This window comes from Cygnus olor, chromosome 16 (assembly GCF_009769625.2).
Source record: "Cygnus olor isolate bCygOlo1 chromosome 16, bCygOlo1.pri.v2, whole genome shotgun sequence".
NCBI lineage: Eukaryota > Metazoa > Chordata > Aves > Anseriformes > Anatidae > Cygnus > Cygnus olor.
In genome coordinates this window covers 9744974-9813726 of record NC_049184.1, presented here as the reverse complement: position 1 = coordinate 9813726, position 68753 = coordinate 9744974, and the positions used below count along the sequence as shown (strand labels likewise).

At 38.1% G+C, this 68753-nt stretch overlaps 2 protein-coding genes and 1 long non-coding RNA gene across 5 annotated transcripts in view; 2 read left to right on the top strand and 1 right to left on the bottom strand.

The window, feature by feature from the left end:
* The window catches only part of LOC121079214, a 17156-nt gene extending 1858 nt beyond the window's left edge, over positions 1–15298 (top strand). The window contains exon 3 of the long non-coding RNA XR_005824941.1: positions 15191–15298. This is a non-coding gene — a long non-coding RNA (uncharacterized LOC121079214). The remainder of the gene's footprint in view (positions 1–15190) is intronic.
* MC3R (melanocortin 3 receptor) lies at positions 3581–5445 on the bottom strand. The gene is made up of 2 exons (XM_040576136.1): positions 4879–5445; positions 3581–4645 (listed from the first exon to the last, which is right to left on the bottom strand). The coding sequence occupies exons 1-2, from the start codon at positions 4897–4899 to the stop codon at positions 3701–3703; spliced, it is 966 nt and encodes a 321-aa protein (XP_040432070.1). The 5' UTR covers positions 4900–5445; the 3' UTR covers positions 3581–3700.
* Positions 15299–21536: 6238 nt separating the features above from the next.
* On the top strand, positions 21537–62490 carry LOC121079026 (formin-H-like). 3 transcript variants are annotated; one of them, XM_040575862.1, is made up of 18 exons: positions 21538–21716; positions 24118–24186; positions 33753–33857; positions 35308–35394; positions 38125–38298; positions 39403–39551; positions 41507–41683; positions 42296–42719; positions 42916–43078; positions 46326–46437; positions 50589–50679; positions 51221–51307; positions 53535–53687; positions 55295–55424; positions 55559–55591; positions 57358–57461; positions 58368–58451; positions 61920–62490. In XM_040575862.1, exons 3-18 carry the CDS (start codon positions 33780–33782, stop codon positions 62022–62024), a joined length of 2151 nt encoding a protein of 716 aa, XP_040431796.1. In that variant the 5' UTR covers positions 21538–21716; positions 24118–24186; positions 33753–33779; the 3' UTR covers positions 62025–62490. The 3 variants fall into 3 exon arrangements, with proteins under 3 accessions (XP_040431795.1, XP_040431796.1, XP_040431794.1); XM_040575860.1 differs by lacking the exon at positions 24118–24186; XM_040575861.1 differs by lacking the exons at positions 24118–24186; positions 55559–55591 and having other exon boundaries at positions 21537–21716.
* Positions 62491–68753: the final 6263 nt, after the last annotated feature.

Below are 68753 nucleotides of genomic sequence, written 5' to 3'. Positions count from 1 at the left end.
TGAGAGGTCTCTGTCATACTGAGAGTTGTGCAGCTTAAAAATGACCTAAGTGGTTTAGGTATAGCTACCAAACCAAACAGCTAGCTGTGGTCCCAGTCTGGGCTTCAGCTGCTACAAGCATTGTATTTCAGTGAAGGGGGTTCAACTCTGACAAGGTTTTTTTACCAGTGGCCCAACTGATGACCTTGGTTTACTGCAGGATTCTGTTCCTGGACTTTGTTGTTTTTCCATTAGGATAAATGGTTTCAATTATAAAATATTTAGACACTTTTTGATGGAAAAATTGCATGCATAGTGCTAATATTACATCAAAGGCAAGGCTAGCTATAATTTCCAGAATATGATGTATTGAGTTGGCTTAGTGAATTTCTTGTGCTCCTGAGAATTCAAGTATTTGTCTGAATATATGAGAGTTTTTTAACAAATCTCTGAGCAAATGACAGTTCAAATGGAAAATACAGTGCTCATGGACTGACTAATTTTTGTGCACAGAAACTGAATCAATAAATCCATACAAATGGCATCTTTAAATGGAAAGGATATTATCTCTGCCATTTCTCATCCTATTTAAGGGGAAACAGTATCTATCTTGTGAAGCCTGGCACTTTTACCAAGGAAGAAGCACTTCTGTTCATCAGCATATCATACATTATGTTTACCAGTAGCTTCTCTGAAAATGTTCCTGTTTCACTGCAGATATAAACAAGGGCAGATTCTTGGCAGAATGAAGTGTTGCTCCAATTCTTAGCACATGTTAAGGGCTGCAGCCCTGTAGAAGCATGTGCTACTGTGATGTCTGATCTGCTGTACAGACACATTTATAGTGTGCGCTGCTGGGAAATGATGCTGTGTTGGGGGACCACTGCTGATGCTCCATTCCATGTCTGTCCCTTAGGTAAGTGCTGACCTGAGCCTCAGCTCCGACCCTGCGGGTGGCTGAACACCAGTTCTTTGACTCCCTTCTCTGTGAAGCGTTAAGAGCTGACCCAAAGGAAGTGATTGCAGTAGTATTTTCTGAGTGCAATCCTGTTCTTCCATTCACTTCTACTTCACATCTGGAGCTGTAATTGTTAGTTTTCATTCACTACCTTTCATTCTGGGGTTCAATCCCATGGAAACTTTCTTTCCTTTCCCATCGCAGATGGGCTAGCAATGGCTGCCATCCTGGCTCCATGTAGGATACTGCACCATGGGCTTCCAAAGTGTGAGTTATAGTTGGGAATTTGGAAATGTGACTCAACAAACACACCATCCATCTCTGTGGATGATTTGTGGGGAGGAACTGCACCTTTGCTCACTGGTGCTAGAAGTGTGAGAGATGTTTGAGGGATTTTGTGGGTTCTCTTTCCATCATGTTTGCAAGTGGGATGGAGATGTCTGGCTTTTTTGCTAATTTCTGCATAGCTCTGTGGACAGCAGATTGAGGAGTTTTTGACCAGTGTCAAACTTTATTTCTAGTTTCATGGACTGTGGTTTGACATGGCATCATGATCCTAGAGAAGCAAACAGGATTCAAAGGGATGCCTTCAGATTGTTTTATTCAACAGATCTATTTTTTTTTTTTTTTTGCTTAAAGGCACAGCACAGTATGAATCAAAGTCTCATCTAAAATCACTTTCAAAATGAGAAGTAAGTAGGACATCAGGTACAATAAGAGCTAAATACACAATAACCTGAGGCAGAATATCATGGCAAACCATGCTCCATGGTATAAATGTACAGAACACTGACAGTGGGTAGGGCTTTTTCATAAGTAGGTGCAGTATTTCCACAGCAAGAGAAGTCGGTTGTGGGATTTCCTATGATGACTTATTTCAGTTCACCTTAATGTGCCACATCTGGCATTGCAAAAGACAGACTGAGTTGACAAAACAGATCTTAGTACTGTGAAACTGTGATTTGTGAGACACCGAGACAGGTTGAAAGCATTTGGGTTGAGTTTGCTTGCCACTTGATGGAATTTTCTCTGTTCGCTACCTGAAACGTGGGAGAATTTTCATTTGTGCCAGTTCTGCTATGTGCTCCACAGTGCCCAAAGGATCTTGGTGGTTTCTTTCTTTTTCTTTCTTTCTTTGGTCATGAAGCTACCATCACCCTGAGGTTGTGCCAGACTACTGTTGTGTGGCTGCAGTAACTGGTGGTGGAATAGACTGGGGGGCCCTGGTCTGGGTAACTGTTCCTATATTGGTAAGGGGAGCCTCAGAAATAAAAGCTTAGCAGTTCCACTGAAAAAAAAATAAAATCAAGTCTCAAGTCAAACTGCCCTTACTGAATGCAAGATACCAGAAAGTTGCCAAGTAGACCTGAACGGCTTAGAGTTTTCTTAGTCTGGCACTGTGATGACGGTGATACTGCCTGTACGTTGTGTTATATACAAATCACATCAGCCATTGCTCAGTTACAATAAGCTATTTGAAGGCCACTTATGTGGTTTGTTCCTATCAGAAGCAGAGGAAAAGACTAAATTGTTGTAGCTGAAACTGCATACTTTACATGCCACAAACTTGCACATGAAAATGATTGCAAAGGCCATGTTTTCTTATTTCCAATGCAGCAGTGTTCATCCACTGAACTCAGTTTAAAGATCTTTAAGTAAAATCAGTTTGACCCACGACACATATTTCACAGTGCATAGAAGTCATATCTGCCATACACATCTTACTTCTTGAAGGTACCTAAATTAGCCAAATGGCTATTTCTGAAGAGTTCATGCAGCTTTAACACAAAGCTAAATTCAAACTATTTGGCATTTTAGCTATTCCTTATATTCAGCTCTGTCTTCAGACCCATGGTCTTCAAAATTCTGAAGGGGTGAATCTTCCTGGTAACTATTTATCAAAAGGAGATATCCATGATTTATTTTATTAACATACCAAATAGTGCATTTATCAGTGCATTCCATATTATTTTTTTTAACTTTAGAGGATATAATACTCCTATATCACAATAAGCAATGTAGATGCCTTCTTAAATGAGTCCCTTCTATCAGTCAGCTGTTCAAATCACACTATCACTTATACAGTAGTTGTTCACTTTCACTTAGCTGACTTCTACTGAAAGAATATTTCAGTGCCAGGCAACTGCTTACTTTGATCCTTTTAAGACTTTTCTCAGTTGACTTGATAGCAAGCAGCATAAATGTCAATCTAATCCTTTATTAAAAGATAGAGACATCAGAGTTACAGTACAGCCACGCTGTTACCTATCAGTGGTTTGATGTGTTTTGATTTATTTGTCTTGCAAGTGAATAGCTTTTCATAGAGGTTGCTAATGGACTCTTAGAAAATGCTGACTTTGTTGACAGAGGCACAGAGATAAAGCAACAGGTACAAATGAAGGGTAGAGGCACAATATTATTCCATTCTCTGTAAGGTAGCATTCACTTTCAGGATCCTTTTTTTTTTTTTTTTTTTTTTTTCCCCAGTAAGTTTTTTGATCTATTTTGCAAACTGCTTAAAAAACTAATTTTGTTACAACTCTTTAAATAACTTCAAATCATTTAGTTAAATCCTTCTCATTTTGAAAAGTATAAATCAAGGCATTAAATATTTTTTTTTCTTTTTTTTTTTTTTTCTTTTTCCCTGTGCCCTTCCTGCAAGCAAGGCTTTTAAAGTGGACTTGCTAGGTATCTGCATACATGTATATATTCATACACTTATTGTATGTATACTCTCTCTATTCTCAACACAAAGCCAGATGTTTACAGCATGCACTGTCCCACACTCATGCCGTAACAGCAACACACTATTTCTTTGAAAGTCTTTCTCATCTCCAGGCTCCGGAAGGCATAAATAAGCGGATCAATTACTGAGTTGCACATTATCAAGACCAGATAGGTATTGAAATGTGAAGTGTAACAGACACAGTATGGATTCATTGGGCAAGAAATAATGAGAATGAGGTGAAGGAAGAAAGGTGCCCAGCAAACAATGAAGACACCTAGTAATATAGTGATGGTGACAGCTCCTTTCATGCAAGTACGCTGGTAGGGCACCCCGTCCACAGGGAGGGCAGCGATCCGCTTAACATGCAGGCGTGCAAACAAGAACATGTGAACATAAAGGGAGGCCATGAGAAAAAGCATGGTAAAGAACATTGTAATGAGACAGACAATGACAGTTTTGCTTTCTGAGTAGGCAATGAATATGATGCCGCAGACGATGCAAGCGATCCAAATGACCACAATCAGGGTTAAAGCTTTCTTCACTGTCATGATACTGTGGTAACGGAGAGCATAGAAAATAGTTATGTACCTGTCAATGGCTATAACCAAGAGGTTGCAAATTGAGGCTACCAAAGAAATACATATCATTGAGTCAAACACATTGTCCATATGCTGAATAAAGTGGTCATCAATGATCAAATAGCCGTTGCTCAGGATTGCAATCATGATGGTCTCCAAGGCATTTGACATGCTCACTAACATGTCTGCCACAGCCAAGCTACACAGGAAGAAATACATGGGAGAATGCAGGTTTCCATTCTTCAGCACTGCAAGAATGACAAGGATGTTTTCCAGCAGGCTGATGATCCCTAAAGTCAAGAAGACCTCAGCTTTTATGAAGACCTGCTCACAAAATCCATCGCCGCTTCTGTTGTTGAGAATTGAGTCATTGAAGTCTTCGGTGACATTAAGCAGCACAGGCTGAAATGAAAAGGCAAAGTGTGTGGTATTCATTGTCAGCAAAGGACTTGAATTCACAAGGGATTACAGACCGGACAGAGCAAAGGTTGAAAAAAAGGAGGAAAAGAAAAAAAGAAGAAAAAAAAAAGCTTTCCAAGTTGTTGTTGTGCACATGGGATGGAATCAAGCAGGAGTTTTTGTTAATCGATTTTGCAAGTAGAAACACACACACAAAAAAATAAATCTTCATTTACAGTGAGTTTTGTGTCAGTCATAGGCTGCTCTTCTGCCTTAGAAGAAAGTGAGCTTCAAATCAGGCATCAGACAGTTTTCTCTGAAGGGAAAAATCAGCAGCAGCACGTTGCTGGTTCTAATTCTGGTGATTAAAAGCAGGCAGTTTCCTCATCTGCTGCTGTCAGCTGGCTGGGGCCAGTGTGGGTTCGTGTGTTGCAGCTTGTGAAACATCTCTTGCTATTTCAATGGCAAGAAAAGTTAAAAAAAAAAAAAAAAGGAACCAAGGGGTTTATACATGCATGAAATAAAAAACAACTCCTACAAAATCCTCCTTGCAGAGCAGTGGCCATTAGAGAGCAAGCACCTTTCTGAGTGACAGCTGCAACCACCAGGTACAGCATCCCCTCGCTGGATCCACCAGAGGATCTGAAACTGTCTGGCGCCCTCTGCAGATAACAAATATGATAGATTTGCCCTAAAATTCATCTGGTGGAGAAAAAGAAAAAAAAAAAAAAAGAAAAAAAAGGTGAGGGTGTTCAGAGGTGTGTAGGGTGCCCATGCACTATATTGCTCTACACTCTGCCCAGAGCCAGAGCTCTAGCTGAGATGCTCTGAAGGCTAGATAGTGGTGGTTGCATCTGAGACAAGCTCTCGGGGATTTAATTTCTTGCCCACAAATGATTTGGGTTTGGGCTTTGTTGTTTGTTTATTTTGATTCCCAAATTCCTTGCTCACAAGTGAAGCAAAGTGCAGGTGCACGTCTCCTCTGCATTGTGCATCCTCCCTGGCATGGCTCTCCAGCTCTGCTCAAGGATCTCAGTCAGCCTAGAGGCTTAACCAACTCTTGCTAGTTAATACATATATTTTTTCCTCTCCACCTGCCTCGGAAGTGGACTATATTGTATAGGCAGTGAAGGGTTACCCCAGGTGGCTCAGATGCTCAGCTGGGTGTTGAATGCATTACATGGAACTGAATTTGTAGATGAATACACTTTCCAAACCAGCTCTGCTAACTTTGGCTTCAAGGACAGGGTTCTTCAAGTTCAGTTGCCTCAGTTGTCTTTTTTCTTTTTCTTTTTCTTTTTTTTTTTTTTTTTTTTTTTTGTCCCCAATTATTAGTATTATTATTTATACTATTGTTCAGTTCATGAGAATGGAAATTTAGTGTTGGTCTGTTTTCCTTGGAAGCCTGTCCAATGACCTGAAGTAATCTTTTCTTCTGACCTAATTGCACTTGAACTTTTTTATCATCCCTTAAGCTAACGATGATCCCCAGCTAGTCATTTCTATTGGAGATTTGAAATAAATTTCCATGCACCCTTACCTTTCTTTACTCTTTGAAAAATAAACCTTCCTCCCAGTAGCTGCTTTTTCTCATGGGAGGCTACCCCTTACATGGAATTGTACTGATTTTAAGCCTGTGTGGGACCAGTTACCATGTATTGAGTGGAGAGCACAAGGTGGATTTTCCTTGCACATTATTCAGTCACACTATAGCTGTATAGTGAATTTTTTAATTTGATTTTTTTTTTTTAAAGTACTAACCGATGTCTGTGTGTTTCATGACTGGTGTTTTCACAGGAGTTCTTTAGAATCAGAGCAATACTGTGTCACGTGTACTGATATTTGGAGTTTCTATCACAGCTTTGTTAGCTCAGAAAGTGGAAAATCTTTTTCATTTTCATTTTGAGCCCAGTTTCATTAACACGCACCAGTAATTCAATCTCAAATTCAGACTTCAGATGATACCTGTGCAAGGACGGCATCCATTGCAGCAATTTTAATATGCAAAATAACTTGGGGACTTGCCCAACAATTTGTCCAGTTAACATTTTAAAGAACTTAATTGGTCTTTCAAAGTCTCTCCCTAAATTCACAGTGATGTGTTTCAAAGCAGATAATTTAAAACAACAAAATATTTCTGCCATTCCTCTAATCCCATAATAGGGAAAAGATATTGCCCCCTCTAGAGTGTAGCAGTTATGGATTTATGCCTAGAGCAGCTGTCTTTATTTTGTGTGCTGAACCTCAGTTGTTTCTTGCCAGCTCTCTCGAGCTGCTGGAGTGCACTGAAGATAGTGATTTCTGGATAGAGTGATTGTCACTGCCCTAATAAATGTTGTCTTTTCAACAGAGGAGGAGCCCAAGGCTGGGCAGGATATTCCCTCCTTGCAAGCTCTTCCTTGTGCATTGTCTTGTGAAGTGGCAGGTGGAGGTTGTTTTCTCTTGGGTGGGAGCAGGATGGAAGGCAGAGCTCCCAGTCATGGAGAAGGGTGCCCACCCTTAAGATACACCCTTGAGGTACAGCATCCTTCTGGGCTTGGCTCTGGACCACCTGCTGATGGAGGGGCACAGATGTTAGCATGTAAGCAAATTCCCAGGAGTGTTTTGCCATTTAAATTCCAGTCGTCCCTTCCCCATCTGGCCGGGCACAGCAATGTACTGCATTATGCTCATTAGTTCTTCAGAATAAAAAAGGTGTCTCTTCAGTTAAAATGCAAAACCAGAATTGAGTCATGATTAGTACAAAGCACGAGTGAATCATCTTATATAATTTATTGCTTTGGATATCATGATTTCATCCTTAAATAGCCATTAGCTGGAGAAATGACTCAAGACAAAAAAACAAACAACAGAGCTTGCAGCTTCCCTTTTTCGAAGGAAACCTATTAATTTCCTTGCATTTTTTTGGATAATAAAGGCAATGGCTTCTTTCTTCTAGAAACACCTGCCTTTAAAAGAAAAAAAAAAAAGAAAAGAAAAAAGGAACAAGATGTAAGTAATTCAATTACATGTGGTAGGAAGAACATAAAAGGTATAAAAGGAAACAAAACAGCAAAAAGGCTTAGCCACATCCAGTCAGGAGAGTCAGAATGAGGGGATGAGGCACACGGGAAGTATCCAGGTTGACTGAACATGGCTTACAAGAAATGTCACTCTTTACTTCAGCCCAGGCCAAAAAATTATTTTCAGTTTCAGTTCTGTAAATATCAACTCTCGAATTCTCCATTACACTGTTCCAAAAGACTGCTACAGGTTTTCCCATATGTCAGCTGAATCTGAGAATCAGAAGCCATTAAATATGTTTCATCATGATTTTCCAAATGCATCTGACAGCAGGAATCAAGCTACCATTTGCACTGAGATGCAATTTGAAGTGGAAATTGAATGTTATATACCGGAGTGGATTAATGGCACTATTAGCTTTGCCATTAAGTGCTAAAAATAGTGGGCTTGAGCATCATGTATCTGACTGCAAGCTCAAGCCATCTCTAAGGTCTTTGCAAAAATGTGAAGAAGCTGTGCTTGCACAAGACACCTTAGGCCTTATTTTCAGAAGGTGTTAGGGATTGCTCTGCTCAGAATTGGAAAGCCTACATGAAATGAAATTTTGCAATATATTTTGCAATAATATATTATTATAAATATTAATATAAGTTGATGCCCCTCAGCTGTCAGTTCCAGCTGCTTTTCCAGAGATATAGTTACTGGTCATGCCTTTTTTTTTTTTTTTTTTGGTTGCATGCTATTATTACTCACTTGTTTCTTCACTATAAAAACTGTATAATCCTCAGGGAAAGGTAAAAAGAAAATAACATTTACTGCTAAATGTGGATAATGGAGTTTTTAAACATATTTCTCTTGTGATGTTGTTGAATGAAGAACCTTGTTTAACATTGGTCACAAGAATCAATCTGGTATCAGTTGATAAATGCATATAATTTTATTTTCTTTTCACTCTTTTTCAACAATAGTTTGTGCCCAACCAAATTGGAAAATTTAAAGGAAGTCATAGAATAATAAACAGGCAGCTATTCCTATGCAACAGGTAATTACTCCTTTCCTGCTGCTCCAAATAGCCAAAGTAACGATTGAAATACTTTTGAAGATTTCTCCTCAGTTTTGCCCTTTATAGAAGACTTAGATAAAAATAAAAATATTTTATCTTAGTGAAGCAAAACCAAAGTACACTGGTTTTGAATTCTGTGCACCTTTCTAGAGTGCCCATTATGTTACAGGCTTTGATTTGGAAATATCTTTAAACATGTGCTTGAATTCTTGACCTGGGCACTTCATGGTGTTTACTCAGCTCTTTACTGACACACAGAGTTATTCTGTGCTGAACTGTTGACTCAATAGAATTTTAGTTTTTGGTAATAGAATACTTGACAAATACAATAAATTAAACTTCAGATCTTATTCACCAAATAACGTGTAGATTATAAACCTGTTGAGTAGCGACCTAGTTCAAGAAAAAAACATCATTTAGTCTTTCTCACTGAAGTCATGAAGATATCACTAGTTATCAAAAATAGTGGAAATCTGGTTTGGGCTCTTTTGCTTTCAGGTTATCAAACCCAAACCAAGATGGAAGTAGGAACCTCACAATAATCTGGCAAAAAGGACATATGATGACACCATCATAAATACTTGGATGATTAAGTGCTGTCCACTAAAATGCTGTGGTTTTTTATGAAAGTCTTAGAGTAACAGCTTTGCAAAAGCATTCTTACTACTGTCATTCATAGACTGCATAATCAGATACAATACTGGAAAAATATCAATTGTGTTCCTCCACGAAGTTGTATTTCATACATTTTTCAATCAAGTCCATAGCTAATAAAGTTATTTTATAGTCTGAGGCTCACTATGATCGGAGGCAAGAGTGAATCTGAAGTGAATAGAGGGTGTACACATTTGTATCAGATTACTAGAAGAAATTTTCAAATCGGAAGAGTAGATCCTCACCTGATATAACCAACTGAAACCTTATTGAAGTAGAGTGCTTGCAGTTCCCAGCATTTCGGAGTTGATTCTTTCAATTTCCTTTCAACCGTGGCTGCAGCAAAAAGCTCCAGTACTGCAAGTGGAGAGAGGGTCTGCCAACCTTTGTGATTAGAGAAGAACAGGAACATCTAGCAGTGATTACAACAAAGTGGCTTTTAGATGAATATTTCTATAATTTCAGCCTATTAACAAGTTAATTTAACTAGACTCAACTTTTGGACATGATACACAGTTTTCTTTCTCATCCAAGTTCAAAAGGAGACAAAGCAGATCTGATTGCAAAACACTTAGCAGCACCTGCAGGTGCTCTCTCATATTCAATGGATTTTAAGTGCTTTAGACTAATAACACTGAGTATCAGTTTTGTCCTCTCACGTAAACGGTGAAAGACAAGTAGATATGATTGAGCCAGCTGCATTCTGCTGTTCAGCTTTGTCAGTGCCAAGAATCCCCGGAGTATTTTCCTTGTGTCTCTGGAAAATATTGCAGCCTTTGTCTTCACAAATCTCATTGCCCTGCGGTGCAGGGGCTGAGCTGTAGGTGCATTTGGCTGTCTAAAGCCTAATAACCTATTGCTGCTGACTGACTTCTTTCCCGGCACTACAGATGAATGCAAGGCTTTGGAGACAGGCAAGGTTCAAAGATGGTTTTACTGAGGTGTCAGATGCTGTGGGTGGATGGGTATTGGGAGAGAATTTTCTGTTGATGCTTAGAGTACCTCAGTTTGTTGCTGTACCTGGAGTCCAGTGTTGTTTCCTTGCAGACAAAATACACGTATAAGAAGGACAGAAACAAAAATCAGAAAATCACGGCTTTTTTTCTGTTACTATTACTCCTCAAGTACTAGAGATGTACTGTGCGCTGTACCTGACATCAGCCAGTCCTAGACCTGCAGAAGTATCAGTTTCAGGATGTTTAAAATATCTACTTTTATTTCTGCCTATTTGTGCATGACCTCATGTGAAGACTGCAAAAAAAACCATCCTTGGCTGACTAGGTTTGAAGAAAGGAAAAAAGAAGGAAAAGAAAGTGGGGGAAAAAAAGTACCATGAGTGTTTACTGCTGTGATAAAAACTTCTAGAACCTAACCCTTAATTTTAATTATCTGTTAAGCCTAACTTCTATCTTGCTAGTTTGGTCCAAGGTTTTCCTATTCTATTCTTTTCGTGTTTGGCAGATGTGACCTTAATACTATCCTAGAGCTGTAAAAAGAAATTCAGCTTCAGTGTTTTTATCTGCATCACTATTTGTAAATAACTTCTAGAACGGAGTGAGACAATCTTTAGTTACTGCTTAGATTTAGCTGTAACTACAAATAGCAAAGGCCTGTGTCTGTTTATTAAACCAATCACACAGGCACAGTGGTACTGCTGCTCCCAGGGATTTGGCCCTTCGGGGTAAAATGAGATTTAAACTCTCTTCAGGAGTCCTTTTCTGGATTCTGAAATTTGCAATATGTTTTTTTTCTTTTTTTTTTTTTTTTTTTTGCTAGTAATGTCAAACCACAGTGTGTAAATATAGAATATTTTCTGTTAGAATCTTCTCGATATGGAAAGCTAAATACATTTAGAAAGCAAATGTGATTTGTGAAACCTTGTACCCATTTGGTAATGAAAACTGAAGCGACATCTATTTAGACTCACAGCATTTCATGGTTTTGTGTGTGTGTGTGTGTGTTTTCTCCAGTTCAAGTACTCAAGGTTATTTACACATCTTTCTTTGTATTTGATGATAATGTATAGTTAGGGGTTTTTGAATAGCACATTTTCCCATTTAACACAAGAAAAGCTGACATTTTGTTAGTACTGAATATTTTCTTGACAAGAAAAGGTATTGCCACGAAAAGGTTACATCCATCTTCAGTCTTACTTAACTTCTGATGGCAGAAATAATTAGATTTCATCTGAATTCACCAAGGATGCTTTTGCTGACAGCTTAGAAACTTCTAAAACCATTCTGCAACCTTGCTCTCCTGGGCTCAGAGGGTGCAGGTGACATAACCCTTAACCAGTGAAGTCTGATCTCAGGATGTCCCTTGTTTGTAGTTTTCTGAAGGATAATGTTATCACTACCCAGCAAATTTTTTTCAGGTGGACAGGCTGAGTCTTCAAACCCCTCCTGCTTCCTCCTGACTCCCTTCTGTTTTCTTCTCTGGTAGTTATATATGTGTATATATATATACATACACATATATATATATATATACACACACACACACATACACACATATATAATATTAATATATATATAAAATATTAACATATGTATACATACAATATATTAACAATATATATGCCTAATTTTACTAAGGATTTTCTTTATGTGATCTGATGATGCCTTTCTTTCTCCAAGCAATATTAGCTTGAAAGGCTTTTGTGGACTGTCTAGAGAGACCATGTGCTAACAAGGTGTCCAGAGATCAGTCACCGCTGTAGACACACACCCATGCCTACTGGGTTATCTTTCCTTTGCTGGCTAATTAGATGTCAAAGCAGGAAAGGGAATAACATACTCCTACCATTCTGCAGTGGAGATATAATGAGATTATGTGACTGAGATTCAAACCCAGAGTACCTAATTCCTGTCTATTGAACACAATATTCTTCTTTTCAAATGTAGTTCTACTTTCCCTCTCATTGAGGTCTCAATCCATGAAAAGCGGGGAAGTAAACACACTGGGGCCGTGAGCCTGAGCTTTGTGTTTTCCCCTCTGTAGTCCCCTAGTCGTGTGAAGCTGGGCAAGTATTTTTCCTGGAATCTGTTTCTTCACTTCTCATACTAAGTGAGAAGGGATGTGTGAATGCCACCAACTTCTGCAGACTTCCCCTCGCTCTTTCCATTCCCCAGCAAATATTCTGATGATAAGAAACTCAGTGACACTGATGCTGGAATTTCAAAAAGCTCTTAGTGATCACCTGCCACTGGCAAACATTGGTGGCTAAGGTTTCTAAATAACAACTATGGCTAAAAATACAGAAGAGAATGTATCTGAGTGCTCCTTACCTTGTAAAATACAAGATAACAATGAATGATTTCTGGAGGGAAAATTGGCAGGGTTTGATTTAGCCAATTTTGGTTTTCTGTTGCTACTGCTGCCCAGGACCATGCCTGCAGGCCTGTTTTCTTGTGGATTCTGTTTCAGAGACAGAGCCAAAAGGAGCTGCCCAAAGGCAAAATTTATTTAAATTAATTTTGTTATTTGAACAACAACTCTGACTACAATTTTTAAAAGCCCGTATCTAGGAATCTATCTTGTGCTTGCTGAGTTAGGTGACGTGTAATAGCTCATTCTTCAGAAAAGCTGGGCTTGTGACTGTGCTAAAGTGTTCATGCATGATTCACTGCCTTTCTTGATCTTAAAATTACACCACTGCACGTGTAAAGAAGGATGAAGGTTTTAGTGAATGCTTGGTGTTTGCAAGACTCCTGTCTAAAGCCTGCAACAGGATTAATTGTGTGTGCAATAAGGATGGTCAACTGCACGTGCAGATTCAGCCATCAGTATGTCATCAGTCAACTTATCTAAGACATAGCGATTGTATGGGGATGCTTGTTGCTTTATTCTTATCCTGTAATTTGCTGGGCAAGACTTAAAACAGAGGAAGCAACTACACTAGGGTTGTCTGAGTATATGGTGCAGGGGCCAGAATGAAATAGGAGGAATGTCAGGAGGTAACAGTGATCTCCTATGTTTGTTTGTTCAATATTTGCTTTTGTTAATACCAGATAACTTTTCTGACAGATCACAAGCTGAAATTTCAAACAGGTCACAGGAGAAGAGGCATCCTTCTGTCACAGGGCTCTTTCCAGGGTAAAAAGGCCGCCCTTGAGTACGGGAGATCCTGACTCCCCGACCCACTCTGCATCTCGTTAGAGCAGAGAGCAGTTGTGTTTCACGGCTTTCACAGCTGCGATCCGAAGGCTGGCCTCTGAGGCTTTCAGGAGTGTGGGTCCAGGATTGCTTTACATCTCTCTCAGACTCCACTGTTAGTTTTTTGCTATTTCAAACCCTTCAGCATTTAACACTCATCCTTGCTGTCCCCAGGCACTCCCAGGGGCAGGTGGACATCTTGAACACAGCTGGTGGAGAGTCCAATGTCTTATGGCTCCTGTCACTTAAACCCATACATACGGCCCTTTGGTTTAAACTGCTTTGCTGGTCCACTTTTTTAACAGACTGATTAGGGAAGTGTCTGGTGCCATCTTGTGTCACAAAGGAGTAAATATATAGAGCTGCCTATAATTTTTTTGGTATATTTTATATATTTGGAATACCACGTGTTGTTAACTTGCTTAGCTTTAGGTTTTGTCATTGGATGCAGCATCAGTATTAACAAGGTGAGACTGACATTCAGGTGTGTAGAATTCTGCATGAAATGCTTTGTAAGAGGTTGAAATATGGGTTAAAATGGGGCTCTGGGTAGTGTCTCCAGCAAAGCTTTCATGACTAAAGCACGGGCTGTGGCAGGGCGAGCAGGCATGAGCAGCGCTGCTAAAGGCAGCTCAGTTTCAGCTCGGCTCAAGAGAGGAACAATTTTACAGATATCCTGGTCAAACTAGATCACACCTTCTGGGCAAGTGATTTTTCTTTTTTTCAGGGCCTGGGGTTGGTGTGGTCCCCCCGGCACTGAGTGACCAGCCAGGAGGGCAGGGGATGCGCCGGGGAGCCCAGCTCTGACGTTTCCTTTATTAGTGCTTGTTGCACACAGTGGGGAGCTCGCAGGAAATGGCTTGAGTGGATGAAGAACTGTTATTTTTAGCTACGTGTGGGTTGTTTCTGTATTTTTCTTGATGGTGACACGGATCCACTCTCAAAGACTGGGAAAAATTCTGTTGTCCAAATTCAGTGACTAAGTAGTTTGTGCGTTACCAATTAACAAAAGAATAACTAATGGCTCTATTTCTAATTACTGATTTGCTTTATTTAAATATCAAACAGACACTATGCTTTGCAGAACATGCTATACAAAACAGCGAAAAATGAAAACTGAATGTTTTCTTTTAAAACAGAAGTGAAAACAAAACCAAAAAAGCCCTCATCATTTAGGCAGCATGTACTCACTTTTCCATTTTAATGAATAGATATATAGTTTCTGTCTCCTAGTTCCTGTAATTTTATTTATTTATTTATTTACTTACTTTTCTGGGTTCTTCCACTACTCATGCAAAGTGTGCACACTGGGTTCATTACAAAATCAACCCAAATTACCTGAAAAAATAAATAGAATGCAATAAAACGACATTCTAGAGGAAAGTATTTCTTTTGCTGTGTTTCTGGTGAAACATACAGAAGCCGTTCAAATTTGCCACACATCCAGCCAGTGGGGCTGATGTGGGCTTCCCCTGCCCAACTCTGGGGCATCTTTACAGGCTGGCAGCCCCTGGATGTCTGAGCACCCTGCAGGGTCAGACACATGGCCCTGCAGTCCTGGCCTAGCTGCCTTGTCCCTCCCAGCTGTCCCCATCTGGCTGTCATGGTGAGTGTTGTCTAAGCCCTGGCACATTTCTGATCTTTTTTTTTTTTTTTTTTTTCTTTGTGGATAGGCTTCAAGGAAGGAGAAAGACTCGTGTTCTAGCTCAAGTTACCTCTGCATTGAAAATAACCCTCCCCGGCAGAAAAATTGCAGAGATTGTCATGTAAATTCAATTAACTTTTCCAGCAAGCTTTTTCTTGGTCCTTAATTCAAAATCACAGCTATGAGCTGAACAAGAAAACTAAAATGAAGTTGAGAAATTGTGACTCTCACAGCTCCAGAATGTGCTCACTCCTGACCCAGTCAGGAGGATGGGGAGTCTGGGCTCCCACCTGCCAGGATTCAGACATGACCTAGTCTGATTTCAGCTGGAAAGGTTGGCCATAAACTGCTGCTTCTTCATATCAAAATATGTTATTTTCACTTTCAGCTTAAGAAATTTACACAAATGTAGAAGAAATTAAGCATTATGACTTTGTGTACCTTGTGAAGGTTTTATGGGGGAGAACCCTGCAAATACTGGCAACAGTTGTGAGAGGATTGTGTCTGAGCATCACTAGATGTCACTCTCAACCTGAATTTAGCTTCATGGACTCATGCTTGTCAGAAGTTTTCATTTTAAATTATTAATCTTTCATTCAACTCCCCACCTCCTTTATTTTCTTGCATTTAATGCACAGGGGATCTTCCAGTTCAGCGTAGTACAATCTGTTGTGCATAAATATTTTTCTCGCTTAAAACCAGGATCAAAATCGGGTCAAAAAGAAATACCTAAAACTTGCAACATGATCAATTTCTGTGCTAGATATTCAGTGGGAAAACAGGAAAGGCAAATGACCCTGAAAGAGAGTTTCCTTCTCACTTTTGGTTGGTTTTCCTGTTTCATTCAGTACTTGCTGGCAAGGTCACTGTGTACACTGTGATGTGTGACATCATGTGTAACGAGGATGAGAATGTCCATTTCAGCCTAAAATATCCACTTAGCTTCAAAGTACTGGATTTTTTTTTGTGTGTTAAAAAGCAGGGGTGATATTTAGGTGATTTATGTGGTTTAATTTAATAACATTTTCTTTTAAATTGCTAAGGGTTTCTATTTGGATAATTCCTGGCTTTTCCGCTGAGTCAAACGTTTCCAAAGAATTCAAAGCACTCTGAAGGAGTTTGCAGATCTCATCTGGGTTTTATTCACCTGTGTCTGTGGAGACAGAAAACTTGGAAAATATCCTCTTCCCTCACTTTCTCCATTTCTTGCAAATCCTTATTTCTCTCTCGGTAAATACCTTTATTTCCTTGTAGCCAGCCCAGCGTGCTGCCAAATAACTGGCCACTGCTTCTGTTTCTGCTACTGTTACACCTGCAAGGTGCAGTCCCAGTGCCTGCTGCTGCAGCAGACTCACAAGCCATGCTGGACACGAGATCTGTCAGCTCTCATGGGGATTTTTACTCAGCTCTTTAAAGGAGTCACCATATCATTCCCTGGTCATATGCTGCCTCTTGAGCTTCTCTGACAGGTCAGCCCAAAGGAAAAAGGTGATGATGACAATGGTGGCCCTATTCCCTGCAGTGCAGCCCCTCTGCAAGTATCCACGAGAGCAGAAGAAAGTGCTTACTGAACAGGCTCTGAGCCCTTTTAGATAGTGGCAGAGGCAGGAAAAAGCAACCTTCACCTCCTGGCAGGGAAGCAGCTTCCCTCTGGAGCAGGGATGAACCCTGCTGCCTCTCCTCTAGGAGCAAGGTGCTCTCTGAGGTGGCTCTGGGCTGTGCTTCTGTCCCTGTGCTTCCTGCGATAGGGAACTGAAATGTCTGGCTTACCTGTATCAGGGCTTTCCATGCTCTCTTGCTGGACTCAAGTAGATCGAGGGAGAATTACCCCTTCCCAAATCCTAAGGCATAAAGAGCCCTCCTGGCTTTTTTTTTTTTAACCTGTAAAGATATGTGTGATGTCTATAGGAACTTACACTTGAAATATTTATCAGTGGCCTTCTACTGTTCTCATCCATCACATGGGGGAGAGGGAAAGAAGGGGCTCTAATCACTGTGAAAATTTAAACTACCCCTGCAGCATAGCCCCATACGTCCTCTGTCTCTGTAAAAGAAAAGGTGTGTGTGTGAGGATTAGCACTTTAAGGTGTGAGGAGGACCAGGCTGGCCACTCCTTTTATCCTCCCCTTTTATCCTGGAGGATCTGGCTGAGATTGTCTGAGCTGTGGGCTGCAGCATGCTGGCAGGGCTGCTCATGTTGTAAAGGGAAGGTGGCAGCCTCCCAGGGCTGCTAAACTGGTGGCTTTTAAACAGTAACTGAGATAGAATAATTAAACCCCCAAACCATGAAGCTTCTGTGGCAGGAGGAGTTGTGGGAGGAAGGATGCCCGTGCTCAGCCAGCTGATCGCTGCAGACATTTGGTGTAAAACACGGGCCCAGCAGCCTCTGGGTCAGGTATTTTTCTGGGGGTCTCCTCTGCACCTAGGAGCGTCTCTCGACCTGTCCTCCCTTCTCACTGACGACCATTTTTGTCTTTTGTGTTTGAAGTTCAAGGCAATGTTTCTCCTTTGGCTGCTGAGCAGCGCATGTAAGCGCTTTATGGTGCCAGCCCTTAATGCCAGGGTGTTTCTTTTTCTGTATCTCACGTAGTTCCTTGCTGCACCCATTAACCTAGCTAAAACCAGTATTTGTAATTGCGATACGCTTCCTTTGGAGGAGATATTCTACTGCTTCTGGTCCTTTCAGCCTTTTCCTCCTTTCTTCATATTTCCGTTAGAAAAGTGAACTGTTCTCTCCTCAATTACTCATTTTCCCCTACCCTCCCCAGCCCCTATGTTTTTTTTTTTTTTTTCTTGATTTACCATTGGCACGTCTCCTCACTTCACTTTCTGCTGATTAGCACCCTTGGTACACTCGCAGTTGCACTAGGTCAAGCCTCACCTTACACAATGGAGTCATTAGGAGTTGCAGCTTTCTCTTGTTTTCAATACCATTTCACAGAGGAAAGAAAGAAAGAGCCCACTTATAGGTTTAGGCAGTAATTCTGAGGTAAAACAATTTCCAGGGAACGGCTTTGTTTCTCAAGTCTAAAATATTTTTTGACGGCATTCCAGCCTTGCTGAAATATTTGTGCTTCAAAGAGAAACAAAAATTTTTTAATGAAGTTAATGATTTTTCTTATCTATTTCTTTATTTATTTTTTAAAATGGGGGAGGGATCATTTCAATGTGTTGAAACAAGACTAATTTTTCAGCCTGAAATAACTCATTATGTCCTTTTCTTGGGTACACAAATGTTTAAGAAAATTCTTTAATGAAACAAAAAATTGACTTTTTTTTTTCTTATTAAAGAAATATTTCTGGTTGATACAATCAGAATCATTTAGGTTGGAAAAGTCCTCTAAGATCATCTAGTGCAACCTTTAACCTATCGCTGCCAAGTTTGCCCTTAAACCATGTCACTAAGCACTACGTCTACATGGTTTTTGAAGATCTCCAGGGATGATGACTCAACTACTTCTCTGGGCAACCTGTTCTGATACTTCAAAACACTTTCAGTGAAGAAATTTTTCCTAATATCCAACCTAACCTCCCCTGGTGCAATTTAAGGCCATTTCTTCTCGTATTGCTTCGTGCTTCTGAAGTGCACTTGTCTCAGAACTTTTTTTTGAAGTTCCACAAAAACACAAAATAAGTTCACACAGTGTTATCCACAATATACTATTGGAAAACTCATGTGGATTTAGCATTTTTAAAAAGTGGGTAATAAAATCTCTGATTTTTGGCATGTGAAGTCATGCCTGCAAGGGCCCTGGTGGATGGGAAAAGCAAGATAGCAAACCAGGAGGCTGACAAGGAGGTTCACATTTGAGGTTGGATATGGAAACCAAGGAAAAAGCTGTTCAAAATCTCTGTAAATCCGAGACATCTTAATTGTCTTTTTAGGCTAAAAAGCCTAATGAAGCATGACAGGTTTGCACTGGAGGGAGTGGGACCAGTCTCAGTGATCGTGGCCAGCAAGTCAGATAGGCAACAGCACTTTCAGCAAGGTCATGACAAGGCAGGGTATGCTTCTCCATGCAAACGATGCACCTGCTTGGCAACAAATGCACTTAGTGTAAGTACCAAAATAGAAGGAAAAGAGGTTTCAAAATCATCTCTGACACCAGCTTTTTCCTATTGCCAGAGTTGTATATGTTGCTCTGAAGTAAATAAGTGTTTTTGATACAACACATTTACTTTGTGTATTGGTCAGACAACACACAGTGTTCTATTTCTTCCATGATAGTTCAAAACCCTTTTCTGCATTGTTTTCTTCTTCACTGGAGGCTGTGTATATAAGTACAGAATTTTCCCATGTGTTTGCTGCAAAGCATGATCCTGGCATATGTTTGAATCAATTAACTTGGAAGAAAAAAAGAAAATTACACCAGAGCCTTTAATAAAGGAAGGTGTAATTAACGACTTCAGATTAATTGAAAATGTTTGCTCTAAAAGTAGCAATTGAGCTCTGTTCTGATTAACTACTTTCTCACATACTTCGTAGCCTTGCAGAAAATGCAGTTCAGCAGAGAGCAGAGGGAAAAAAAGCCTGTCTAATATCTCTGTAGAACCTTTATAAGAGAAACCTGTCATTTTCCCATTCTAAAATATTCTGCACTACTGTAATTACATTATACAAAAACATTCCTTGATTCTTTCATTTAAAAAGAAAATCAGTTCCTCAAGGGCTGAAGACTCAAAGGGGGAATAGGCCAATATTACAAATTTGATTCTGAATGAATTAGTTGCTATTTTTTTTTAAGCAAATGACTTAGGAGAGCTGTCAAAGAAACATGCTTCCCATGATTTCATTTTCCATTTTTGTGAAAAATTTCAATCCTGTCATGCTGGACATAGAACAGTCAGAACCGAAAGCATTAAAAGACAATCTTTCAAGAAATATTTCTTTAGAAGATCTGGACTTAGTTGGGCCTTGTTACGTTATTGACCTTTGTTAAGCTAACATTCTTTCAAAGAGTAGGAGATATTTTTTAATTAGTTCAAATGATTAAAAATTGTTTATATTAACATATATTGACCTTTCTTTCCATTTGTATTGCCTTAAGTAATCTTGGGAGAATTAATTTCTAATCCCTTCCCTCCCACACATTTGCTGTTGTGGTCTCCCTGGGTCTGTCTACAATTTACAGCAAGTGTGAGCTTAAGGGATCTTGTTCATGAAGCCGTTGATCCTGTGTGGCTGTCAGAGCCTGGTCTTAGGCACAAGTTTCAGATCTTTCTCTGGCATCTGAAGACCTGCCTGCAATGTGAATGGGTTGGCCAAGTCTCCATCCCATTGCTCACCATAGCTTGTCTTTGACTGCAGCCCTAGTTCAGGACGCCTGCACTTGCCTCTTGCTTTTGCAGTGTTGCCTTTTGGCAGATAAATCAGTCAGGGTCCTCAGCAAAAGGTCCATAACTAACCTCTGAAAGAGCAGGGGGGACTTACATGCATGGGTACGTGGGGCTGGGCCAGGGAGCTGCCCTGCCTTTGCTTCCCAAGTGGTCCATTGACACCTCTTCTGAACTGAACATCTCAGCTTTATTTCCCTGTGCTTGTAAGATTGCTTTTAGTATAGTACAGAAAAGCTGAAATGAGACCCATCATCAGAACAAAGCTTTTCAATTCCTGTCATGTTTTTAAAAATTGAATTTTTGGGAGAAACTGTTTTTTGATTTTCTTTTTTTTTGCCTATATTTGTAGCAGAAGAAATTTCTAAATATGAAGAGTCTTTCAGCCACGTCTGTTCAGAAATTTTAATCTCATTCCCATAAGGTTTTTTGTCAACAGAAGTCATCATATACAGTAAGGAGAACCAAGGCTTATTTTTTTTGTAGCTGCTAAAAAACTTTTGTCAAATGTGGGTTTAGATTTCAAGAATGTTTTACTGTTAATTCACTCTTCTAATCACTAGACTCTCTTCAAATACAGATTACAAAGGCAGAGTCTAAAATGCTGTTGATTTTTACAGAAATCTTGTAAGATAACCTGCAGGTGCATTTATGCTTTGATCCAATATGCACATACTCGTGCTAGAGTTTGAAGACATACATTAAAGATAGCTGCCATGCATAAAAATATTGCTGTGAAAATTGCCTATTGTATTTGCAATTCCTAAGGCAAACTTTGCTACATTTAGTATGGAATTTGTTTTGTTAACTAACATGTTAGGTGTTCAGATAGATCCAATGTGCAGTAATAGATCATAATTTTAACATTCATGGCTCAGTGACTTCAGGAAGTCTCTGGAACATAAATATCAGTTCAAGAAAAGCAAACAGCTTCTACTTTTTTGTCTTTTCACAGAGCTGCCATAAGGAAGCAAAGCATCATTATTGTTTCTTTCAGTTCTCAGCAAAAAAGGAAGTAAGACTTAATAAAAGCCATTGGCTGTAAGATATTCTTGAGAGAGAGAGAGGCAGAGAAAAAGGAAGAGAACGAGAACCGTGCTGTAGAAAAGCAGGTGTGATTCATGAATAAACTATAGTTTGTAACCCTATGGGATACTGATGAAACAAATAGAATTTTCACAGACATGGATAATACAAGAACACAAGACACTTTTTCACAGGTAAAGACAGAAACTGTTATGGCTTATGTGAAAGTGCTATTTGTTCAGTTATAACTGAAGAGATGGCATATGAGAAACTGAAATGACTTTGTGTTTTATTGGTAGGGAATTTGCAGTAGATTGTTTAATGTAATTCATTAGCACATAATATGAGTGTGGACTGGTTTAATATATCAGAAACTATTTGCAGAAGTTGGTTATGAAACAATATTTTTCTGTACTGTGCTTTATTCTTAAGAAAGTTGAAATGTGCAAGGTTTTCCTGATACGGAGGGGAAAAAGAGAGAAGATCTGTCTTTCTATTGCTACTACAGAGGATTTATTAATACTATATATTATCTGCACTAAAAATTTCCATAAGGTAATTGGAGGGGGAAAATAGTGTTTTATATTATAGGCAAGTGCAGTTTTTGATAATCATACTGGTATTTGATAAGATTGATATGTCAGAATTGAATATACATCAGCTTGCAACACTACTGCATTTGTCTGAGGGCACCTGACAGATATATAGTCTTTGTAGCATTCTGCTACTTGCAATACTTGCATGTTTGGAAGTCTGTTACCTGGAGAATTAAGCCATGGAAAATTGCCCTCTAGCTAGGAAAGTTGATAGCTTGTACTGGTGGAGAGTCCCTGGAGTAAAGAGCAATTAGAAGAAGGAAGGGGTGTGGTATGTGTAGGCTGGAGGTGTGACGGAGTGATCTAAGTTGGCCCTGGGCAGCTACCAAGAGTGGCTTGGCTTGCAATTACTATGTGCTTTGAGAAGAATATGAGATCTGAGGAGAAGTCTGCTCTGTTGGTATGATTCCACTTTTCCACTGAGAAGCACGAGACGTTCACTGAAAGATTTGCTAGGTGAGGCTCTAGGCAAACTCAGGGTGAGAGCACAAATGAGGATGAAGCCTCTATTGGTTTGTCAACATCTTTGGTTTGTCAAAGAGGAAGAAGGGCGTGTTACATATTTCTGCATTTGGTTCCCTCCATGCAACATCAACATACACGGCCTTTGAAGTGTTTGTTGAGGGCAGTGTAACAGGTCATCTTAAGACTGAGTCAGCTTGGCAGATATTAATTGCTTCACCTGAGGAGATGACACCTGAAATGTAATAAAATTACAGGACCCATCTGGCACTATTCAGTGTAACGAAGTGCTGGGATCTATTTGGAGAAGCTGTTGATGACAATGCCATTGAAAAGGCACAAATTCAGAGTGGAAGTGTTTTCTCTTTCTTTATTGTCTACAGCCCATGTTTTTATTGCTTAGCACTGACGCACAGGCCTGAGGTGCAGCTTATGAATCATTGCTCTTATTTTGGCAGGTACTGCTGGGGAGGTCAGGGGCAGCACAGATGTGGAAATAATCAAATGCTTGCTACCAGATAGGGCTTACATGAGTGAGAATCAGAAAACAGGAAGCTGTAACCAGATGGTGCTACTTTTTCCTTTCTTTCACTCCCCAAGGCCTGCAATGAAGTATATGCATAAAGCTCAGGTTATATGTTCACCAAGTGATTTGCAAAGCTAAATTGAGCCTGAGAAAAATGTTTGAAACTTTTTGTGAACTTCTCTTAAAATTTGACTACATGTCTTTCTGATGTTTTTCATCTAAGTCTTCTGAGGACTGTTGTAAGGTGGAACAGTTGTCAACCCTTTTGCTTTTCCAGCCTGCTTTACTTTAATCAACCATTTTAAAGTACTTTTATCCCCATGGCTTTCCCATACAATTTTTTGCTAGACTTTTAGTTAAAGGCCACCTCTCTTAGGTGATTCTTTTCTTTTCCTGGTCTTTTCAAAGGTAGCTTAGAGCAGATTTTCACTGTGTATATATGTCAAGGGATCAATTCTGTTTAAATAAGGCCAAATGATTCCATATCTTCTGACGTATATATTCATGAACATGTACCCAGCCTCAGGAGGAACTTCTGTAGCTTTGGAGATGGGCTATTTTCGTGAGACTATAAGTAAGAAATCCAATTTTCTCCTGACCTATGGGGGCTTCTAAAGACTTCACATATTGGATGGTCGGTCCAGCTCAGTTATGGATCTGGAGCAATCTGCTCCTTGCAGCTAATGTCAAGTGTTGGTCAGAGCAAAGGACTTGTGAGACGGTTCAGGTTCCTTGGTCCTGCTCTTGTTTTGAACCTAGATGTTTGTAGGTTACTGAATGAGATGTGCTGCGTAAGTGCATGCTTTGTGGAGGCTGCATTTATATTTAAAACCAGAATCAATTGTAGGCAGAGTTAAACATCAATGTGGAAATACTCTGTGTAGGAATCAGAGCTCACTTTTCCTTGATCCATCTAAAAAATCCTCAAAACTTGGGAATGTCTTTCTTGTGTAAGGTAAGATCAAAAGACCCAGGGAGACTGCAGTGAGTTCTCTTACATTTTCTACTCAGTTGGAGGTAGCCCACTGAACAAAGAACAGGGGAAATGCCTGTGGGAGAGGGGCTGAAGTGCATCCTCAGGTATGTCTTCCTCATCATCCTTACAGCAGTAGGTACTGACATCCCTCAGTAAAATTTCTTTTTACAGAGCCATTCGGACCTTTATCTGTCTTGTCTCATTCTCAATATGGTACAACTTCCTGAACATGGCAACACAATACATGTAGTCAAAGATCATTTTGAAGGGACTTTTTTCCCTGAGTTTAAGAAAATACTTAAAGATGCAGCATAAATAGTTGTACAACGAGCTGATTCCGAGAAAGTTGACCTTGGAAAATGGAGTCTGCTTTTGTAAGGGAGCCTTAAGAATGTGGTGAAGTTGTGTGTATATATAGACAAGTTTTATATTCTGCTAAATCTGTTGGAGTATAAGGGGAGACTATAGGAGAGGGGGAGACAAAGAGAAATAGCCTCTTTTTACCTCAACACTTTGTTATGATGATTCATTAACAAACCAGAATCCTGGGATGGGGGGGGGGGGGGGGGCGGAGGTTAGGTAAGAAATGAGACATCAGCAGAGAGATACTTTTTTTTTTTTTCCTCAAGTTTCAGACCTTATTTTGAATGGAACATAATAAAGAGTTTATTTGTTAAATGTTTCAAACAATGTAGAATTCATGGAGACCCGTAATTCTCACTTAAACATTCATGAAATCAGTATTGCCTTCTCTGTTTTGCACTTCATACTTGTTGCTTAGCACGTTAACTAATGTGATCTAATAAACCTCAAGCATAATGAATCATGTATTGTTCAGCTTTTAATAATTTTAGCAGCCAAATTCTTGCTTGATATGCTTTTACAAGACGCTAGGGCACAAGATCAGATTGTAAGCCTGTGAAGAGAAATATTGCATACTTTTCTCCAAAATAATTAGATGTCACTGCTTAATAGTCTGGTAATCTTTGTTTTATCGCAAGATTAATTGGACCATCATGTTAATAAGCAAATATGATAATCCTTGATAGTTCTTATCACTATGGATTATTTTAATTACTACAACGAAAGGCATGGAACATTATTATTTTAGTAACAAGCTGAAATACTTCTATATGAACCTCCTTCTTTATTCTATTTTAGTCCATTTTGTAGCATAACATTAAAGTTGCACCTTAACACACGAAGAAAATACACAGTAAATTCATGCTTACTGAGTATTGTTTTGAAATGAGTTGTCATTTAATGTATTCAGGACATGTACTGCATGTTCCTGTGGTGGCAGGGAGCTGAAATCAATGGGAGTTTCATTCCTGTATTCAGTGTGCCTAGCATAAAACTATAATTGAATGAATGCTTTGGAAAATATTCCCATAGTAGCTACTTCAAAGGCAATCTGCACCTATTTACTTAATTCAGTCGCATCCTCTTAATTCATTTGTATTGACAACAATGTTCAGCAAGAAATAAAAATATCTTATCACATTAAAAAATTACTTAAAAAAAAGATTCACTTTATTTACATTTTTAATGTAATTTTTCTCTAGAGGCCACCAACATTTTGGAGGAAAACAGTAACAGTGTAAGAGGTAAACTTCATTTAATAATGGCTTAAGCATGAAGGAAAAAATGAAAATCCAGTGAACCTATATCTTGGTATTGAACATGGAACATGTTGGCCATCTGTCACATAAGCTGGAAACCATTTCACACTGAAAACTTCTGCGTTTTCATTGGTGTGCCTGCCTGTAGCCTTGGTAAAACCAGTTGTAAAGCTTTCCATAAATGTTTCCCCCTCCTATTCACAGTAATATTATTTCTTAGTGTATTTTTACATGAAATAAATGGGCCAGTTGACTTTTTAATCACTGCAATCTATGTGAGAAACAGAAAGGTTTCACTGTTCACTGCATGGTGCAGATGCTGTGGTTTGTCCCTCTACACACTTCACACACATCCAGGAATCTCATGGTGTGTCAGTGTATGGCAGGAGGCACACCAGCACTTCAAACATGCACCTTTCAGGCACAGAAAACTTCTTATCCTACCTAAATATTCTGCAGTCTCAATTTCTGTTGTGAGTGCTGCTTGTGAAGATATTTTGGTAGCTATTTGAAGAAAAACAGTAGCAATTCAACAAAAATACCATGTTAGGATTGATTAATTCAAAGTTGCACCTACTTAATGTGAAGTGAAGCAGCAAAATCACAAAATCCATGAGTTTTAGCAATACATCATGCTTTTAAATAGTCAAAGGTTCTTTCTCTTATTTCTTTGTGAGCAACTGGACTGAGATATAAAAAAGGTGTGAGGTAAAAACTCCTAAAATACTATTCAAACTGCTGTGAATTTTTATTTGGAGCTGCAGAACTGTAAGACTGTGTCTTTATACTCCAAGATTGCTGCTTGGAAGCATCCACTTTTGCTTTAGGTTGTTAGTACTAAATAAACTGGATTGAAAGTTGGCATCTAGTGTGGGGCAGAAAGCAGAATAGCCATTGATATACTGGTCCTATTTCATCTCAATGAGTACTGAAGAACCAAAGCACTGTAGGCTTGGCTCTGCACAACTGAGGGCACCCACTTTCCTGCCTCAGATTGCCCAGGCTGTTAGTACAGGCCTGGCTGAAACAGGATCTAGGATATGTAGGTTAGAAATTGGAAAACTCGTTGTATTTCTCATGATCTGAAGCTTGTTGCAAAAGGTATCTCCATGGGTCTTTTTGTTTGTTTGTTTGGTTTTGTTTGTTTGTCTTCTTGTTTAAGCTCTAACCATTAGTGTTGTCCTGATCTGGTCTCCCTCCAACCTGTCCACCTCTTTTTGGGAGATGTGGAGAACGTCGCACTCTTCCAGCTGAAGCCTTTAGCAGTGCTGTGTACTGGAAAGATGACAATGTGTTTTGCAGACTATGATGCCGTCTATAACCTCCCAGTGGGATGTTTTATTGCAACAGCGTGAAGCTGTTAACTTGTGTTGGTTTGTAACCTACTATAACTTCTGAGTATTTTCTGAAGAAAATATGTTCCTCAGCCACCCTGTGTGTAGCTGGTAATTCTGTTGAACTTTCTCAAGATATTTTTTTTCCACTTGTTGAATTGTGCTTCTCTAATTTGTCAAGTTTGTTTTGAATTTGAATACCCGTCGCAACCCGCTGTGGTTCTTTCCACCTTCATGTCTGCGAGTTTAATAAGCAAAATCTCTGTTGCCAGATTGTTAGTGAAAACATTGAATAGAACAAAATGAAGTCGGTCTCCTGTGCACCACCACTCAATATACCCTTTGGTTTTTCACCTCTGGTAATTACTTTCCGAGTGTGGTTTTCTGACAGGTTCCAAGTGCTATTTGAACGAGGGTCCTGCTGAGAACGTGAGGGCCTGTTAAGTGGTGATTGAGGGAAACACTGATGTAATTGCTTCATGTTAGACCTATAAATCGTCAGGTTTTCAGAGGGGACTTCAGGAAAAGTTTAGGTATTGAGATTCTTCAATATGGAGAAATCTTCAGAACTGGAAGAAAGAATAATCACTTTGTATTGTACACCGTGCTGTATACATTTCACTAGGATCCAATTTATGATTCAGATTCCAAAATATTTTTGAAGCTAGCTCTTTACGATTTTTTGATGTAGTACTTAATTTTTACAATAATGTAATAAATTATATGAAAATATCTTTGGGTTCCTTCAGCTCCTGCTGAAAGTGGTAGAATTTCCAGTGTTTTCAGGGAAATCAAGCTACTGTTTGATGAATACCTTCTTTGAATAAATGTTGACAGATATTATTCAGCCAGATATAGATCTGAACAAATAATGCAAAACATTATTACAGATGGATAATTTACTTGATGAATAGCAGCACTGTTTGACAAATAATATTAGTCTATCTCTATGACTGGCTACAAAAGATGGTATTGCCACATAAAAATATCACATCAGTCATCTGTATTGGTATTTCATGTAAATTACAAGTGAAGGTTTTTCAGATACCCCCAAACATAGAAGACAGCCACTCCCCTACAAATATATGGGAGCACTCAGTACACTTTGGGCCAAGTTCAAGCCTGGTGAAACTGAATACATTAGGAGATGAAAGTTGATAAGAGCTGGAACTTTTAAGGCAACCAAGATTGTGTCTGCTGTCTTGAAAATCATTTAAATGACATGTTCAACATGCAGGCAGAGTGGAGTTCAACAAAATACTGTAAAGAAGGCAAATACTCACAGTAAACTACAGTAAACTAAGCCAGTGCCTTTGATTTGGAGGAAAAGAAAAAAAAAAAAGGCATTTTCTTTAAAAGCACAGCTTGTAGAAGGAAGTTGCTACTTGAAATTTCACCCGAGGTCAATCGCCGCATTGTATCCTGGCACTTATTTTTAAGTTTCTCCACTGTATTTGCTTTACAGAAAGTGTTGTGTACTGCAGCTGGAAGGCACTGAGTCAACAGAAAATCCCCAGAAGGCTTTACCTCTAAGTCACTTCATCCTCCTTTGCTAGGTAGAAAACAAAATCTATTATTAAAAGCTATATATTTTTTTTTTAAAAAGGACTTCAAAATGAATGAAAATATTTCACTATGCTGGATGAAAAAAAGCATCAGGCATGTATGTTAAAACAGCATATCCATTGTTGTGGAGACAACCAGCATTCAGGCAGGTTAATGCCAAGAAATTCATGAGACCTCTGTAAAGAAATGCATAGTCACTCTTTGGCTCTTCCCTCTTGGTTTGAGCCCCCTTGTCTCTTAGAGAACTGATCTTAGCAGTGCTAAAAGGAAGATGCTTCTGTGGAGCGCAGAGGAGGAGGAAGCCCTCCTCCAGCCTTCCCCTCTGGGTCCTGCAGCAGCCAGAAGCTGGTTTGTCTCCTACTCCTTGCAGCTAACAGAGAATGTTTAACACTGTTAATGTTTAATAAAGACAGTGTAAGGAATGCTTAGCAAGAACAATGAAAAGCTTGACCAGATTTGAATGAAAATATTTCCTCATTTGTACAGGGAGCAGGATTTCTGCATGACTTGGCTTTGTTGTCACAGGAAATGATAGAGCTTGGTGCATATTAGCTCTGATCTTCACCTGAGTAAACCTGAAATAATGTTTTACTGAATCATCCCAGTATTGCAATAATTGAGATCATACGTATAGCTGACTGACAGCCAGATTTCTTGCTCTTCGTTTCCATGGGTGTATGTGCACACATTCCAGGCATCTTTTTGCTTTAGATTACTGTCATATTATTATGATGCAGGTAGGATGGTCAACGGAATAAGAATAAGCTGAGAAAAATCACATAGCTAAAATGCCTCTGTAGGTAACAGAGAAAAAGAAACAGGTCTTACATGTGCTGAACTGCAACCTAGAGGGCCTAAGGGATCTCCACTGATTCTACAGGAGGCAGTGATGCTGTGGTGGGTTGGAGGATGTGGGCCAGTGGGCGTTACAGAACAAGAGTTGGAAGGAACAGGCACAGGAAGACATTAGCCTGTCTTATGCCTCAGTTGTTTCCCACACTCTGCATGCCTTCTGCTGCTGTCTTCAATCAGCTGTAAATGACTCTCCTGATGTGGCTGTAACCCCTCTTTCTTGGTTGATGCTCAGAAGATTTGGGGACCTTTTCTGGTATTTACCACTGCATTTGGACTACATGTAAAATCTTCCATACCTCTTAGGGCCTGTTGTGAGACCGTACTGGATGGATAGAGAGTGGCAGGAAGTCCTGTAAAGGGTCAAGAAAAGTACTGCATTAGCCCAAGAATAAGCCAGAAATCTCTCATCTTGCCACTAAACACATTTTATACCGTATCTTGGCCAAAAATACAAACACCTCATCCTGTAGCGTAATGTATGTATAGAGAATTCCTGAAGCCCCACGCTCTTCCTTCAACTGTGAGCTCTGATTTTTCTTTAAGATCAGCTAAGTGGCTGCACTGAATTTTGGGTGGATGATGAAAATTTAATCTGTATTTAACAAAATTCTTGAACCTGGCAGGTAAATGAATGCATTATTAATGGAATCTCATGTATTTTCTTAATGTGCATATTTTATAATAGAAAAAAGGTATTTTCTAAGTCTTGTTATTCAACCTGGTATAGAAACGTTCTGTTTCGCTGCACCAGTCACATTCTATTAGGCAATAAAACACGATCTGACTTAGTGGCATTTCGGTGGATAATTTGACAAAACTTGTTTCTTTTTAAGAAAAAAAATGTAACCAAAATAAGCACAAAAATGAGCATTACAAAAATTGTGATGTGCTGAGAGAAAAGCCCCACAGATACAAAATGATAAAGGTCAGGATCTGTTGCTCAAGTCTTGTTTGCAAGTAAAAATACCGTGCTAATATGTCAAAAACCGAAGCCAGATACACAGATAGACTTCTGACAAATAACTTTGACAGATCTCATAAGCTGAAAAGTGCTTTTTTTTGCCTCTCTTTTGAAATGTGTCATGTCCACCCTCCCCCCACCCCCTCGGCTTACAGATGTGCAGAGAGAAAGAGAGCTAACAGAGATATTAAAAAAACAAGGTGCTGTTAAAAATAACCTGTACCAAGCACCAGCTTTTGAGCACTCTCTGGGGAATGCATTAACTGTCAGCAGTCTAACTTACTAACTAACCTTCCTGAATTTGCAATATAGAAAACGATTTGCTCCTCTTTTGCAAACATTTGTCTTCATACATTATTGAGAAAATTAAGAGATGTTTCCAGTTGTTTTCATGTCTTAGGCAGAATTTCATTCTGGTCTAAAGATGACTTTGGTGAAAGTAAGCAAAACGAAGAGCTGAATATTTTGTAGATAAAAAAAAAATGCATTAACTTCTGTGAATCATATATGAATACAGATTTTGTACAAAAGAAAAGAAAAAAGAGCTTTTGAAAATCTTCAGCAATGCAAATCAGAAACACAATGAATTACAAGAAAAGGTCTTGGTTTTGGTGGACATGTTGTGGTGAGGTTCCCTGGTGCAGGATAGAATATTTGCCTGGAATGACAGACCTTAAAATAGCCAGTGCTTGGCGCACTGCAGAGTATGGAGTTGCACAAGCACAGAGATGGTGGACGAGTCACCGATATCCTGGGGGAAAAAAAAAAGAGACTTCAAAGCCTCATATTTTGGAAGCTGAAACTCCATTTTTTGGCCATTCATAGGAAGCACCCCTGCAGATGTGCACAATATGTTGTGTTGTCAAACACCACCGTGAAATTCAAATGAGACTTGAGCTCCTACATTAAATTACGTGTGTGCTGAAGCGGAGGAGATAAATCCTTCTCTTGTTTATGTGAATCAGACTGTGTCTTTGTCATAAGGCTATGATGTTGTCTTTATGTTATTTTCATCCTGGTGCAAAATCTTTGAACCCTTCACCATAGAAAAGGGCCTAACAGTTCCAAAAAATACTACCCAACTTCCTATCAAGAATTGCAATCCTGCAATAGGATCTTGCACTTTAAAGCTGGCAGAATTTAGCCCTAAGGAAACTATATTATTCAGTTCAGATATATCTGTATTCTTGTTTGCCTACACAGAGCCTGTTCAGTAGGGAATTATCTTGTTAAGATCTAATCGTATCCAGTGTGTGTGTGTGGTGTAAATATATTGCCATTTAAAATTCAAATACAGAATGTGGAGGTCATTGTAGAAACGTTATGTGCCTCAGCAAGTATGAATGAATTATCAGATTGCTTTTATTCTTTCCTTACCATTCACATTGCTATTTGCAGCTGGGAGCTATGCCATAAGTCACCTTTATATTAGCATTGAAAATTCCAAGACTTTAAAAACAAAATATTTCTTCTTCTTTTACTCCTAGTTTTATTTGTGGGCTGCAAAAACGTACAGCATGTCTCTTGATCAGAAATGGGTTCTTTTGTTGGAAATCTGGAAAGCTAAAGTGTGCTCAGTGTGGCGTGACTGGGAAGAAGAGACAACCTGTGGATTTACGAGTTGCTGACCTCTGGGGTGTAGCTGGTTGTTTTACATTGCCCATCAGGCTCGTGCTAAGTGCCTGCAGCACTTGGATGGGTGGGCAGCATCTTGTTCGGCTGCAAGGCTGCTTTCCTGGGGCTCTGAGCAGAGAAGCTGCTGTAGGTGTGGAGAGCTGTGGGCATAGGCAAAGGAAGCGGCTGCTTGGGAGAGGAAGGTGCTGGGGGTGGCAAAGCAGCTGCAGCCCTGCTGCCTGCTCTGCCTGCCTCTGGTGTCTGGGCAGCTGCTTGGGGGCTGCTGATGGGGGCAGTGATAACCATTTTGTGTGGTAAAGCTGGCAGGGGGGGAGCCCCCACCTCTGCCCACCCGTCCCCTCCTGGGCAGCAGCTGGGCAGCAGCTGCCTCACTCGCCAGCGATCCCTCGCTTTAGCTCTGCCTTCTTTTTCCTGTTGCAGGAGCAGCAAAACCAGTTGAGGTCGCGGTGCTTCGTCCTTGGGGTAGCCAAATTCGGATTTGCTTGTGATACTGAGATACCTTCCTCTGAATGTGTTGGTCTCCTGCACAGCCGGGGCAGTGCTCCTGGGGAGGGCCCTTATGGGAGAGCCCCACGTGGAAGAGTTTAAAAAGGATGATTTGAAAGAAAGATTTTACCACAGAAACTTATCTCCTGGTGGGGAGGTCATTCTCCAGGGAGGTAGGAAACATCCTATATTGTAGCTAATTGAAATTGGAGCTAATCCACTGGATAAAAGAACCGCAAGTGTCTGGGCTGAACCCGAGGGTATCTGCTGGAACAAGCAATAGATGCAAAGATTTGGCAAAAGTAAGCAGAATGAGGAGTTGAATATTTTGTAGAGAAAAAAAATGCACTCCTTCGGGAGTGTGCGACTTCCTGCCTGTTAGCAAGCTCCTGGCCCAAGTCTTGAGCTCTGGTACGTGCTCTTTCCAAATTCCTGGTTCTGCTACTGTTCAAGAATGGCTATTTTACTGGGGAAATCTTCGGCCTGTCTCAGAGGGCCATTGTTTATTCCTCCTACGAAGGGCTGTGAAAGAGCTTCCACAGTGTAAGTGGCTGCAGTTCTGGGCACCTGGTTACTCCACTTTCCTTTTCTCTTGCTTTATTCTGGTTTGGTATTGCAATCCCCACCCAGTTCATTTTAGAGTAACACAAATTAATGTGTGTAAGCTTATTGACAGTGCAACCTCTTTTTTTTTTTTTTTTTTTTTCTGAGCAAAAGAAAGGGGAAGTGTAATGCCTGCTTCTTAACGTATTTAGATAAGTTCAAGTGACGGCTGTACCTGATGGTACAGACATCAATTTCTCTCCCCTTCATCCTGAAAATTTAGAATGGTCTGATTTTGCTTTCATGTTGTTTGTATGCAGTACTTTGCACTACGGGTAAGACACAGGCAAGCATGCAAAATTGATGTTTTCACTTCTTGCCAGATTTTCTAACTAAAAAGATTTCCTCCTGGCAGTTCTGTCTCCAGATATTACCACCCCATCTTCTAAAATTGTAAAAGCCCCTGTATATTTGATATCTTGTGGACTCTCACCAGGTTTCAAAGAGAGATTATATTTGCTGGGCAGGTTGTCGATAGAACATAAAATATGAGTGAAATTGTAATTTTATGGCAGAAACTGTAGCTGCAACTGTCACAAGTAGTCAGTATCCTCAATAGCCAGATGAAAAAACAGTCTCTAAAAACATTTGATTGACTTTTTTTCCAGTTAAGCCAGGAAAAAATCCTCAAAATTATGAACATGGTGAAAAATAAAGAAGTGAGCATTGAAGGAGCTTTGCATTTGGCACAGAAAGAGGTGTATGCTGAAAAGGTAAGGTCACTGTTTGATCTATTTTGCAAGACATCCAAATGTACAAGCATGTTCTGGAAAGCCTGTTTGAGTGTTAGGAGCATATCTGTGCTGCTTTGAAAGCTGCAGCCCCAGTTTGTGCAAACATATACATTCCCAGTTTATTCCAGCTCAAACCAAATGTGCCTGGTACTAAAGGCTAAAATCTGCTGCTACGGTTGTCCTGTTCAATGGATATCTCATGTAAGTGCTGTGGCTACATTCATGTCATTACCTGGATTAAGTATTTTAAATTTAGATTGGATATGTCCATACAAACCTCCTTCTTCCCTGAATAGGTTACTTGTGTACATTAATACATCAGCCTTATACTCCTCTGCTTATTCCCAGTCCAGTATCTCCCTCATTGCTTTCTCTATCATCCAGCAGAGAATTCCTTGGAGAACTTTTCACTAGCTAGTTCCCTTTCTGTTTGGGGTTTTTGAACCACCCTCCCTATGGGAGAATCTCCAGGAAGGAGTGAAATCTTATGATGTGCTAATGACACAATCTGAAAATTTCTTGCACAGCAGGAACTAATAGTGATTTTGAGACAAACCTGGTGCTTTTGGAATTTTAAAAAATATCTTTCTGAACTGCTTATTAACTTCTTGGCTGGAAAGAAGTAGAAGAAGCAGCAAAAATAAGTACTAATAAAAGTGGCATAAATTTTGCAGAAAGGCTGCAGACAACAAAAATATTAAACTCAGCAGTGTAAGACTATGTGGACATATATTCTCAGAGTAAGAAAAGAAAAGGTTCCTTTTCTACTTTTGCCACATTAAAGATTTTGTGATAGCTAATTATTAGAAATAAATGAAATTTAATATATCTGGATCATGACCTTCCCTTTACTGCATTTTCCCAAAGATGTAAAATTAATCATTGTCCATGCAAACGATATAGCTGATGTAAGAGATCAGATAGCAAATTGTATACCCTCACTTAATATCAAGGAACAAAGATTTGCCATTTTAATGCACCATATTCAAAGGCTTGTAAATATTTTTCTTTAAAGTCGCCAACAGCCCTTGTTTGCTAGTTAGTGCCTTTAATAAATGGCTTATACTCATGTATTTTGAAATGTACTTGGTAAAATTGCATGCACTCTGTTCTTTTCTTCCTCTCCTTCCTGTTTTCTGCTCTCTATTTTGTTTTCCAACCAAATCTGTGATCCCTCCATTAGTTCAGCAGGAGTTGCAGATATTTTGTGAAAATCAGACCAGGAGGGTGCTTCCACGTATCTCTGTGTGGAGTGTTTCTACAAAGCCCCCAGCATGGTTTGATCACTGTTTACTGAGGGTGATTTCACCTGAGAACATGATTGTATTTGAGTGTATGAAAAAAAAAAAAGCAAAACAAAACTACAACAACAACAAAACACCACCACACACAGTGTGGACAAATTGCTGATTTCTGTTCTATTTTTTAGGATTCACCGGATTTGCTAACTGGCTCACAATTTAACTTTAGTATCTACAAATACAAGCACTATCGGTGGCAGAAACGAATTCTGCAGGTAATTAAAAAAAATCTTACTTTTGAAGAATATTAGATGCTTAAAATATTAGACGCTTAGGTTGCTCAATAAATATTACAAGATGGCTTTATATGTTCTGTGGTTCAGTGGGGTGCAAGATATCGAAGAAATATTCTACCTTTTACTCCAAAACTATTCTGGGGATAATATCTGAAACTCCTTTTACTGAGCCTCAGACAGGGCTGTAGAGTGATCTTGATGATCTAAGAGGTTATTTCACCTCTAAGAAAAACCCAAATTTGTCACAATGGTAATTGATTATAATAGGTTCTGCCTTGGAGATGTTGTTATTTGCTACTTTGCAAATGTAATTGCATATAAGTGATGTAGAAGTACTTAATTTCTCTCTCTACTTCAACTGCAACCCCTAAAACCTACTTACACACTTGGGAAGAAATGTACCTGGGGATATTCAGGATCTCAGGCCCCACTGAAAGTAAGAGGAATTCAGGAATTCCCAATGACGATACACATTTTGGCAAATCTTTCTGAAAATTTTTCATTTCCAAGTAATGTGTTTAAGATTTAATAAGTTGTTTTCTAACATTTATTTATTTTTCAAATGCTAAAATTGATTCCCCAACAGGTTCACAAACCCTCCATCACAATAACAAACTGTGCCACATCTCCTAAAGAGATGTCATCAATCTTATTTTTCATTTCCTGGGCCAGGGCCTCAGCAGGTGTAAACTGAAAGAGGTTCATTGACTTCAGTGCAGTCATTCCAGTTAATGTAATTCCAGTTGAGAATACAAAGCATTGTGAAAAGGTTTTAATTTAAAAATAACACTTTATTTAGTGTAGATACTTGTTCGTCACAGGTTGTACATGTACTTCACACATTGCACCTTTCTCTTCTGGCAGAGCTATGTGACGTGACTAGAAACAGGGGGATCTTCTGGTCAATATTTAAAGATTCTGATTGTGGTTTTAAGGAAACTTAGTTTTGATCCTAGAACTGTGTTCCCCCAGTGTATAAAGAGAGAAATGCAGTTTTCAGGGCTGACAAATTGGGCTCTCTGGGGAACATTACATTCCTATGTCTGGCTATTTGCTAAAATGCAAACGTAGATTTTAAGGCAAATACCTTATTGACTTACTCTGCTCATAAGGTTATCATTTTTTTTTTGTTGTTGTTTGTTTGTTTTGTTTTACTCAGTTTTGATGGCTATCTTTCCACGGTTCTGCCAAGCAGACTTTCTTTTTCATTGCTTCACTGAGATTGTATGAAGCATGATAAGACATTCTTACGGGGAAAGTTTCAGTTTGCAGACTGTGCATTTCATCTCTGGTTACTCTGTCTGGTGAATTCTTTTTCTGACATTATAAGCCCTTAAGGTTTTACTGACTTACCACACCATAATGGGACAACAATTGCATGATATTAGAGTAACTGTTTGTCAATATTCCATGAAGGCAGTGGTCCCCTGTTGTTTTTGGGAACCTGGATTTCACTGATTTTTTTTTTTTCCTGAAGTTTGGATAAAATTTGATAAGGAGCATGTCCAACCTGTACATACTAAAGGGTAGGTTTTGTTTACTACATCTCAAATGAAGAAAGCATAACATCCTTATTTCCCTCAACATCCACAAATGTTTGGAATTAAAAGATCATTTGTTTAGACATAAAGCTGATGGAAAAATGAAGAAAGCTACAATAGAAGTGGAACATACCATTTTGGAAATTTGGAACAATTGCAGTCCTCTAGTTACCAATAGCTATCTAAAGTCACAGATAATAATGAAAATGATTCTGCTTTGGAGATTTCCTTCTATAAACAGAAATGAGGCAAAGGCCATGGTATTAAAATCCAGTTAACATAGTCTGCACTATATGAATGAAAGGTGTCAGGAAACATTTATGATCAGAAGTAAATATCTAACCCAGACAAGATCTGAGTTTGTTTTCTCTGTGGGCCACACTCACTGATGCGGGACAGTCAGAAAATATCCACATCTCATTGTATCAGCAAAGCTGTTTCTGCTCAGCAGGGATGGACATGCAGAACAGATACTGGAATCTGTCTGTGCCAGTTTTTAACACTGTAAATAAGATTATCATTCCACTGTACAATCTTATTTTGGAACAACCACTTTTTAATTATTGCAGCTGGGAGGCAGTAAAAAAATAACTATTGGCTATTAATATCACTCCATGTATATACATACAGGCAAAAAATTTGTGTTAGATCAGATCTAAAAACATAATAATGATTGTGTCAGAAAGTAATCTACCAGTAGATTACAAATATCCTCTTTTCCTTACATGGAAGGTGCTGTTGCAAAAATAAGCACCTTCACTCCATTTTAGATTGAACTAGTTAGTAATTGAATCTCTACTGAGATGGTCATGCCGTTAGTTTGTGCTACCACTACTGCTGAATGGGAAGTTTTTGCACTGTGTTTCATAACACAAGGAGAATTTCAAAAGAATTAATATTTCAGAATGATAAATTGATGCCTATTCATCTAAAGAAATAGATAGTCATTGTAACTGTGTTCCCCCTGTTTGTTTTGTAACTAAAACAAATACAGTACAGTATCTTGATGATGGAATGCCATTTTTTACTCTAATCATTGGCAAAATAGATATGTATTCTAAGCTGGTCCTTTATCTAAGTGTCCTTGCGTGGTGATATTGGAGACACTCTCTTTCCCTTCCAATGAAGAGAAGTGACAGAATCAAGTAATGAGAGCTTTCTGTTCCAGATTGATTTCAACACAAAGACAATTTTTAACATTGAAAAAGGAATTATTAAGAAACAGTTCCCTTTCTCACAAGTCAAAGCCTGTGAAGATACTGAAAGAAGACGCTTCAGCATTGTGTTTCATGGGCGTCAAGATTATGAGCTGGAAGCAGTGTCTCTTGATGATAAAAGGAAGGTAAGTTTTTATACTGCCACAGATAGATTGCTATAAATAACAGCTAATATTATGGTATGGAACCAGCAGGTCCCAGTCATAAATAGGAATTGTTATGCTGTGCATTGTATAATCAAAGCAGTAGGCATGTCTTTATTCCGTGTATGTTGATACATAGAGCAAAAGGAATGTGAGTTCAGGATAAAGTTTGGCCACTAAGACTGAAGACGTACAGTGAGCTCGGGATGTAGCATGAAGACAGATGCATTTTTTTTTCAACAAGAGTTTGAATGCAGTTGGTCTGACATTGTATTAAAACAAGCAAACAAAACTGATGCCACACACATTTGGATTTTAATTGAAGTTTTCTAAGAGATTGTTTTCTTTATACAAGGCATGCATTTATAAAAATACATACTCTTAAGAATGAATGAGGCCGTCCTGATGCTGGGGATGGGGTGGGGAGAGAGGGAAGAGATACTGGTTCCTCTTTCACCATCAAAATACACTGTAATTATAAAGTTATCAGAGGAAGACAGCCTAGGTATTTGTGCAATTAATTTTTGCAAGATTTTGTATGAACTGTTTCAGCTCCTTTTGAGTTCTAGGCTGAATCAAATATTCTAAGGAGTTTTTGTAATTAGGCTCTACACTGAAATTTGAGAAACTCAGATTGTGAAATTAGCCTTTCACCTGAATGCAGATACTGACCGTGTTTGGGGGTGGGTCAAATATTGGAATTCATGCCATCCCACTGCTGAAGCACTTAAGTCAGGTGCACTATTCAGGCTGAGTTATAGACTCTTAAAAAACATGGGATAGTTTAGTAAGAGTTTAGACTTCAGTAACCTGTTAGTAAGAAAATCTTTTGCAGAGGGGTATATTCTCCTTATACAGACAGGTTTAGGATTGTGGACATAATAACAAATTGCAGTTAAGTAGTTTAGCATCATAGAAAGACCCTATTTATTCTACAAAAAAAAAAAAAATAAAAAAAAAATTACCTATTTGGCCAGTTCTTATAGTGTAGACAATGTTTTTGTAGTTGAAAAATCCACCTGTTAGTGTCTGATTCAACGGAATGAATATGGGAAATATACTCTCTCTCTGACACTTTTTATATAGATAATATACCTTCTGAGCAGAGTTATACAGAGTAACTCATACAAAAGACCAGAAGATGCCTGCTCTGGAAGATCTGCAGAATGTGATGTGATACATGAAGGATTGCTGGATTTGCAGCAGAACAGTTTTATATCCACTGAATGGGTGAAGTACGAACTATATCTTTGTGGACCTGTGGGTTGTAGATTATGTTAAATTGTCTGGCAAATACCTTAAGATTTTATTTTGTTGATAATAAGTTAATTGTTTAATTTATTTTCAAAGTTAAAACTTAGATGCCCAATCTGCATGAGCTGAAAACATTGAAATTAACTGTTAGTGTAATAGTGGTGCCCAAAACGGTGAAGTCCTAGTGTGCTTTACTAACACAAATATATAACAACGATGGTTGTCAGTGATTTTAATGATGGCACTTTATACTTACCTATTTACTTTTTATTCAATTTGCAGTCATAGAAAAAGGAAAGAAAGACTGGGAGAGCAGATAAGGAGTGTAGGAGTCTGGCTAGAGAATGCTGACTTGCATTGGCCAAATGGCTGCCCATCCTACAGATATCCCACTCTTCTCTTGAGCCAACTTCTAAAATACCTTCCCCCCCCCCCTCCCCCGCCATGGTCAGGTATTGCTTATGCTATCAAATGAGAGAAAAAGAGGGGAAAAAATCCATCTAGCAAAAACTAATGAAAAAAATTAACATTGTAATTATCTGTATGGGGCAATTATCTCAAAAGACTTCACAGTTCACATAAAATGATTTTAATTGTTTTTAAAAAGCTACTATTGTATGTCTTGTAAACACTATCCTCAAGTGTGTCACAGGATTTGTTACCTTGCAACATTTAACAAGTTTGTTAACAAACAAAAATTGATTTTTATTTATCTTGTGAAGCAAAGCCCTTGTTGCTTCCCACTTGATATTAATCCTCTCTTTTTTGGCAAAGTAAATAATGGTGGAAACATCTGGAGATCCGATTAAACTATAAGTCCCTGCTTTAAAGAAAGAAAAGATCAATATAACTGCCAGCTCCATTAAGCAATTCTTATCACTTTGACTGTTTATGTGGGAATAGATGCAATTTATATTTTAAGTTTAATTCTTCTGGTGCTGCAAAACTTATTTAAATTCTTCATATAACACCTTAATCAACTAGCCACACCTTGAAGAGAGAGTGGAGGGAAAGAAAGGTCTGATAGAACTGTCAGAATGATAAAGAAATGCATTAACCCTCAGGAAAAATGAGAATTCAAATGCTTAAATAAAAATAAAAAACACATACAGTAAAACCCCACACTTGTTGAATGTGGGGCCTTTGTTATAAGCAGCAGAGCAGAATCCTAGAGGAGAGAATGCAGCAGGAGATTTCACTGTAATAGAAACTTTATGGTGAGGCAATTTGTGCCAGGAATAATTTATCATTTGAGTCAGTAATACCCACACTTTGGCATGGTGACTTCTGATGGAAGCCCTTGAGTGGAGAACACTTGATCTCTTCTCCCACATGACTCGTGGGAATGAAGGGGACCAGGATCAGTCCTCATGGAGGGAGAGCATGCGCAGAGGCATTTCCAAGTAGGAGAGTTATTGGGCTATAAGGCTGTGCACTAACTTATATCCTGGTGGCTTGTTTATAGCTTGGTGGCAGTAAAACCTGGAAGACCCAGAAACTGAAGCGTCAACATATTATGCTCTGATCAGCCACATAATAAATTCTGTTAAAAGCTACCAGTTCCTAAGGAACTACCACCACAAGCCAATAAGAAGCATAAAAAGAGTGGGAGAGACAGACTGTGGCTAACAAATTAACAGGATGTGTGTGATTTTTAGTCAATAGTCAGATCTTGTTCTTAATTTTGTCTAATTTGATCGCAGACACAGTCAGGAAGCTCATCTTTTATGTCACTGTTTACTATGTGTCAGATGAGAGTAAGAAGCCTTTATCTCAAAGATTTTGTGCTTTAGTCTTGATACTTTTTGACTGTTCCATGGAAGATGATATTAAAATGTGGTGACTCTGACAGTAGAAAATTCTTTAACAAAGACAAGGACTGTGTAAATAAGTAGTCTGTGAAGAATGAACAGAATCTCTATTCCTTGCCCTTCAGGTACTTGGTACAACTACGTGAAGGAGAATTGACTTTGTATTGCATAGGTCTGGGAAGAGAGAGCAGGAATGCACACCCTGTAACGAATACAATTAATTTGTCAGGTGGTGATGTGAGTGTCAGCAAGGAGAATGAATGTGGTACCTTTTCAGTCCAGACCAAAGAACACAATTATTTGTAAGTATAATTGGTAATTAATAATTTGTTAAAGCAGAACAATTGAAAATAAGGTCAAGCAGCAGAGAATCTCAGTGTCCCAGAAGAAAACACAGCAAGGGGGGAATGAGGCCATCAAATTTATGTAGATAATCCCTCCCATAGCTATGCAGTGATTTGATGAGTGTTTTAAGATATCTAAAGTACAACATTGTGGAATTGAGAAGGTGCATTGAAATGCTTCACACAAAGACTTGTCTAGTCCTCATGTCAGGAGTTAATGAAGAGATATACCAATTGGCTTGATTGCACACATATGTGAAGAGGTTCTGACCAGCTTGTGCACCAAGTGCATAAGACTTAGCACATTGTTCACCTTCCCCCAAGGTGGAGAAGAGGAATTACGAGGTAACTGCACCACAAAGTCAATATATGGCAAAGCTTCAGCTCTCTAACCTTAGACACGTAAGCAATTAACTCTGTCTGAAAAGGTCAGAGTCAGCAGCACTAGGCTCCTTTGACAAGTAAAGCCGCTGAACATCGTTCTGCTTAAATAAGAAATATCTATGGTTGTATTAGTCAGCATGTTATTTACACTTCCTTACATTTATGTATGACATTCTTAAATTTCAGGTTTCGAATACCCTTTACTGTCCAAAATAACAGGACAGAGGGTGTCAGCAAGCTCCAGAATGAATGGGTGTCTCTCATAGAAAGGTACTGTCAGCTGTGCAAGGGTGCCTCTCTCTCTCAGGAGGGATCTGAAGGAGACACCTCCTCTGAAGCTGATTATGAGAATGTTACTGTAGCTCTGAATGAACAGAAAGAGGAGGCCCTCTATTTGGGTTTGAGTTCTGCAACAACTGACCTGAACAAGCCTTCAAACTCCTGGACAAAGCCTGCAGAAGGGGAAGCAGCCCTATCATCACCATCTCCACTTCCCATAAGTAAGGCAGAAGTGCCACCAGCCCCACCTGTGTTCCCACAGCCCAGCAGCCTTTCTCCCTTGACAAAGAGAACCAAAGCCTTTCACTGGGATGTTGTTCCTTGTGATAAGGTGAGGATGAAAATAATAGTAGCTGTTAAAGAGAGGAAAAAAAAAAGGAAAAAAGTAGTTTGTATTATCTGTATAATAATCATAAAAGTACAGTTGTGCCACAAAACAACCGGGATGCACTTCTGTATGTTTGGGTAGAACAAAATAACACTGTTATTTTGTCTTTTTCTCTTTCCTGTCACTCTTATGTTTTTAGATTCAAAAATCCATCTGGGAATCATGTGACCCACGCAAGAAAAAAATAGACCTTTCCAGACTCTGTGATCAGTTCCAGATCCAGGACTTGGCAGTATTTCCAGGCAGTGAACCTCCAGCCAAACAGCACATCCTGTTAGATCAAAAAGTTGCACATAACTTCAGTAAGTTTATTAATAAGAACTGTGTACTCCTATCTGAAGAACTGGGGTGAGAACTGTATGAATTTTCTGTTTCTAATTTCTACCATTTGGTGCATAAAAGAGACAAGCTTGGGTCTAAAGGCTCAATTGCTGTAAATGTGGTCTTTAATGATGTAGAATAGAAGCACCAAACTGCTCTTCCTATACAAGATATCTGGATGTGCCCTCAAGCTGTGATGCTGTTATCTTAGGAAAGACATGTAAAATCATATATGACACCTGTGAAATCGATGTTAGGACTTCAAAGGCTTTCCAAATTCTGTGGGCTGGCCAGGTGACACAAGTCACCAGAAAGCAGGTTGGTAGTTGGCACTTTGGGTGCTGTGTTCAGTCTCTCTCTAACACTGAGTTAAAAAATATTCATGTAGGTTGAAATGGGTCGGTAAGAAGCCTTTGAGATAGCTACAAGCCAGGTTGTAGGAACTCTCTTGACCTTTCTCAAGCTGACTCAGAAAACTTAGACTGTGAATGACTGTCCTGAATGATCATGAACTGGATCCTTCCCTCCCATAACCTGGGTATGATTATGTCAAAGGCCTAACCTAGGACAGCCTTTCACGGCTAATGAAGCAGTTCAACATGTAGTTCTAGTTTTACTAATAAATGATGTAAAGGTCTTTCAAGTACTCTAATGAGAGGTATTGGATATTAAAGGAGCAAGAATAATTGTTTTTCAAAGACTACACTGGTTTCTGTTGCAGAGATGGCTTTCCAAAAAATTCTATAACCTAGCACTGTTTTAAGAAATGTTACATGTGTAAAGAATTCAGGGCAGTTAATTTTGAAGTTTTAATGATTTCATCTTTATGAATATTGATAAGAAGGAATATACTTTGGAGATTGTGTAAAGTTTTAATTGAGAACTGTAAATAGAAATAACTTGTTGGAATTATTACATCCATTGACTAATAATTTGAAGGATTAAAAGGAAGTGAGTGATACAAAAGTCTGGCTGTAGATAAAAAGAATCCTATAATAGCATTTTTATCTGCTAAATTATTGCGGTTTCTTTTAGGAAAATTCTTTCTTTTGGTTTGCAAATAGCACCATTCTTCCTTTTGATCCTATTCCTCTTACAACTTTTTTTCACTGAGACATTCTAAGACCGTTTCTTAATCTTATCCTTAAAGTCCCATCATGTATTTATTATAATGGACAGTACTTAGATCAAAAGTTAATTTGATCCTCAGAATTCTGATTAATCTTCCTGCAAGTGTTACAAACCACAGTCCTTAAATTAATGAATAAAAAGATGAAGCTCCAAAATGCCTGTAGGTTAAAATTTCTTGAGAATTTGAGTGGATGTCCAAACACATGAGAAAAATGAGAGTTCTGAGAGAAGATCGACACTGTAAATTCAAGTCTGATGTATGAGAAAATGCAGATAAAAGCTAAGTTATCTAGTGGCTTCTTGTCAGATAAACTTCTGCCACACAGAGAACAAAGTGTCAGAAAGTAAGAAACAAGAAAAACACCTTCAGTTTACCAAAGAAAGAATCCGGGGAGGTGTATGTTAATCCAAGAATGTGTGATCTCATTGGTGAAAAACTGACTTAGGATAGAAAACAACTGTTCCTGTGATTTGGCTGATGTCTGTTTCTCTGTATAAGAACTGGTTTCCCATATGTAAAATCCTTATTTTGCCTAGGAAAATATTTTGAAACTTAAGACGATGTGGTAATTTTGAGAAAAAAATCAAGAAACGGGTAGACAGTGAGCAGGAAGTACATAAGTTAATTTTAATTTTGAAGAAAAAATTGTTGATCACTTTTTGGAATGAAAGAAAGTTTAGAAAAGATCCAAGGACTCACCTCTTCACCTCTTTTTTTTTTTTTTTTTTTTTTTTTTTAAAGTTGTGTGTTATAAAATAATAGGGCTTTTCTTTGTTTTAAAGATAAACCACCATATTCAGATAAATCACTGCTCATCCACTTTGTGCAGGTTTTCATGGGTATTCTGGAAAATGAGTTCAACAGCTGTAACATTTACAGACACAGTGAATTATGAATGTGTATATGAGATTAGAAAACTAATTCTGAATCTGTGCCACAAATATTTTCATTAGAAATCCCATTCTCGGTACAAGTGCAACTATGACAAGGAGCTGAAACAACCCTGTATGACCTTTGAGTGACAGAGAACATCTTCAGTTTTATTTGCAATTGATTTCTTTTGTGAAGTTTGATGACTAGAAATTATTCAGTTGCTAATTTCAAACACTGAAAATATTCAAAAAAACCTTAAATGCTTTGCTTTGTGAGTGGTTTGTGAAAAGGAAGAAGTTAAATTTTAAAATCAATATTTTACTATGAATTATTCACTGTGTTACTGGCCATGGATATCATCTTACCTTTAAAGCTTCTCACTTTCTCTGTTTAGCCCTCCTGTTCACGTCCTTGGTGTTTCAGATGTTACTTCCTCATCTTTTGGTAATGATGACGGAAACAGGCAGTAATTAAAAAAATAACAACTGGTAAGGCAAAGTAGTCTTCTTGGGAGCAACAGCCTTACTAATGATTCTTCACCTGTATGTGGAAGAGATATCTTATTTCCATTTTCCTATTGTAATGTGTATTATGAGCCAGCCCCAAGTCAGCACACATCTTAAACATTATAAAAATGTAATCAGATTTTAGAATATTATCAAAGAGTATCTGTCAGTGAAGGTCTGACAAGGACAGTATTAAAGCATACTCACTGGGCAGTGGGGAAGAAGTTTCCCATGTTGCCTTCATTTTGGGATTAATTTTTGTTGCATGGACTCCAGTTACCTTCTTTTGAACCCTAGAAATTAAACAAAGCAAGTAAACAAAATCCAAACAAATGAAAAACTCAATTTCTTTAACATTCAAAATACTACAGTATGCCAGTATGTGGTGTTGTTATTCAGAGAAAAAATATTTTGAATGTTAAGCTGAGTGCAAGAGACATATATAATAATAATAAGTATTTGAGTGCCATCTGATAACAGTATCTTGATAGTTCTGTCTTAAGCTTTGACTATCTTCTGACATAAAACATATTTTTGCTTGACTACTGCTATGTATATTAAAAAGAAATATGAAGACTGAGTTTTTGTTTTAGCATTAGCAGCTACTAAGTGATTTTTTTTTTTTATAATCTGGAAAATAAATATGAAATGTTTTGATGATTTTTTTCTTCCCCTGAGCATTTTCTTCCAAGTAATTTAAGAATTGTTTTTCCCCAGACATTTTTCTTAAAAGTTTTCATATAAAACCAAGTGAGTTGAAAGAAAAACTATACATTATACATGAAGAGAGTGGTGGACTTACAGATGAGCAGATTACAGCACTACGAAGGTAATCTTTGGGGTTCAATTGTTTATTTATAAGATTCTATGTTTTGGAGAAGGCATAATTTTCTTCAAATAATGGGTAGTTCAGGAAAAAATGCTACTGAGACATTGAATCTATCCTGACCATAGATAAAATGTTAGAGTTGCACACAGAAATCTCAGTTCTTGCAACAGACATTGTAGAATGTACTTCCAAAATATAACTCTTCCCCATGTTGTGTAGGAAGGGAACTGCAGGAAATGACAGCAAATCTGACAGGACTTTGTCGAACTGGTTACAAGGAGCAGAGTTAGTAAAAGAATGAGTAAGCTCACCTGCAGTGAGCAGGTGTAGCAGTCAGAAAACTTCACAGCATCTCTTACTACAGCCTTATTGTCTATTGTGGCCTCAGAAAAGAAAGAAACAAAATGAATTCTGTTCCCTGTTTAAAAACTGATTTGGACATAGGAAGCCAGACGAGTGTTAAAGGAGAATATCAGTATTTCTGAGTGGCAGAGATTTGTGGGTTTAAAACAGAATGCAAGTTTTTGTATCTTAAAAAACAAACAAAGTAAAAACCCACAAAAAAACTATACTGAGAGTAGTACATTTCAGGAGTGTAAGCAAACTATAGGCACGTGAAATTTGTAGGAACTGGGTTGTCTCTCTGAATAGTTCAAGACACAGGAAAAAAGTGGGTCCTAGAGTAGTATGCACTACACATCCAAGTCCCCATGCAAAGCATGTAGTACCAGTGCCATTTTATTATACACATTGTTATGAAAATTTGAACTGAGACTGCTTCTTGCTTCAAAATGAGAAAAATGAGTGTTTTGTTAAAAGGGAGCTTGGAAAAGCTAGCATGATGCTAGCAAAAAAAGTGAGGAAGTAACTAACTTTTTATTGCTACCAATGTGCCTACTTTTTGTGCAGTGATTTTAATTGTGGTCTTAAAATCCTGGTCCTAATCAATACAGTAATTTTAAAGTTTGCAGAATCATGTCTGCACTTAGAAAGTGACGAGAACAGGAAGAACAGATGTGAAATGCATGTAATTAATGTCAGTCGGTGAGATGGCTTGTAGAGAGCTTGCCTGAAGTACGAAGGGACATGGACAAGGCACTGAGCATTTAAATGTTTTAAATATGCAAGTGTTCTGGAGGAGGTTTCCATGCTCCCTACATGCTTTAATATTTGTACCCCACAATGGTGCACAGCAGATTGTGAACTAGTGAAATGTGTAGAGCCCTACTATAATAGAGCTCTATTTTTTTCCAAAAGCTGGCTGTAAATGTTTCATATAAAGAAAAAAATATATTTATATATTAAATATAACTGCATTTTCTAATTGCAGTGGTGGAATTGGTGAGGGTGTAATTGCGATGAAGTACCTGGAACATTGTGTGTTTTCTCCAATTACAGAAGTAATTACGGAGCTGGCAGAAGCGAGGGAATGCCCCAGTTCTGTAGCACTGGGACATTGAGTGCTCGGGGTCTGAGCAGTCTATTTCTTGAGTGCAGCTACAGCTCATACCTAGGTTTGCAGGAAAACACCGAACATAGTCCATTGTTCAAGCCATAATACAGCACTGCAGATTCGGTAGAGGATCTCCATGCTCTTGAAATTAGTATAGCACCACTGAGATCAGTGATTTATGGCATCTGGGCTCTTTGCCAACAGAAAACAATAATAACAATAATAATGCTGATGATGGTAAAGAATCTTGAAAGATTTTATTTTTACCTTGAAGATTTCAGAGTCTTCCTTTGATACCAGTAATGCTGAGGTAATTTTTCTAGCAAAGGAACACGTAGGAGACATTGGCTGCTGTATTGCTGTATGTTCTATAGAATCAAGGATTCTATTCCTGGGATTCTTGTTTATTGTCAAAATCTAGGAAAGTGTCTACAAATCTTGTAGTGAAAAGAAGCTTATTTTTTCACCCCAACAGTTTTTAAAATGTTACTGAAATATGAAGAGATGCATTCCCTGACTGGGGGTGGATTTCCAAGACAGTTAATTGTCTTACAACTGCCATTCAGACACCTTATTGAAATGGCAGACATTTACCTGAAAATGTCAGCAATCAGAAGTTTCTCTTGTAAAATACACTGCAGTGGAGTTGCCATGATACAAGTAGCAGGACGTTTAGCATTTTTGAAGGTCTTTCTACTTCCTTTAGGAGTCATGGTGTAAAATTTTACCATTGAAAACTCTGGTCTCCAATTAGTTGGGAACCTGTGGCTATGACAGGAGTTTAAACAGGATAGTCAGGGACAGGAAAACTCCTCTGCGTGCATATTATACCTGTCATATGAGCCTCAGCAGGAAGTCTAAATTCCACTATCACAAAATGAAAAATATTTAAAGCCAAGAACAAGATTACATTTTTAAGAGTGACCAGTGAGCAAAATGCTCTACTCATGTATCCAATGAAGGTTAACGGAAGTAGTGGAATATTATTAGAAACTTCAGGACTTATTTTAGTAGAGAAACCTTTCCATAGTTGTCTGAATGAATTCTTTATCCTGACATCTTTAAATAACAAGGTACTCTGTCTCTACAAACTTTTTTTTTTTTCAGAACAATGTGAGATTTTAAGTTACAAAAATTCCACTGTAGTCACATTCATGTAAAAGATATTTAAGGAATGCATTCATATATTCTTGTGCTTCCTTTCCCCTGGCTTCCATTGCTTAATGCTTTAAGCTGTAAACCTACTAGATAACCTGTTAGTTTCATTTCATATACATAATATATTAAAAAAAGGAATGTCGGATTTCTGATTAAATGAAGATATTTGCTGTCAGTTTTTATTTAATGTTCTTTGAATTTGCTCAAAGTTAAACCAACTGTTTTTAATGATAAATAAAACTCTTAATTTTCCAGCAGATAACTGGTATTTTAAAATGATATATATATATATTTTATGATGAATGGAATATTTTCTAATCTGCTTTAATATAGATTTAATAATTCAATACCCAGCAATTATTAAATTGAAGTGTCATATTAAAAGGTTGACAACAGGAAAAAAAGGTTATTGTTTGTCCTGTATTTAAAATGCTAAAATCTTAGCTTTATTTTTTCATCTTTGAATAATTTTCCTTACTTTTAATGGAAATGTATATTCATCCTCATGACTGTTTAATCATACTTGTTGTAAATTTAGTTTTTTTTTTCCCAGAGAAAAAGGAGATGATAGTAGACCTGAATATATATTTAAGATTCTTAACACTTCTTCTAATAAGTTAGCTATAACATCAATTCAATTTTTCTTCTTTTAGATGTGCTATGAATTTCCATAGTGTATCAGGCAGGCAGATTTCCAAAGGATGGGAGCTGTGGTGTTGTGAGTTTATTTTTCTAAGTGCAGAAATGTTTAAAGGTGTCATTTTTTTTTCTAAAAATCTGTGGCTCTGGAGTGCTGTGGGAAGATATTCTGTTACCTTATTCGGAAGGAAGGAAGTTTGAGGTCTGTATTATGTGCTATCACAACAAAAATGAGAAACAGATCTCGGATGTGTTGCAGTGCTTAGAGAGCCAGAAACACCATTACCCACTTTTGTTCCATGGGCAATTAAAAATTTTTAGATATGTAGAGGTCGGTCAGACTGTGGAGCCTACTGACTAATCACACCATAACTGAGCCTGCTCTGTTTTTGTGCTAATTTTTGAAGAAGTTACTGCTGGAGATGAGCTGAATGAGCATGTCCGTAACTGCTTAAAAACTCTGTGTTGTTTTTAGGTGCTGAAAGGTTGTCAGATATGTTCATCCAATAAAAGAAACCAAAGCATGTATATATCAGGCGCAGAATTAATGAATACTTTAGAAAGAGTAACATTAATTCCCTTATGGTACAGTTTTACCTTTACCAAAACCCATGACATTGTAAATTGTCTGTAAGTCTGCAGATGAACTACTACTGACTGTTATTTTCAAGCTTTGCACATGTCTAAATATTTTCAGATATGCAGAGCTATCTGCAGATCATTTTTGTTTTCTGTTGCACCATTCACTCAAATGTCCAAAAAATACCATTGGTTAAAGAGTAAGTATGCAAAATATAAAACAATAAACAGTAAGGAATTCTGATGCATGGAATGAAACGGCTTTTACATTATGGCAATATTCAAGGAAAAGGACATCTGACTTACATTTGTTGTTTTACAGATACATGCTAACACCAAAAGATGCGGAAAGATACCAGTCATTCAAGGGGTCTCCTTCAAAGCTGCATGTGGTTGATCAGTTTATGTTAGAGGTAAGAAATCACAGCATTAAAACACACCACACACTATTTCTAGGACACCTTCTTCTAGATAAAACCACTACAAGAAGCTGTTAGTTGGAACTTAAATTTACAGCCTTAGTCAGAATCATTGTAAGAGGATTTATCTGATAAAGAGTTGAGACAGTAAAAATTATGAAGAGAACTTTATGGATCCATTTTTTGCAACTCCAATTAATATGTCCTCTTCTTCCCCCCAAATAGGAGCTAATTTATTCTGAGATAGATTTCCCAAATCTCTAAATGTAAAACTGTATATGTTTAACTGTTCTTGTTCACGAGAAATGAGCACCATTGACTTTAATAGTGTCTGGCCCTACCAGCATATAGCATATTCTTGGATATGCATATACAAATCAGGCATATACACACAGGTTGATTTTATTTGTCAGAGTATATCTATAGTCTTAATGCCTAGAATAAAATTAATAAGTGGGCACAGAAATTAATAAAATTATGATGCAGATGAATTGCTCAATGGGTTTTGTTTCCTGTTCTGTTCACTTCCATGCAGATGTGTAAAATCCCCCACTTGGGCCAGAGGCTGGATCTCCTGCTTACCATACGTGAACTACCTATGAGCATGAGAGACTTGGAGCCTGTGAGTGACTGCTTTAAAGTGACTGCTTTTGCAAATGACTGCTTTATCATTTGTTTGTAATCAAAATCTACCAGTTAGACAGCAGGGGCCCCAGTGGGCTTCGTGCAGATTTCAAAGCTGTGTAGTTGCAATTTTTTTTTTCACTTTAGCAAAATATTTCACAGTCCATAATGTAGGTAATACAAAGTGTAGTAATCCAAGAAGCTGTTTGTATAAAATATCATTTCATTTCACTGATCAAAAATGATAAGCAAAAAGATTACAAAAATAAAAATAAATAATCTTTATAGAGCACGGCTTTGATAACAAAGGAATTGCAAGTAACACGACAGTGTTAGAAACATGCTGCATTTGAAATACAATGCCACTATCTGATGGTATACTTGGAATGTTTTTGGGAATCTGAAACTTGGGTGATATAGACACCTGCAGAAAGCAGAATGTAAGCAACACGTAACAGAGCTTGGATCAGCCAATATGACCCCTTTCCCTGGGTACTATGGGAAATTCAGTATTTTTTATTTATTGATTTTTTTTTTAACATTAGCTAGCAGAATTGTTCTCGTTTTATTGTGTTTTGTTAGTGATAGACTATTCTACAGTACTGGTTTAAAACAAAACACAGTAAAACAAAAAATAGATGGAGACATATGAGGGTTGTGATATGCATGTATATACATGCATGTACATTTAATATCATCCTTATTCTACTAATGGGTTGGTAAAAGATATTCAATTTTTTATTTGGGGTTCTTAAACTTTCTTCTTTCTTTGGCTAGTGATAAGACAGAGGTGAATTTCACCCTTTAAATTCAATTCCATGTGTGGGGAGATTCTTGCCTCAACAACTGAAAGAATTGGTCTAATGACATAGATACTTGAGTGAGTTTATTGCACCAGCATCTCATAGATATTTCCTATTTTCAGAAGGTTGAAGGAGGATGTCCACCCTGAGGATTACTCACTCGTTAAAGTGCAGTGTTGCAAACCAGGCTTCAAGTCCCTCTCTGCCTTTTTCAGGATGACCTAGAGGATGGGGTGGGGTGAGGGTATGCAAATAAACAGTGTTCAAGTCTCACGGACTGGATCTTCCTGATGCAAGTCAGGGTTTGTGTATGCTTCGATTCAGTGAAAAGGTTTAAAAGGTTTTGCTCTCATTCTACATGGGAATGAAAACAAAATTTTAAAGTTCTGCAAGTCAGAGTTGTTCTCTTTTATTTGTCTGTGGTTAAAACCATAGTAACAGTAAATAAAACTCAGAATAGGAACAGATGGAGGACACTGGGGAGATGCACAGATTCCTGACCCTGTCTGGTACCATGCTACACCTTTGCTCTCCTCCACTGAAACCAAATATTAGAATGTTTGGAAGCTATTATATACTGGTTGCTTTGAAGGATATTTATTGTTCAGTGAACAACTGACTAGTTGCCTCTTTTCTTACTTATACATACTAACACATTTATAATGTGTAGAATGCAACTAAAATTCTATGGCACAGTTTTGTATTGTCTTTCAGCACCCTCTGGTCCTGTGCTATGCTCTGAAAGTTTTGACAAGGGCTTTCGGTGCTCCCTCATGTTTCATCATTTCTCTACTTTTAAATTTGTGTGACAGTCGAAGGGAGGTGTGGTGCTAGAAAAATATATGCTTCCTAATTTCAAAATGAATTTACCTCTTGTGTCTATTGCTCTAGAAGGGAGGTGTCTTCCCTGGGAAAACAGAAATTGATACTGAGTTTGATTACAGGAAATTATTATTCTTCCTTCTGGGGAAACTGTACCGAGAATTTTGATAAGTCTTCAGCTGGTATAAGCAGAAGGGAGAGAGGTGAAGGATGGAGAATCTTGTACTGCGCTTCAGGCTATCTGCTTCCCCCGATGCCTGACATTTGGTGTAATCTGGTGCATTCAAACAGCAAAAGGCTTTTCCTTTAGAAGCATTTTAAGAGATGAGGTTGAATTTCTTGTAGCAGGGCTAGTTTGGCAGCCACAGAGGATCTGACCTCCATCTAAGGCAGTGTAACTGTGCCAACACCAGCTTTATCTTGGGAGAATTTAACTGCTCCTTCCTGAAGCCCCCTGGCTTGTTCCCCAAAGAAAGTTCAGTGGGAAGATATCAGCTAAAGTGTGAATTCAGGTGGGACAATGAGCCTTGGCAAAGGACAGGTATAGCACCATTGTTTTACTTGCACATTTAATTTGAACTTAAAGAAGATTTGTTTCAGCTAATAAACCAGAAAATCCAAGCAAGTAAGCAGCTGCAATCCAGCCAGAAATTTGTTGCTGTCTTGGAGTACATTTTAGCCATTGGAAACCATTTAAATGAAAAGGCTGGAAAAGAGAAGGCTAAAGGATTTCGATTGTCATCTTTAACCAAAGTGAGTAAATATTTTTCTTTTCATTAAAATCATCATATTATAGTGTATGTTGGCCATTAACATTAACTCAATTTTGCCCTGAGTGTGGAGAAAGGCAATCATTTTTAATGAGTAGCTAACATTTTAACATCTGCTCTTGGTTACACTAGAAACAAAATCTGGTTTAATAATGTATTCTTTAATGTGTAGTATAACAAGATGCATTTCCCCATATTAGACAGCAGCACTGTCTAGATGGGGGCACTGTGGTGTTGAATGTGCTATGTTTCTAATGAGGTAGAACATCAAAATGCTGATGTCCCTGATATTAAGATCCCCTGGCAGGAAGAGACGTCTGAGCTGCAGGCCCTGGCTAGATGCAAGTTTAGATAAAAGTGTGTTTTGCTGCATTGTGCAGAGCACTGTCATGTGGACCTGTTTCATTTCACTCTGGTCACGGGCTGTAGCTCCAGCATTTCTTCTGCAGGGCAGCACTTTTATGGCACTGGAGTAATTCCTTTGTGGTGCTTCATTTTACTCTAAAGCAAGAGCCTTTTGCAACAAGTGGTACCGTGTAATGTCAAGGTCAAGTTTCAAAAGTAAAGTATAAATAAGTGAACAAATACAAAGGGAGGGAACTTTGTCTGCAATGGTTTAAAGTTTTTAACGCCTCCACATACCCCCCATCAATGCTCTGCATTGAATGGATAGGGGAAGAAGGTGGCTGTTGTGATCTTTTGCCTTTCCTGATAGAGATAGGCTCTATAAAAAAAAAAAATCATCTGCCTGTTAGTTCTTGAACAGTCTCTTCACTCACCTAGCACTGGCATTACAGTAGGCTGAGCTTTCCATCAATTTTAAGGCAACGGCTTTCCCCTTTTCACCACAATTTGCCACCAGAAAATTCTACCACTGAATACAGTCCCCACCCCCCTGCCTCTACCTGAGAGAGGCAGGGCATCATTTTTTAATCCTAAAAAATTAAGAAACAGATACAAATTTCCTAAGCTGCCTTGTAACTTTAACACTATTGTAATATTAGGACTGATCTGAAAATAGAAGAAAATAGTTTTCCTTTTTTTTTTTTTTTTTGTAATATGTCTTTTACATCTGGAGACTTTAATATATGAATGAGTGATTTATAACTCTAGTGGCAATTCTGATACACAACTTTTTATTTATTTATTTATTTATTTTTATAACAGTTGTAATATCACATCTATCATAATGAAAAATGCCAACAAAATCATTTTCTGCCACAGAGCATCTTCCTAGATTCAATTAAGGAACTTTACTGTCTTCATGAACACAGCACACAGCTTTTAAATGGAAAGGAATAATGACTCTGTTTGGAGGTCCAAAATCAGATGCAATCAATTAGAATACCTTAAGTCAAAAAAGACCTCTTTGAATAAGAAGAGACAAAAAAGCAAGGAAGGTCAATGGATATGAAAGTGTAAAGCTGATCTTAATTGAGAATGTCTGAGAGATGGCAGATTGAAAAGGAGAGGTTTAATTTCATTGTGTTTTCTATTCTTGTCAAATTTACCTAGGAGCTATCAAATTTTTTTTTTTTTTTTTAAGCATAATAGCTCAGTCTGTCAATTATTGCTCTATTCTACTTGCAGTTATCTCTGTTGCGGGGTAAGGAGAGGACATTCACCTTGCTTCACGCCCTTGTGGAACAGATCTTCTTACATGAGCCTGATTTGGCTAAATTTTCTCAGGAGCTGACAGAATTTGAAGCTGTTCCTGATGGTAAGTGGAGGAACAACAACAAAAAAAATAAAATTAACAGATAAATAATGAAATCCCCCAACTTTTCTGGAAACCCCCATCTCAAAGTATGAATGATATTATTAGCATGTTTTTCCATCTCTCTTCTTTTCCAGCTTCCATGAAAGGCCTAAGTGCTGAAGTTGATGGTATGTAAATGTGGTTTCTGAATTCAGAGAAAGACTTTCATACTTTGTGCAGTCATTTGGAACAGGTTTTCATTGCACTTCTGTAGTTTGTAAAGAGGTGTAAAGGTTCAAAATATTGAGGTAAAGTGTTGCTATGGTGATATTTAACCTGCCATGTTACTGTGAAGAATTTTAAAAAAGAAATATTAAAGTTTGTCCAGGTGCTTTCGGAATATAAAAAAAATATGCTGCCCATGGGAAATAGAGTTTATCTTAAAGTACAGATGTTAAGTGATACAAGAGCTCTGTCAAAGTTACAGCCGTAACAGAGTCTCTGGGAGCAGGCAATGCAGCAGGAGAAAACTTTGCACAGTTCAGTAGTGAAGTTCAAGAATTTCTTTGAACCAAACTGGTGTCCATCTCTAGAAAGGAGTCCAACATTAATGAAGTCAATAGGAGAGAACAGAATAAAGTCACTCAAACGTAAGACAGACTTTGGAAGGTATTCACAACTTACTTTTGAACACTACTGTAAGGTGACCAGTCAATGGAACTATTAAGAGCTGATAGAGAAGGCATGTAAGTGGATAAAAACTTGTGTTGTGTTCAAAAGTTATAAAAATTTGTCTTTTGAAAATGTGACATGGATGTTGACTATGTCACTACCGACTAATATATCCTATTTCAACCTCTCATAACAAATGTGAATGCCACTTGTTCTCAGCTTTTGGTTTGAAAAGCCCTTGCACCTATTTTGCTGGGCTCTGAGAGTCAGCCAGGCATGTAGCTTAACACCGCCAAAGAGTTTTTATTTTGTTCCAAGAATTTCCAATCCATTGTTTTAGGAGATACAAGTAACTAAATTTAAGTGTATAAGCAAATATACTTTTATATTTATACATATATATACTTTATATATATATATATATATATATATATAAATAAATAAATCATTTACCTTCAATCAATTGTACTTGTCAGGCACAATGTTGGTACCAATTCCAAACAACTAAATATTTTAAAGCCATATATGTAAAGTCATACTTAAAGTGGTGGAACAGCCTTGGTATCAGAAACTGTTGGGAGCTATCAAAGGAGATGAATTACGAGACCTGGAGGAGACTGACTGGCCTCTTCCCTCCTGTATTCCTGGTGTAGATCACTAAGTACTGTTCTCCAGGCCAGAGAGGGAAAGGGACGGGCCAAAAGCCACCGAACCAGCCTTTCCCACCAAGTAGTTCAAGGCACATCCTGGGGCTCATATGCTCAAGTGAGCACAAGAGGAGAAAAACTGGACTGCAGTGTGGGTCGGTTCTTTTCCCCACATTTCATACAGACAGAGCCCTCATGATAGCAGGCTGGTGTAGGGCATACTGCCTACTGACAAGATTTCTTACTGTTACTAATAGGGGAATTTTTATTCTTTTATCTATAATGGAACCCTGAATTTTCTACACAAAGATGTAGTTTGGAAGAATGTTATTTTCATTGCTAATTCCAGTGCTCAAAAGCTAGGAAAGGTCAGATTTACAGCTGCAGCATAACCGTAGTATTGACCTGTTCATTATTCTGCAGTTGCTTGTGGTGTGATTGTATGCTATTTCTTCCCCACAAGACCCAGACATCTTTTAGGACTTCTCTTTGAAAACAGAAGGTTAATATTCCTAGGTGAACGTATTATAGACCCATAATTTGCTAATTTTTCCATGTGTTCTAAATTAGATATTTGCACTCCTTTGAACACAACTGCATGCTAGTGAAATTTCTCATTTTCTTTATTTTGTTAGTTTTAAAAAAAGAATTGGAAAACGTTATTCAGTGCAGAAGGCTTATTAAACCCAAGACAATCAAGGCAACACCCCAGGAGTTACAGTTCTGCAAGGAACTAAAGGTAACATTATCATAACCTTATTGTGGACTGGAGATAAAGGATGAGCAATCTACTTAGTTTTTGCTGAATCCCACCCTGGCAAGGGGGTCAGGAGCATTTGAGGAAAGCCTTTTATTTTCCTCTGATAATGTTTCATACTACAAACAGCAGCATGGGAAGGTCTTTTCAGAGGTTCTACATCTCTTGCTTTTGCTTCACATGCAAACTGGCTGGAGTGGATGAGGAACAGATAGTTCCATGGTCACCCACATTAAACACTTTAGAATAACAGCATTTTTTTTTTAGTTTGTAACAACTCCCTCTACCCTCAAACATCAGGGAAAATAGCACAGAGAAACATCATCCAAGAGCTTGAATAAATCGTGATTATAGGTTGATCTAAGATGATTCTGCCCATGTTAATGGCACGACCGGATGGGTTGGAGCACACTATGAGAAGTGGCTGAGCACCTGTAGGGAGGCCAGTATGCTTCTCAAATAAATACTAAGTTGTCTTAAATGCATACGCTGCAAAGGACCACAATCAAGAAATTTTGTTTTAAAAAATAAGGCTTTGCTTTTGACTCCTTAAGAACTAGCAACTGGAAATATTTGCTTTGCATGCAAAGAGACTGTGCCAAATGTGAGTGGAAGTTAGGACCTTATGATGCTTATCCAGTTCTGTCAATTTTAATAGATTTGGGTAGTAACATTAAATGATATTTTAATAAATTCTCTAACTTTTTTCTTTGATGCCTTAATACTTGCAAGGAAATGTGTGTGCTTGATGTGTACTTATCTTTTGTACAATGTGAAATTTTTGTGACATGAAAATTTTGACTTGAATTCTCTTGTTTTCACTGCTGTTTAATATCTGCTGTAATACTATACTCCTATATCAAATTAAGAAGTTTTATTTTATTACAGGATTTAATTCAGAAATATGAAGGGGATCTATCCCAGCTGTCAAAAAGATGTGATGAAATGAAGAAGCTTTATAGCAATGTACTGGTATGGATTGTATTAAAGTGCAATGAAAATAGATCTACATTTCTTAAGGAAAAAAAGAAACAGATGTAAGAAGTTCCCATGCTTCTACATGCTTTATAGTTATACTGTCCACAGGAACTGGAAAAAAAATAATCCTATCTAACAGTGGCGGAATGTTTTGAATGAATATACGACTTTTACTTTTCTTCAGGACTTATAGCCCACATTTAAGAGGGTTTATGGCCCAAATATCAAAAAGAAAAGTGGATGTTCAGCAATTTTATAAATCCAACCAGTTTAACGGTTGAATGTTTTCAAGATATTACAGAAAACAGCATGTTTTCTGGTGTCTAGCACAAGTTGTATCTTCTGCTGGTAGACAACAGGCTGAGGGCTTTTTTCTAGTGACAAGCTTATTGTCCATGGCATTGATTTAGTTACTGTTATTTGAGGGAGAGAGAGATGGAGATGTTGGTAGTAGCACAGATCTAAAAATGAGCAGAGCAGAAAAGGAGCTCCTTGGGCACAAGATTTCTGATAAACTATCTGTTCTTGCTTGTTCCTATTACATTCTCCCACACTTGCACTGGAGAAGCACCTAATTTTCTCAGTCAATTTTTCCTCTGAAAAGAAGAAACTCATCTAGGTCCAAAACAATAGGAAATGTTTTTTAGGGTCAGAGGGTCACACCAGAAGGAATGATATAAACTCCATGCCACAATTTTTAACAACATAGCGTGAAGATTCCTCATTTAGTACAATGTTCTCAGAGAAAATCAGGAGGCCTCTGCTATGGTAACAGTATTCTCCAGCAGAATAGTCACACTGGGAGGTTTTAAAGAAAGGGATGGCTTTGCTGAAATGCAGAGCTAATCCCTGAAACTAGAAAAGCTTCCTGGCATTTGGAATGAACTTTAAGGCATTTATTTATTTATTTATTTAGGTGTGTGAGGTGTGTGTGTGTGTGTGGTGGGGGTGAAGGGGTGAGAGGCAGGAGGGGGATTAGAATATAGGGAGGTTTTATTATAGGCCAGATTATATATATGTATTATATAACCAGAAGATGCCACCAGGATGACCTTTGGGGACCTATTTGAAGAGACCTTGAAGATTAGAGACATGTTTGACCAAGAAAATTTAATTAGTAATGTTTTACTACTTTTTTTTTTTGTGCCTCTTACAACCTTTAACAAATGGGAAAAATGACACAGCGTAGTGTAACAAGCCATAATAATATGCTAGCACATAAGCAAAGAACTCAGTGCCCAATAGGCGGAAAAACAGTCTAAATGAGAGAATTAGCAGTTGAGTTAGATGAATGAAAATGGTTGAAAAGCATTCATTAAAAAGTGGGGAAACTCACGCTGTAAAACCATCTAGGGACACTGCTTGCCTAGGATATGGAAGACTTTGACTATTTTACCTGGAAGTCAGTTTCCAGAAGGAGCTGGCATGATGCGGCTGGTCCTGCTTGCAGAGCTGTGACATGCCCAGTGAGTGCTGGATGTGTCCTCCTGCACGTCCATGCTCCTGTCATACTCTCCCTGCACAGACATACTCAGCCAGGAGGCATTAAACATGTAAATCCATATCACAGCATCATCTGTGAGATCCTGTTTTCCTTGCTTGGAATGGAAACTCTCATCTGAGACTCTTATTTGTATCTGAACAGGATTTCACTTTTTACATGGCTGGAAGTTTCCTCAAGTATTAACCCAGTTGCTTTTTGCCTCCCTTTTTCCTTATTCTCTAAAGTTAGGCTTTTGATATATTTCTCTCACTTAGATTTTTTTTTCTTCTGAATACTGTTATTACTAGGCAGATCTTTTTGTATATTTATAAAGCAGCAAAAATGTAAAGCAAATATAAAATAGGATGGGTGATCAAAGACCAGGCTATCATCTGAACAGCACTCGGAAGGAATAGTCCAGCTTACCTGGAGGATATCTGATGTAGAAACATGTTGTAGCTGGCCACAGAAGTCATGTTGCTCATAAAACAAAAATCCACAGGCCTACCTTTATGATTTTATATTCTGCTTATAAAATCAATAATGACCTTGGCATGTGACACTTCTATGGAATTAACAATAAATTGTAGATAACTGCCTGTGGTATATCTGTGGGCTATCAACTTCTCACAGACGGTCATTAGCTCCAGGAAATGTCTCTCTCATTACTGTTTAACTGATGGTATGTTACAGGTGAGTGGCGAGGTGTGCCAAAGATCAAGGGCTTGGAGCACCCAGGAGGTGCAATTAGGAACACAACAGGCAAAAGTATTAATCAGGTATCACAGGTTAATGTTAAAGTTTTTGTGACTGGATTATATGTGAGCGGTTTCTTTTACTGTATTTATGAGTTCCAGGCAGAGGGTATGCTTCTAAGAGCATCTTAGATGATGTCCAGGTGAATGTGTCTAGATAATGACAGATACCTGTCCAAACCTTTCCATTTCAGTTGCAATTTGAGATATTGAAATACAACTACATTGCTATTCAGTCTTGGGAGAGTTGTATCTCCTAATTACACAGTAGCTCTCAATTACAGGCAAGATAAGAACTTGCAGCAACACAAGATGCCTTTTTAAACCTTTTGTTGAAGCCTTCGGAGCATATTCTCTAGATTTCTTCTGCTCAATTAGAAAGCCATTTTAGGTGCCCTTATGTTCTTTAACTCATTGATATCATTAAGGACGAATCATTGAAAATGATGGCAAACCTCTTGAATTAAACTTCAGCAAGAGACTGAATACTAAAAATCCTTTTCTGTCCTGGAACTGGAGATCATATGTGGAAGTGATTTTAGTTAATGCAGGAATCCCTCTCCTAGCGCTGAGCTTTGTAGAATGACTGCCTTTTACCTCGTTTTACAGTAGAGCAAACATGATGCCAATATTATTCAGGCTGCTTTTGAAAAAAATTCAATCCATTCAACTTTTTCAGATGAAAAGAAGAAGAGAGCAGAGAAAGGTGTCTATTTTGATAAATTACTTTTTCTTTCAAAAATACCCACATCAAAGTGAATATTTTTGTTTATTTGCAAAATAAAATGTCAGAAAATGAAAACATTTTGGCTTGAATATACTGCTACTATGTCCACTCTGGAATATAAAATATTTCCCTAATGTACTCTTTCATTTATGAATGGATTCAACTAACAAACTGCAAAGTCACGAAGTTGCATGATTTACTGATTTTCTCCTCTTCAGCTGGAGATCTGTAGTCCAGCCAGAGAAGCTGGGTTGTACAGAAAGCCAGGAACAGGCTACTGAGGTAGTTTAATGACAGCTCCTGGGACCACTTTTGCTAGAGATGTTTTGGATCTCAGTTTAATGGATTTTTTAGACAGGTCTAAGTTTTCTACTAAATAATAATAATGTAGACATTTAACCTTTCTCTTGCTGTTTTCATTTCTTTATGGTCTTGGACATGGATAAGCTTATTTGGATAATATTAATGTTAAATATGTTTCTCTTTCAAATTTACAGGTAAAATTTGGGGAACCACAAGACCTAGACTCTCAGGAGCTATTTGGATGGATATCTTCATTCATTAGTGAGTTTAGGAAGGCCTGTGTTGAAGTCATGCAGTAAGGACAACCTTATTCTTATAAAGAGAGGAGAGAAAGTGAAGTCCAGGAAATGTTTAAGTTAATTGTTTTGAAAGTTGCCCTTCCAATATGGAGTAAATACCATATAGTCTGCACATCAATATATTTTGATTTTGAGAGGTATTCAATTTCTAGTGTGTAGTTTTGTAAGTGGTATTTGACCTGTAGGATCACAGATTACTAATGAGACTTTCCTTCATTTTTTCTCATGTATGTGCTTTTGTACCTTGAGATGCCTGTACACTTAGAAAGGAGGCGTTCTTGACGTTTTATAATTTCTTTTTCATCTTTTTCTTTGATACCCAGTCTTCTGACATTTAATTATTACTTTCAGTGAATGAATTTATATATGGTAATCTAATTTGTAATTATTTTTGCTGTAGTTTTCTAAATAATACTTCACAAGTTTTACAATAAAATGGGGAGCTAGTCTCCTCTGTGGATAACATTTAGCAAAAATTCTTGTTTGTCTTCAGCTATTAAAGTATTGCAGCTTTAGTATTTAATGGTGAAAATATCTGGTTGGGTGCTTTTTTCTCCCCAGTAGTACAATAAAGCAGTGCTTTTTTTGGCTAATGTAATGAATTTGGGTAAAATACTGTAGAAGCCAATCAATATGTGAAATTTGCATTGGTAGGAAGAGAACAATATCAGAGCAGTGAAATAAAAACATGTCATGAGGCATCTAAGTAATGGATAGTGGAAGCAATTACCGATGGTTTTCAAAAGCAAAAATACTTTTGCATTTGTTGGCTTTTCCATATTTTTAATTAGAATAATTACTTTGAGCTTAAAAATATGAGAAGAAAAGGAAGATTATAAATGCAAAGACAGAAATGGATGTGTTAAACACTGAAAGCAGAACACAGTTCTACAAGGTCATTGATAAAATTTAGCATTTTCTGTACCGCTTTTACAAACAGTGTTGTTTGATAAAAAGTGTACTCCTTGACTTATTTTAGATCTGACTGCCCGGGTCTCACAATTTTTGGGCTTTAATAGAAAGTGCAGTAGAAGGAAATGCTGAACACTGTCCTTGGCTTCAATACTAAAAGGAATTAGGGCTAACCCCTCTGAAAAGTTGAGATGAACTTAAATCTAAAAATTACATTATCAGAACCTTCTCTCCACTTCCATATAAAATTTCTCTACATCCAGCATTTCATTTGCTGTTCCACATGTGGCCACTGCTGAGTGCCTAGGTGTTCAGAGACACCTCCAGTAAAGAGCCTGGGCACCCTCCAGTTAGGTGCTACCATGGTTAGATTTTTAGTGCTGGTCATGCCAGACAGTAAGAGACAACTACCAGAAATGTAGACATGCTTTGACACTGTCTGAAAAGTGGATATAAAAGAAGCCCCAGTTTTTTTCTTGTCTTGGCCTCAATATTTTAAAGGACATCACAGGCTGCAGGTGCTGGGAGCTTAACAGCTTCTGATGTGCCATGACTAGTAGCACACCTCTATGCAAAAATTCAGAAAAGCATTCCTGTGGTTAATGTGGGCATCAATACAAAGGCAATCGCTGTATTTCACATCAGCCATGATACATCTGCACAGGGAATAGGATGCAGCTGTACCCTTGCCCTTTGCTAGGTACTGGGTGCTCCCATTTGGAAGCCAACTTGGCTCCTGAGGGCAGGTGCACACAAATTCTGTTTCAAAGAATTGAGCAGGGATCACAAGTGCACTTTTAAAATCCTAGTTCCAGCCTTTCCTTTGAGTAATCACTGAGGAAGTGAATTCTGCACTGAAGGATTCAAATCCCTATAATCTGCCTCTTAAAGGTGTTCTGGCCAAAAGGTGTGCTACAGGAGGTATCAGGTGTTTATCGAGTGTGCTGATGGGCAAAGATGCAACTGCTCCAGCTGTGTCTTGGAGGAGGCAAACCACCTGTGAATGCCAATGGGCCTCACTGCTTAGGTTCTCTGGGTTATTCAATCCCCTTTATCTCAGGGGATTTCTAAAAAGGTTTTTGAGAAAGGAGCTCAACAGACTGTGTGTTTGATACACTGAACATAATTTTTCAGGCACCTACTTATCATATATAGAAAATGTTTTGTGTGAGGGAGCAGGTGCCTGAACTGCATTGCAGCAGGCACAGTAGTGCAGCCCCCTCACCCCTGTCACTGATGTCACTGATGTCCGTAAACTCTGGCAATTCTGCATTAAAAAAATTCATCATTTTGGCTTCTCAGCAGTTTTGTCAGCTCTATGCTTCTAGTTAAGAACATGCAGTCATGTTTCACAGCTGCTAAAGGAATGCAATAAAAAAATAAGTAGCAAAAATAGTAACTCTGATACTTATTTTACATTATTTACAGAAGCAAATAAAGGGATTTAATCTTAGAGAAAACTTTTGTTTTCTAAAATGGCTATATTGGTCTCAAGTCAGCATCAGAACAGTGACACCTGGTTGACACTTAAGTCAGTAGCATCTCTATATATCAGGACCTATAACATCTATATGTAGGAAGAGCTGCAGCTTAGATCAGTCCTTTTTGACTGGAAGAGGAAAATTAAATTCTTTAATTTCTTACATCTCTGTCTCAGAATGCACTATCCAGTGCATATATGTACACTGTAAACAACATTTGCAGTTTTTGGTGTGCTATTACTGTGCAAAAATCTGAGCCATCTTCATTTATATGTGAATCATGTAAGATAATTCTGAATACAAGTGTCATTTCCATGGTATCAAGATCCCTGCATCCCTGAACAGCATTCGTGATGGTCATGACAAGTTTCGTGTTTTTCTACCATTACCTTAGCTCAGAAGTCCTGGGAAGTCTCTTTTAACTAAATAGTTTTCTCTCTCTCTCTCTCTTTTTTTTTTTCATGACTCACTTTTTTTTTCCCCTAGTCTTTTTTCTCTTTTATTATATCTAACAGCTTGTACTTGTTTTATAGCTCAGCTGGCATGGCTTCTTCCAATTAAAAATATATTCTACACAGTAATCGATATCTGTGTCTTTGTGTGAATATCCTGGAGCATTAATTAAAAAAATTAATGACCAAGTACCTCCTTGGCAAGAGATTCTAGCCCCTTCAGAGAGCATGGAGCTTTCCTATGGAGTGGGAGCTTACAAAGGAGACGTGTTTCAATTTTCTCAAACAAGCTATTTCTTCCATTCCTGTGAGTTTCAGAGGCCTCCTGATTTATATGTAAAAATAAATAGACCTCATTCCCTTGTTAATTCCTTTTTTTTTTTTTTTTCCCCAAATTTTATTTTGCCTAAGTCTGGACTTCTCAGGTCCCTTATAGCCAACTGTATTACTGAGTTTTAATGGTATTTATTTGTAAAAGATAACAGGTGCTACACCTCAACAAGATCTAAGTCTCCCTGTGGATAATTTCTGTGGAATCCTTCTTTAGCAGCTGACAGTTTTATCTTGCAAACCTGCAGTCATAAAAGTCAAAGTTTTGGGTGAGCCTCCTGTTTGTGGAAACTAATACAAAGCACTCCTACAAGTTCTATCGTATTTTTAACTCTGGGTAAATTGTTGCCCTACAAAATGTGCTAAGCTTACTTTTGGCATATTATGAAATACAGAAGTTTAATAATGATGTAATTCTGCTTAGCAAAATTTGTCTCAATATTCAGTAGTGTGAAGCAAAGCTGTGGGTCAGACGCTGTACTGATTTTTGGGTCATGACAGCCCAGCTGTGTAAGAACTGCTTGCTACAGAAATAGAGATCTCTTTTGATAGTTTACTTCCTTGAGATAGACAGTGTGTAGAGTACTTCAGGGAGAACAGGAAAGATAATTTCTGTATTTCATATTAGGCATTAAGTGTCCTCAGCAAAAACCTGGCAGAGGGAAGAGCTGTTCACTGGGATCTGACCATGTACGTAAGAAACTGACTTTTTCCACCTGCTCAGTGGATCAGTGTATTCAAATCTGCCCTTAGAAACACTGTAAGAAATTGAGCTCATATATGCACAGGTCACTGATTTGACTCGAGCTCCCAAAGGGACCTGTGTTACATGTGTACCAGCCCTCACAAGGGCTTTCCAAGAATTCAGTTTGAAATACAAACATTTCTGCCCAAGACCCAGAAATTTCCTAGAGTTTCCTCAAACTAAAAACAGGTGTAAAGACCTGAGATTATCCAGCACTAGACTGAGTGGAAAAAAAAGTTAACTTCTGTAACTGGACAAATATATCCTAGGACCATGGCTGAACTTTTGTTTTCCAGCTTTCCTATTTCTTTCTTATTTGAACTGCTGGAAGGCCAGGCAACAGGCAGAGTGGCCCTGCATATTTTGTATAAATGAACGGCACAGCAAAAATAAAAATTATGGTCACTTTTAAGGTGTTCTTTGCATAAAAGCTTTGAAGTCACCTATGTATGCTGGTCTTTTAGTTCAAATTAATGCCTTTCAAATACAAACACCGATTGTATGAGAAGAAAAAGAGTGTGTTAGACAAAGAGAATAAAAACATGGGGTCTAAAAAGGGAACCTGTTGGGCACTCGCTGTAGAACAACCAAAGCCTGAAAGTGTTCTTAGAAAATACTCACTCCTGTGCTTAAGAAGTTGCTGCTAATGATGACTCAGAAGAACCACAAACAAATTTCAATCTGCTTGCCTTAAAGAAGAATGTATTAAAAAATTCAAACTGCAGGCTCCTTTGACAAAGTGCTGAGGTCGTCCGACTCAAAAAGCTCTTGGAGAGATCCTTCCCTGCATCACTCACCAGAAGTTTTGCTGTGGATATTAACAGAACCAAGATTTATTTTCCTGATTGGAAAGAATTGTTCAGACTGCTGAAATGCTCAGCCTTTAAGGTTCCTTATCAAATAAATGCAAATATTCCTTTTTTTTTTTTTCCCTTTTTTTTTTTTTTTTCCACTTTTACTGGTCAATACCCAATTGGAATGTACCAAAAGTAGAACTGTTCATTTTATTCTTGGGGTAGCAAAGAAAGAGAGGCGTTTTTTAAAGAAAGCTCTAACTCTTGCGAGCATGGATACTCTGTGCAAACAGGATTTTTTTTAGCATTGAACCTATTTCCCATCACAACATATTACTGCAGTTGATGTGATACATCTGAGAAGCTGACTGAACTTTTTGGGGTGTACGATGCAATGATTGCAGGGACCAAAAATTGTGCCTAAGCCTGTTTCCGCAGGCAGCAGGGATGAATTTTACCCATTGAGAATATTTCAGTCAAGGGCAGTCAGCAGTAATTAAAAAACAGAAAACTACTAAGTAGGTAAATATTGCTTTAAGCTCATTTTACAAATAAGACATTTGAGACAAAAGGTTTCAGATGCAGATTTTGAGTCTCTGGACGCAATTTAAAAATGCTGCAGTGTTTTGAAATATAAATATCTGATACTCCTTTGCTTACACAAGGATAAATAACTGGTGGTGTATGCTATGCTGATGTCATTTGCTCATAACCACTGCACTAAAAAAAGAAAATGACCCCTAAGGTTATTGTCCAAAAAGTTCAAGTCCTGATGAACATATTTATACCAAATTTTTTTTTTTTTTTTTTTTTTTTTTAGCTCATAGAAATTTTCCTGAACAAGCTCTGTAGGACTTGGCCTGAAACAATGTAATTATAAATAGAAATTTTCAAAACAGAACCAATTTTTCAGCCAGTAAATAATTCCCAGATAATATCCCAAGTTGCTGTCATTAATGCTTAAATGAACTTTGTTATCTGGAATTCTGCCATTTAAAACAATCTGATGTCTTACTTTGTTGTCAGGAATTAAGCTGATTAAGGAAATTAAAACCAAACAAAATCCTTTTGATTATGGATTTACTGAACTCGCCCTACGAAAGGACGACAGGGCTGTGATGACTGTACTCTCCAAGCTGAAGTACAGCTCTCACTGTATTTGATGGAACAGTCCCATGGTCCTGCACTGCGCCGAGCTGACTGATGCTTCTCTGGATCTCAGAGCTTCCCATCGAGAGGGACTGATTGTACCACATCCGTGTGGGTGTGTTGTGCAAAGCAGACATTTTGGGGAATGAAATTTAGAAAACTTTTGTGATTTTTTTTTTTTCAACCACTCCCCTTGCAGCTGTGGAAAAATATTGATGTATTGAGCTGCACTTGGAATATGACTGTCTAGAGACTGGGACAGTCAGTTGGAGGGAGCAGGCATAAATGCCAGTCAATCTTTCAAGAAATGTTTGTATATTTTTATATTAGATGTTCATTGTCTAATATAAAGAGTGCCCATTGATACAGAGGACAGAGCTCACATTTATCTCTCTTTGGGACAAGGTTGTAGGCTATAGACTGAGGAGCAAGAACCCCTGGAACCTCATTTCCTCATTTCATGCCCCTAGAGCATGGTGAAAACAATTCTGGATCCAGATGCTCAGACTTTATGCAGAGCCTGTGTTTTAGGAGCCTAGATCCTTTCTATTTGTCTGTCCCTTTCTGCAATCCATGAGCTGAGTTCAGAGACACTCAGCTTGCTGCCAGGAAGAGTGTTCTGATACCTTCCTCAAGGGCCTGGAACACATGTGAAGTCACTTCTACGTTAAAGCTTTTTTTATCTGAATCCTTCGGGACTCAAATAATTGCTTATTAGCATTCATCTTGATGAAGTCATCCAGTAGAAAATCTTTGAACAGCCATTGAGAGAAAGCTCAGTGCAATGAAGTCAGTGAAATTTTGTTGTCTGCTGAAAGAAAGGCAATATTTCAAGCTGAAAATCCCATAGATAGGCTTCTGGTATT

Bases quoted from the DNA above. Each gene is read 5' to 3' on its own strand.
- LOC121079026 (XM_040575860.1), top strand. From the start codon at position 21,681: ATGGATAATACAAGAACACAAGACACTTTTTCACAG. The intron at 46,438-50,588 runs GTAATCTTTGGG...GTTGTTTTACAG, and splicing joins CAGATTACAGCACTACGAAG to ATACATGCTAACACCAAAAG. The intron at 57,462-58,367 runs GTAACATTATCA...ATTTTATTACAG, and splicing joins AGTTCTGCAAGGAACTAAAG to GATTTAATTCAGAAATATGA.
- MC3R (XM_040576136.1), bottom strand. From the start codon at position 4,899: ATGACTGACACAAAACTCACT. The intron at 4,646-4,878 runs GTAAATGAAGAT...TTTTCATTTCAG, and splicing joins TGACTGACACAAAACTCACT to CCTGTGCTGCTTAATGTCAC.